Genomic DNA, 70241 nt, shown 5'->3' with positions numbered 1-70241 from the left:
TTGATTAACACATACAACTCTGATCTTGTAACATTTCCATATTCTCCATAGTCTGATGCTCTACTAAGTCATACCAAACTAAGAACAAAGATTTCAAAAATCTTAGGTTAAATTGCTGCTTAATACTGTTCTATCACAATTTACAATTTTTATTGAAATAATTAGCTCCACTAGATTAAAGTGAAAATCCAAACATTAGATAAAGGATTTTTTTTATATATAAAAGTAGTTCCCATCATTAATTGGCAGATTTACTAATGGATCTGAAAGAGGGTCAGGGACACCCATGTCCCATAGCATGTTAAAGGGGATTTGCGTAGACTTTTTATTTGAAAAGGCGGTTCACCCAATAACTGGGCTTCAATATGAGATTTAGCTTTAAAGCAGTTTTTTTAAAAAAATACAATCTTTGTGTGTACCAAGTTAGAATTGCTTTTGCTTACAAAATAACTTATGCACACTAGCGTTAACAGGTAAAGGTGTTCATTGATCTAAAAGGTGAATGAGAAGGTTTGTTTATCTTAATTTCACATACATTCCTTTCTCTTCATATAACAAGAAAATGGGAATTATTTTTAAAATGAAAAACATCAGTTTTAACTATAGCATAGAATGCAGTTCTTGCTTATATAACCCATCCAAGTTAACTGTTGCTATAGCAATATAATGGGTGGATGAATGTCAAGAGCCTTACAATATGATTATCTGAATGTTTTACTCTAAAATAAAGCTTCGGTGTTGTTAAAAATGGAACATTTCTTATAGATCTTAATGTATGTTCTACTCTGCAACTTGGCTACAAATCAAAGTAATTTTGCAATAATATTTAAGAGTAAATAAACAAAAGACAGCAGTGTCATTTATCCCAAAACTCTCTAGTATAAAAATGGTGTAACTGACATTTGAAAATTGAGTGCAAAAAAAGTCATCTTCATGAAGATTTTGATAAAAATATAAAATAGCAGAACATATTCTATTACACATCCACCATCAAATCACACAATCTCTGTTCACTGACAAGTTTTCCCTTTTGTATTTATGTATTTTTGTTTCCTTATATTTGTATAAAGGCATACAAATCATCCAGGATAATCAGCCTAATTTGCATCAAACTGGATGTTTTAGCAGTGATTAAACTATTTTATTAATTCACATCCTGGAAGCAACCACTGAGATGGCTTCTTATGGTAGCCTATACATAACAGACCCATCATCACTGATAGTCTGCTTATGCTCTTTCCATTCCAACCTGGCCTCACTTATCCAGCCTCCTATTTGCCAGGAATGAGAATACCCATAACTCAATTCCTTAACCAGAAAGATTTACAGTTTACACTCCAAAAGTCATCTGGATGCTGGAATGCAGATTTTGAAAAGTCTACTGTGAGACAGATTTTGCAAGACTGAGCTATCTACGTTGTATGACTAATATATTAAACAAATTGAGATTTTTTTTTTAAAAAAAGTGAAAATAATGGTGGATACACTACACTAGTATGCCTATAGGTGGTGCGCACTTAACAACAATTCGTTCAGTGGCTGTTCAAAGTTATGACAGCGCTGAACAAATGGTAAGAAATTGTAGCTATTTCGCAACTGTCACAGTTGGGTAGAGACTGGAATCTTAATTTCCCAAATTGAAATTTAGCATCCTTGCCTTTCCACTTGTTCAAAACAGGTAAAGGGATTTTGACCTAGGTTCATTTGCTGCCACATGGTTATGAGATTGTAAGAGATGCTAACGTCTGAAATATGGGCAAAGTTCCTTCAGGGTTCAAGATTCTTACTATTAACAAATTTATGCCCTGCTGAAATATATGGAAACTACCTGGCCTGCTTTTCCAAAGGAGCAATAAAGGTGTGGTTTATGAGCTCAATTTTCTTCTCCTTTTTTATTTTATTTCAAAAAAGAGTTTGAAAAGTGTACAGTTCTGAAGAAGACAAACTTGTTTTTGACAATGCACCATAAATAATATCTTCTTTAATTCAAGGGATAATGGAGCAAGAGCTATCGCAGTCAGAAAAATTGAGCTTTTTACCAAAGTTCATGTCAGCTACCACAAGAGATCAGGAGATGTAGAGTATTTACTGCAAGGTTCAACACCAGCCAAATTAACCATGTGGAAAAAGACAGAACACAATTCAGAATATAAAAATGTGAGCCCAATGCTTATGGCCTATGAAAGATGGTTGTCAGTGACAAGCCCTGTAAAACATGGTGGCAAATCCTTCAAATGTTCACTCCTTCCTTCTTGGACTTCTGGGTGCAAAACGTGCAAATACTTCATTTTGCAAATATATAAATATATATATATATAAAAAACTGCTTTTGCTAATGATGTGCATTTGGGTCTCTGGAGTTTGAATTTCTCTTTGTCTCCATGGAGACTGCTGTTAGCTAAGCAGAGTCACTAAGAGCTTCAAGAAGAAATTTCGTTCATTCTGGTATGTGCCCAGTTGAGAATGAACTGGAAGCAGAGCTTGAGCAATAGTGATTTTGTATTTGGGGCAGTGGTGGGTTTCAAAATTTTTTAGAACCTCTTCTGTAGGTGTGGCCTGCTTTGTGGGAGTGGCTTGCTGGCCATGTGACCGGGTGGGCATGGCCAATGTGTAAAATGTGGTGAAACTCACTTAATAACACTCTTACTTAGCAGCCAAAATGTTGGCTCAGAAACTCTGGCACTGAAGTGTGCAAGTCTTAAAGCTGTCAAGTTACAAGACCCATGCACCCCTAACCCTTTAGAAAAAAAAAACCCAGGGGTGTTCAAACTTGACAGCTTTAAGACTTGTGGACTTCAACTCCCAGAATTCCTCCTCTCGCTCTTCATCTTGATGATGTGCGGATGGGGTGGGGGAGCTGGAACCGGTTCTAAACGGCACTGTAGATTTGTGGAACCTCTCCTGTAGAAGAGGTTAGAACTGGCAGGAACCCACCCCTGATTTGGAGTGACATTTTGCAACTACTGCTGTCAGAGAAAACGGGTAGTCCTCGACTTACGACCATAATGCAGCCCAAAATTTCTATTGCTAAGCGAAACATTTATTAAGTGAATTCTGTCTCATTTTACAACCCAATTTGCCATGGTTTTTAAGTGAATCACTGCAGTTGCTTAGTTAGTAACATGGTTGTTAAGTGAATCTGACTTCCTCGAGTTTGCATGTTAGAGGAATCACATGACCCCGGGATACTGCAACTGTCATAAATAGGAATCAGTTGCCAATTGCCTGAATTTTCATCATGTGACCACAATGATCATATGAAAAATGGTCGTAAGTCACTTTTTACAGTGTGATTTTAGCTTTGAACGGTCACTAAACAGACTGTTGTAAGTGGAGGACTACCTGTAACTGACTGGAGCCAAAGGGCAGCGGTGGTGGTAGCAGCAACAGCCACATCACAGTAAGTAGATAGTGGGTGCCATTGCAAGCATTACTGGATTTACTCTTCAAAACAGAAGTATTTGAACCTATAGGTGAGCAATGCAGGCTTCTTGGCTTCTAAGAGTTTCCAGATTGGTATAAAAAATAAAAGGAATTATATATAATTGCTTAAACAGTAGGGCATTTACATAGACATGGATAAGAAGATGACATACTGTTGGCTGAATCCTATCAGGCTGAGCATCTGCCAATCCAGGGAGATGAGGCTAACAAAGTAAATACACAAGAGTAAAAAGAAACCTACAAAGAGGTTCTACAGCTAAATGTCTATTTCAGTCAAAATACAGCAGTTATAAAATATGTAAATCATAGATGGGTTAAAGAAAACCTTGAGGGAAAGCTCTGAAGTGAACTCAATAAAAAATGTGTATCTCTACAAATAAATGAAATTTTGCATGTTAAAAGAGTCTGAAACTATCTAAGGTTATACAGGCCACTTGACTTCAGACAAAAAAAAATTGCATCATTTAATAAATATTGAAATCCCATTCAAATCAAGAATTGTGTTTCGTTTCCCTATTTTTGGTTAAAATGAACTCTTCAGCTACGAATCCCCAGGAATCGCAAGTTTTTCTTTAATTTCAGATTTTATAACAGTAGAGAACATAAAAATGAGAAACTGTAACTTTTATTTCTATTAGCCTGCTCTTTGGTTATTTATAACATATTTAGCTTCAATTAATCATGGCCATAATTACAGGGTAGCTTCAATATTAATTTTTTTTTTTAAACACCCTCCTGCCTGGATTATATGGAATATTCTCTTTAGCCAAAAAAGACAACCTGTCTGAATTTATTCAATCTAACTGCAGGATTTTCCATATTGTAAAGCTCATGCCTTCATAAACAAATAATTTTAATGCAAGAATCCAGGATAATTACTTACCTAAGTTGTGTCGCTTTGCCTTTGCGTGCTCGTGAATATGTTTCTTTGTAAAACAGCCAAAGAAGACACAGTACAGGCAAGAATGAAGTCTGTTCAGATGGGCACCGCACATATGACAGATGCACGACTTTGCCTAAAATATAAACAAGATGTTTATTAAAAGCAGCAAACATTGCATCATTTTTCCAATCTACAACCAGGCTTTAATTTGAACTTTAAGGTTAGATATTATTTATATGTTTTAATAATAAAACAAAACCAGAAGGGATTGTGAATTCAATTCCGTTCCAAAAATGTTGGGTCAAGAACTTGGTATGTTTAGATAGGGAGAAAGGCTGTCCCTCGACTGCCACACAGCCTTTTGTACCACTCGTTCTTTTGATCCTGACTTTTTGCTGTGACATAGCTATTTTGTAGTCCTTCTGCTTCCATTGCCACTGTTCCATTGCCATTGGCGGGAGGGCAATGGCATCCTTCCTCTTAATGCTGGTTTGTGAGAAAGACAAGGCAACTCATATCCTGAGGATTTATTTACCAATAAAGTGGGGGTAATGATGATGACAAAGAAAAAAAATCTGCAGTATCACATCCTGGCTTTGACTTATGTGGCCCAAAGAACAATAATTCCCACTCCCTTTTTCAGCAGCTGCAAGCAAAAGTAAAAAGTACTGTACAAATATATTTTTATTAAAAATATAAGGAAAAGGAAAACTTCCTTTTAACTTTGTGCAGCCACAGGCATGCACAACCACACATATACAGTAGATGGAGGAAGTAGGGATAACAGCATAAAGATCATAAACAGTGTCTTAAACATCAATGTCCCCTAAAATTCCAGATGCAGAGATCTCCAGAAGGTGGGAACAAGGATCAGGGAGCATAACATGAAAGAAAAATTGGTACAACTATAATAAACTTGAGATATATTAGCTGCAACTCTTCTTCTGAGGAATAATTTACCTCCAAATCAGATTAGTTCTTACCCTATTGCTTTTTTTCCTTCTTTTTTTCAATTATGTCCAATTCTCAGAAAGCGTGGGAGAAAGTGACTGGCCCAAGCTGGATTTGCACCTAAAACAGGACTAGAATTCCCATCCTCCCAGTTCCCAAACTGATGCCTTAACCACTACACCAAACTAGGAAGCCGATAAAAACTTGGCCTTTAAAGAAAACCCTGAGAGAGGGATTTGGCATTTATTATTCATCAGCTGCCAGAGTTTTATTTGTAATTGTACTTGCTATTGTAAGTTGTGTTTCTTTTTTGTGATATTGTTTTGTTGTTTTAATCTTCTTACCGAAAGAAAGGAATGTAAGCCACTCGGAGTCCCTCTGGACTGGAGCAGCATATAAGCCACAGTAAATTAAAAGGCTTATTGAATATAACAGGACTTTACCATCCTAATATTGTTATTAAGTCACAATTTTATATAAAAAGATAAATAATTAGATAAATGTTTGCAATAAGCTCTTATAAAATGTTACCTAGGAGTTTTAAAATGTAGAAGTTTCCATTTCTGAAATTTAGCAGTGCTTCTTCTCACAAAACTATAGTTTTATAGGAAATGTTTCTAGCCTGCAGTGCAGCACTAAATTGAGAACATTCCTCTTAGTAAATACCAACACTATTTAGTGGTTTAACCCACTCAGATGAAGAAATATACTTATGAACACTGTTTTGGAGGCTTCTATGAACAGTGCCATCATTAGTTGCCTTACTATAATAAGAAATCAGTCCCTGTTTCAAATGTCACTACCACAACTTGATGTCCTCAAGGTAAGTTAGAACCACAAGTTTCATGGCTTAAACTATGACAACATAAATTAGGGGCAGGGAGTTGTGGATGCATATGAATTCAGCAGTACACTTAACAAGAAATTATATCAACATCTTTGTTCTGTTCAAGAGAAATGAGAAATAGATGAGCCTATGCACTTATCTGAAAATCTGCTTTATTTGCCAAGATTCAAGCTTATCTTAAAAGCGTTTTGAATTCATACTGAATTTCAGTTTTACTGCAGTAAACTATAGTAGCAATACAGCATCGTATATTATAAAACAACAATGATACCAAAAAAAAGGCAGAGTTCACAATTCCTAGCACTTATAAAATATTTATCAACTAAAATATGGATACAGAATACGGGGAGGAAAGTGAAGACAATTTTGCTTTATATACTCACTTCCATCATCAGATTTGCCCCAGAGAATCAAGCAATACAGGTAAAGCCTCGACTTACAACAGTTCATTTAGTGACCATTTGAAGTTACAACAGCACTGAAAAAAGTGACTTACAGTCATTGTTTACACTTACGACTGTTGCAGCATTCCCAAAATTCAGACATTTGGCAACTGACTCGCATTTATGACAGTTGCAGTGTCCCGGGGTCATGTGATCCTCTTTTGTGACCTTCTGACAAGCAAAGCCGATGGGGAAGCCAGATTCACTTAACAACTGTGTTACTAACTTAGCAACTGTGGTGATTCACTTAACAACTGTGGCACGGAAGGCCATAAAATGGGGAGGGGGGGAAATCACTTCACAACTGTCTTGCTTAGCAACAGAAATGTTGGGCTCAATTGTGGTCATAAATCGAGGACTACCTCTATCTATAATAGGAGGATACACTTCCCAATTTTTTTCTCAATGGTGGTGTGACCCATTAGCCACACCCAATTGTAGGAGGAGCCCCAGCTAAGACACACGTTAGGCTGTTGCGTGATGTACCAACATGGCTGCAGATTTAAATAAGGCTGAAAAGGCTGCCTGCCTGTGTCTTTGAAAGGATATGTTCTGCAAAATACGAGACAGAAAAATAGTTCGGGCTGCAGCTCCTGCTGCTTTCAGAACCATGTTTAATATACACATATTGTAGGCTGACTTTATCCTGCAATGCATCACTGCAGTAGCCAATTTTCATATGGGGCGGCGATGACTTGCAATAGCCGGTGGTATGTTCTAAAACAGATTATCAAAATTGATGACTTCATCATTTCTCTGTGTCAGCAAGTCATGACAGTGTTTTAAAATATTCTATTAACCCCAACCCTAACACTATTAAGGAGTGTACCAATGGAATCTTCAGATACACCTGACTTGAATAGTAACGCAGTAGACAAAGTAAGCAGCCTTACTTACCTAACCACTGAGTGGGATGTTCACTTAATGCTGCCCATACTGCTAAAATGTTATTTACAAGATAAGATCACACTGCAGGAAAATAGTACTTTTCCTAGGATTTGGGGAGGGCTGAAACAGAAAGCGATGCTTTTAGGAGCCTGCCTATTACTTCAAGTTGCAGCCTATCACTTAAATGAAATATAGATCAAACCTTTAGAAATTTACTGCATGTTTTTCAAGCAAGCAAGCAATCTCTTCAACTCTGATTTATTTAAGCACTGCAAACTCTCTGCAGGAAATGTAAATTTAATTAGCCCACATCAAAGTCAGTGCAGTGCTACTAGTGAAAATGATAACTGGAATGCAGATCTGATATGAAATGATTTGTTTGGGCAGTCCAAAAGAGCAAAGGAAAAAAAGAAAAGAGAAAAAAGGTTAATTGGAATTAGAAATTTCTTTTAAAAAGAAAGGGAATCAGGCATTTACATTGGATTAAGGTTTATTGAAGGCTTTCTACTGCATCATGCTGCCCTCAATTAGTTGAATTATCCCATTCTGACAACCTATAAAACTAGCTTTAAAAATACAAAAAGGAAACAGCAATAAATCCAAAATCTCAGTTCTTAAAACTCTATGAGGTAAGCTTCCACTTGTTGTTTTTATTATAGACTTGGGTAACATGTAACCCTACAAAGTATTAGGTTAGTGCAATAATAATATAATTTCAATATCGCAGCACAGTCATGATATATGGTATGGATGAGTAATGTTGATCTATCAGGTTGTTCTCTCTGGATAAGAGGTATATAATGATGTTATAGAAACATTGCAATTGACATAATGAAGATTAAATATGTTATACCGTACTTAGCATTGTAGTGGCATTAGTCCAAATTCCGTCTTCTTTTTAACATGACTAAATATTATAATTCGTGTGAAAGAAGGAATTAAAAACAGCCAGTCATTACCAGTTTCAACTTTTTCTTACAATGGGGACACACACACACACCCCTATCCCACCCACCCCACAAACACAACTGGACTTAGCTATACTACATAGAGCTTCTCTGTACATAGAGTAGAAACAATTGCTACAAGTCTGTCAACTCTGCAATATGTTGATGTAACTACAAATGATGTAACAAGCTGTAATGAAATATGAAGTAATAATTCTAAAGCTTATTCTTAAGGATTTATATTCAGCCTCCTCAAACTCTCTGGAGCTGTGACTTCAATAACTACGTCCTCTGTCAAAACTTTAATTTTTTTTTAATGTAAATGGCATTTAGGAAACCAGCTGCAATACTTTGAGTTCACTAGCAACACAAAGGGGGGACAATCTGAGGTAGTATTATTTTAGGCACATCCACTCAGACTGTCATGCATCTAAAGATGGACAATTTCTATATTTTCAGAATGAAGTCAGTAACATGTAACAGTAGTTCTGGAGCACATAAATTTCAGCCCTGCCAGATCCCAATGCATCAAGTCTACAGAAGAAAGATTAAAGTCTGAGAATAGGATACACAAGTAACTCTTTGAAAATTACTTCTTTCCTCTTAAGCTAACTACAGAAAAATGTTGTCATAGAAAGTAGAACAGGGAGGGGGGGGGGCATCAAATACGACCATTCTGCCAGAATTAACTAGCTCCCATATTTTGAATTTCTTGTTGAATATCTTGTTTGTGGTTTTGGGTTCCAAGTGGTTTGCTGGGTTCAGGAAAAGTTTTAAAGCAGGAATGGACCTCCTGTTGGGTGGCTAAGCATTATTTTTAATATTTTGGGGAGGTTGAGTACTGTCCCATGGGTTGAGCCGCATTATATTTATGAGCAGGGTTCAGTTTTGGGAAGTTTGAGATTAACCAGGGCAAGCTTATTCTAGAAGTTACAGAACAGTTAAAGGTGCATAAATTTCCCAATTCAAGATAACAACAAAGTCTATTGTCAGTTTTCAGGTAAGAATGAACTTTAACTACGCAGACAGAATAATTTTAAATGTTTACAGAGTTGGTAAATATATGTTTTAAATTAAGGAATATCCAGCTTTACTTCTTAGCTGCTGTTATGTGATATTGTATAATGCTTTCTCTGATTGGAAATAATGAAAATCAATTTAAGAGCTAACCAGGAAGTTCTTTAAGTAATTGTTTAGTCAACCAATGCTATAGGGCCATTCATTGGATGAAAAAGCAAAAAAGCAGAAAAGGACTGGTTTTTGCTCAATTATATTGTGTGGGAATAGTGACAACACACTTAAGTCTTTCATCTTGAATTTTGTATAGACCAGAAGCTTTTAAGGAATGATGAAAACCGGGGATTATGACATCTGGACTATAGCAACTTCCATAACATTACTACAACTAAACAATCAATTCCTTTTAACAGAAATAATGATGCAGGGGAAAAATATTAATAAACAAGATACAAAGATGTCAGTCTCCCTGGTATGTAAAAGTCCCACAAAGACGTACTCCTAATTGCAGAGTTGAACATGTAGGCCAGTGAAGAAAACCATCATTTATATATAGATATTTAAAAGCACATTACAAGTAAACAAAAAATGAAACAGATGATCAAGACTCAAATAGGAATCTTGTACAGTAAAACAATCTGCTCAACAAAATGCTTCAAATAAGTTAGATGCTCTCTCCTACTTTAAAAGAAGACACTGTGGAAGACATCAATACTCATGTCTTAGATCTCAAAAAACAACCAATTGAAATAATTATGGCATATGCTATGAGTGTTATGTCCTAAACAATGATAGTACACCATTTAATGCAGATCATATCCACATGCTAGGTGGGGATTTTTTTCCCTTCTCTCACAATGGTCAGATATCTCACCAAATAATAGTCTGTCAAATATCCTCACCCTACATCTACTATATCTGATAGACTATATCTATCAACTCTATCTAATAGAAACATTCAGAACCCAGTGAACATAAAGACACCCCAAAAAAGAACTACCTCACAGAAAAATAGTCACTGAAAGACCTTACTCTCAATTACAAAAAGAAAAAAGAAAGAAACACAAATTCTGAAAGCTATAGGTGAATAGGTTAATTTTTACTGTAGCTTCTAGTTACTAATTAATTCCATTTGTATTACTTTTCTGATCACACAAGTATTAATACTTACCAACTTCTTAGGCCACACTTGCGTTCCAGTAAATTCATAACCTAATGGCTGCTATCATTTTACTAAAGATACAACTTTCTCTTATTTACTTTCTCTTACAAGAGCAGAGTAACTCCCATCTTGCCTCCAGTTGTTAAAATGTTTTATAATTGAACAATGAGGGCAGATTCAGAGTTATGCCCCAAACCTTTTACCTACAATAAAGCACACAATTGAGTTACAAAAGGAATACATGCCTTTTTCTCAACTGCCACACAAAGAAAACCAAGACAAACTGGGCTCAGTCCTTTCATTTCAATGAGTAGGAATTAAAAATGGCAAGAATGAAATTGTTCCCTTATCTCCTTTAACCAAATTAATCTGATTATACATAACAGTGAAAATCGTTTATTAGCAAGTGAAAAGAAATAGCTGCACACTAAGCAGGGGGCTAGAAATTTATATGAGAAAAAAACAAATGTGCATATATAAAGAACAGAACTGCATTGATGCAAGAAAAAGGAATTATTTTGGGCAGGAACAGGTAAAAATAACAAAGTTAAAGATGAGCCATTGCTCTAATAGTTTCTGTAATGTAAAAAAACCACCTAATTCTAATGTCTAGAATACATATGAATGAAGCCACTCATTTGCCTGAACTATGGCTGCTACCTTCTTTAAACAATTCTGAGGCAAAATTATATAAATAAAAAAAATAAACATTGTCATTTAAAATCCTAAAGCTGTCAGTAATGAACAGACATAACACAATCCTCAGTTCCAATTCTGCTAAGGTTTAAAGTCTACTTAAACTTTAACTTTTAAGTATATGTTCATAATTCATCCAGTAATCCTATGGTATTTTCATACTTGATGATGAACAAACACTATGTTACTCAGGTTAACATTACCAGTTACTTCCAATTAATCAATAGAATTTAATAACAAAACCAGTTTTCTCATTTGCATGATGAAAACAGTAAATGTGAAGCAGCGGTTAACAAATTCACCATATGAGGAGCAACCAACCGCTGGTGAAGTACAGATATGATGTTAACTGAATTTTGGAATTATTATGTAAAAAAGAAAAGAACTATATAGCAGCACTTTGTTTTTTTTCTATCCCAAAAATTATGCCAAAAATTCAAATATATATATATATATATATATATATATATATTGTGGTAGTAGTAACCTATATGAATATACAACTATTCCCAATTCATGCTACAAACAAATCTATCAAAATAATTATTACCCTTAGATGTAATATTATTGTTAATATGCTAAAATGTTACACTAAGAATATGCAGTAAACTAGCTGTTCTAATTGAAACGTCTGAGAAAAAAAATCTTTTGAAAAACAGGCCAAGCGTTATTATCTTCTCCTTGGATCAAGCACTGATTTTCTGAAGTACCAATCAGAGGCCTTTTTAGAGACAAACCATAGAGATAACCATGCAATGCATTTGTTCCAGATGTCAACCCCTTACATTTCTTAAAATCTGTGAAATCATGAAATCTTTATCATAGTGCATCGGCTGCCAATTTAAATTTGTAAATGCTTACTAAATATTACCAAGACAGGTCAAAATAAGAAACAAATATTCTAAATGTTCTAGTCTAAGGTACTGTATATATGTAATCTCAAAATAGATTCTCTGACTCGTCAAAAAAAGATTGCTATTATCCATTCTGAGCACACTGCAGTTCTTGTCATGTAGTGACTTGCACTAACATTGGCGTGAACAAAAAAAAACTGAAGTGAAAGGCAACCTTCATTTTCCATAATATAAAGAAGCAATGGATTAACAACTAAGACAGGCATACTGCATGGGGAAGAAGGAAGAACAATAGAAATAAAAAAGCAACACAATACAGTTAGCAGCCTTTCAAAAAAGGTAAGGCAATAAGCAGTGTTGACAACCAAGTCAGAAATAAAAATTGACCCCTTCTGCCCCCTACAGTTTAGTTGGATGTTCAAGACACAAGACCCAGAAATAAAAATGGGAGGTTAATCCTGAACATCAAATGACACCATTTTTCATTTATTCATTAGATAAGCCATAGTAATTTGCTTTCCTTTGCCAGCACTGGTTTTAGAGTTTTCGCTACTGCATTTTACAAAAATCAATACTTCATACAACGGCTGTTCTATCGGATTTCTACATTATCTCCTCTCTCTGGAATTCTCAGTGCCTGAGTAGAGTGCTATCTTCAGCTTTTTTCTCTCTCTCTCTCTTTACATTTGTGTACCAATTCAGATAAAAGCCATGGAGATCTTTCTGACAAAGCATGGCTCAAAAATTCATATCAAGACATTCAACAACATCCTTCTTCAAGGCAATATTAGATAGCAAGCCATCACAGAAGAAAATGCTTGTACGTTTTACTTTTTCAACCCCAGTGCCAGAATTGCAAATGTCAAACTACCCAATTATTTAAAATGCTATAGGGGGGGAAACTAGCTGTTTTAACAGTTTACACATAAAGACACTTTACTGAAAGGCTTTGACACCTCAGATTGGAAGGAAGGATTTGCATGTACAGAAATCTCTAGTTAAAAAGAACTACCTAAAGAAAACTGGACAAAGGCTTTTCCCTTACCATATGCATTTGCTATCTGCAAGAAAAGATGGGTATTTTCTAAAGAGGAACAGAGGCCATTCGAAGTTTTTAAAAATGGAATCCTGCTCTGTGACCCTTCTCTCCTATTTTTCTGGATATGCAGAGTTATCTTCTAATTACTAATGGAAACTACTGTAACCTAAGCAGGGAGCAACTACCAAGGCCTCAATGTTATGATTTAGGCCACGTCTGGAGATATACCTGCCCCACAAATATTTGCCCCATGGGCAGCCACAACCGTCTACAAACCATTTTCCTGATGTTACCAATGACATCCATTTACAACCAACAATCCCCTCTAAAATTCTATCCTGCCCTACATTTCTTTAACTTGGCACATGGGAGTCTTTCATTGCTGCAGCCCTGCTACTTCAACTCTGACCTTGGCTTGGCTCCTTAAAAAAAAGGCCCACATGTCAAAAACCAGGACTATATATCATCATCATCCCCACCTCCCCCAGGAACTGGTTTTTTTTATCCTGGGTGTATGAAATGCTCCTTTTCCACATGGACACTTTTGTTGTATTCCCTGTGTTGTGTGTTATAGGGAAGGCCGACTCTGCAACCCACCCATTGAAGGAAAGGAGGGGAGGGGGAGGGAGGAATCCCTGCATAAGGAGACCCTGTGCTGTTACACGGTCCTTCCTTCCTGGTGCATCTTTTGAGGGCAATGTGTGCGCTGAAACAGATCTCCTTTCTGCATTTCCCTTCTGACTTCCTCCGCCACCCACGGATCATGTTTCCCATCACCCACCCACGCTGACCGTGGACGCCCGGCCCTTTCAGAAACATCCCTGCTCGCTCGCCTAACGGCAGGAGAGCCGTTTCCACCTATTGTGTGGTGGGCAACCCCGGCCGGCTTCCTCCGGCGGCCGGGAAACAGGCAGCTCCAGCCGCGGCCGCTCCCCATAGAATGGACCAAGGAGCGGCGAGACCCCCCCCCCACTCCGACCGCGCCCCTTCCTCCGCCCGCCCTCTCCTCACCCACCCATCCAGGGGACATTGGGAGGGAGGGAATTGCCGAAAGCCCCTTCCCCTTGTAAGGGGGGGGGAGAGGAAAGGCCGGCTCCCTTTGGCCGAGCAGACCCTCCCCCCCCGGGCAAAACTGGGCAGGCCGGGCGCGCTCTTTGGCCCCGGAGCTCCGGCTCTGCCCTCCCATTTTCCCTTCTCCTCCTCCTCCTCCTCCTCCTCCAGGCGGGCTCTGCAGCCGCCCGATTCCGGGAAAGTCCGCCCGCAGGAGGAGGAAGAGGAGGCTGCCCCGCTTTTCTCCTCCCTCCTTGTCCCAAACCATGAGGACTAGAAACACCTATGGGGTGCTGCTGCTGCTGCAGGGATGTGGGAGGAGGGGGCGCCCCGCCCCTCGGGAACCTGTCCATTTGGGGAGGGGGCGAAGAGGAGGAGGAAGAGGAGGCCGATCCCCTCTTCTTCCTCCTCCTCCCCTAAAACAGGAGGACTAGAACCGCGTCTGCGGATGCTGCGGGGAAGGGGGCATGATTCCCCCGGGACCGGTCCCTTTGGAGAGAGGGCAGAAGGATGGGCCCCCCAAAACCATGAGGACTAGAAACACGCCGCTGCTGCTGTGGAGGGGGAAAGGGGGGATCGCCTTTAGGAGAGGAAGATGCCCCATGAGGACTAGAAACACTCCTGGACTACGGGGGGGGGGAAGCCTCCCTTGAGGAGGAGGCGAGGAAGAAGAGGAGGCACTCCCCTCCTCCCTGCCCCAAAACCATGAGGACTAGAATCTTGGGTCGCTGTTCCTGCGAGGAAGAGGAGGGGGGCGGAGGAAGAAGATGCTCCTTGAGGACTAGCAACGCGCGGGGGGGGGGAAGAGGAGAGATCGCCGCGCGGGACCAGCCTCCCCCCCCTCCCTAAACCATGAGGACTAGAAACGCGCTTGGGTTGTTGTGGGGGGGTGGCAGGCCCTTTAGGGGAGGGGGCCAGGAGGAAGGCAAAGATGATGCCACCTTGAGGACTAGAAACGCGCGGCTGGGGGCGGAGAAGAGGCGAGATCTCCCCGCGGGACCTCCTCCTTTCCTCCCCGCCCCAAAACCATGAGGACTAGCAACGCGCTGCTCCCTTTCTGGGGAGGTCGGGGGGTGGGTGGGGGGTGTCCCCTCATGCAGGGCGGCGGGGCGGGGGTCTCTCTCTCTCACCTTGCGCTTCCTGCTCTCGGCCGAGCCGCTCCAGACGAAGCACTGGTAGATCACCCGCAGGTTCTGCTTCCAGTTCTCCACCTTGAAGCCGGTCACATGGCAGCACCCGGCGGCCGGCGGACTCATCTCCGAGGCCCCCACATCAATCCCCCGCCCGGCCCGCCGATGCGGCTACGGCTGAGGCTCCTGAGGCGGCGGGGATGGGTGAGAGGGGGGGGGAAGGCGGGCGAAGAAGGCGGCTGAGGAAGGGGCTGCTCTCCTAATCCTCCCCCGGGAGGGGGGCCACTGCGGGCCGATCCCCCCCCCCGCTTTTTCCCCCTTCCTCCTCCTCCTCTTCCTCCTCCTCCTCCCGGGCGCGCTCCCTCAGGGCGGCGCGGCCGACTGCAGTGCCGGGGAGCGGCCGCCCGCCCGCTCGCTTCCTCCCTCACCGCCGCCGATTCGCCTCAACCCCGCCCCCGGCTGCTGCTGCTGCTTCTGCTGCCGCTCCTCCTGCCGCTGCCGCCGCCGCCGCCGCTCCGAACAAAGCGCCGACGACGACGACAGCGGCGGCGGCAGTGGCGCCGCCTCACAAAGCTGAGGGGAGAAATCGGCGGGCGAAGATTCTCCTCAGAGGGGGAAGGAGAGGAGAGAATCTCCTGAGGAGAATCGCCGCCGGGTCGCGCGCTTGCTGCTACCTCATGGAGGCCTCGGGGGAAGCGGCGGCGGCGGCGGCGCTGAGGGAGAAGGGGGAAGAAGGAGCCCCGGCAGCCCCGCCGCCGGGCGAGGAGGGGTGTGTGCGCTCTTGCTGCCGCCGCCTCCTCTTCTTCTTCGCCGCCGCTTCCCTCCCTCCCTCCCCCACCCCGGCTCGCCTGTCTCTTTAAATCGCGCCTCTTCGCCGCCGCCGCGCGTGCTCTCCCCCCCCTCCTCCCGGCCACCCCCGCGGCGCCCTGAAATGAGCCCGTCCTCGGTATAGCGAGAGAGAGAGAGAGCGCGCGCGCGCGGGCAGGCTCCTCTCCAGCGCCGCTGCCGGGCCCGAGCGGGACAAACCAATTGGGAAAGAATCGGGGGGGGGAGGGAGGTTGGAAGAGAGAGAGAAGTAAGGTAAGGAGGAGGGTGGGAGGAAGGAGTGGAAAGAGGGGGGGGAAGCTAGAGAAGAGGAGGGGGGGAGGAAGGGAAGGAGGAAAAAAAAAGGGGGAGGCGGCTTTGCCTGACAAGCCCCAGGAGGGCCTCGGATTGGCGGCGCGAGGCGTACGTCCCGTCCCTCGGCCGCTTCTCATTGGCGGCCGCCGCCTTCCTTTAACAGCGGGATGGCGAGGAGAGGCCCTCCCCCTCCGCCTCCTTTGATTGACAAAGGAAGTGCTGGCGACGGGAGGGGGAAGAGAGAGAGAGAGAGGGCGGATGGCGCCGATTGGCGGGGTCACCCGCCGCTCTTGTGATCCGCGGCAGAGGATTGGCTGGGGGGGAGGGTCACGGGGGTTAAGCGCCGCCCCCTCGAGATGCCCAGACCAGACGGAAGGGGGCGAGCCAGCCAGTCAGCCGGCGGGCAGGGCTGCTGTCACATCCGCTGTTGGAGTTTCTGCAGCTTCTCCGTTTCTCCCCCAGTGATCGCCTGCAAAGGAGGGCGGAGCTGCCTGGATGCTGCTCCGTTGACTCGCCCCTTGCAAAGCCCATTCCCCTTGCAGCACCGTTGCACACGTGCAACTCCTGGGCTGCCTTCACACGACCCCCGGGTCAGGTCGAATAGGGCAGCCTGTTGCGCCCAGCCGGTCCTGAGAATGCAGCCAGGAAAAAAGAAAAAAAAAAGGATCCATGTCGGGCAAAGAGACTAAAACTAAAGTTCAACCGTGGCTCAATGTAATGTGAGAAAGCACTTTTCCTTGCTCCCCCCAAGGACAACGACATCCTTTCCCTGTCTTGGGGAATTCCTGGTCCATTTTCAGAGTTCGGAGAAGAGCAACTAAGGTGATTGAAGGCCTGGAGGCTAAAACGTATGAAGAACCGCTTTAGGATTTGGGTTTGGCTAGTCCAGGGGTCAGCAACCCAGTGGCTCTGGAGCCGCATGTGGCTCTTCCATCCCTCTGCTGCGGCTCCATGTCACTCAAAATATAAGTCTCAACAACCACCAATGTGCAACACTCGTGGGCATGCGATTTATTGAGCTTTTCGACACGCACACCCTGTACGCCAACCAAGAAAAGAAAAGTTTCAGAAGCAAACAGAACGTTTAATTCAACTACATATGCTAGTTTTGTAGCCGCTCAGGAAATACTCGGGAACCAGAAGGGTTTTGTGGCTCCTGGTGTTTTCTGTGAGAAACTGGTACAAACGGCTCTTTGAGTGTTTAAGGTTACCGACCCTTGGGCTAGTCTAAAAAGAAAAAAAGGGGTGACATGAGTGCTTTATTCCAGTATTTGAGGCGCTGCCACAAAGATCAGGGCATCAAATTATTCTCCAAAGCACCTGAAGGCAGGACAAGAAACGATGGCTTGAAATTAACCAGAGAGAAGCAACCCTGGAATGAAGGAGAAACTTCCTAACAGTGAGGACAATTAGCCAGTGGAACAGATTGCCACCAGGAGTTATGGGTGCTTCATCACAGAAGAGCCAAGGTGGCGCAGTGGTTAAAAGCAGCACTGCAGGCTACTGCTAGATCAGCAGGTCAGCGGTTCAAATCTCACCGGCTCAGGGTTGACTCAGCCTTCCATCCTTCCGAGGTAGGTAAAATGAGGACCCAGATTGTTGGGGGCAATATGCTGACTCTCTGTAAACCGCTTAGAGAGGCCTGAAAGGCCTATGAAGCGGTATATAAGTCTACTGCTATTGCTATATTGCTATCTAGATCAAAAATTGGCTGGAGGCAATAACGGGGGTTAAAATAGAATGGAAACCTGAAGTTTTTTTATTAGGAATTATGTCTGTGAAATACAAAAAAGAAATCCAGTATTTAATACTACATATAATTATGGCAGCAAGGATTGCCTTTGCCCAGAAATGGAAAAACAAATTAACCCCAAGCAAAGATGAAATAATAAGAAAGAGTATGGACTGTGCCGAAATGGATAAACTAACTAAAGAAATACAAGGAAAGGAAGAATCAGAATTCTACCAGATATGGGATGAATGGTATAGGTGGATGGAGGAAAGAAACAAAAATCAATGAAAGAATATAACAAAACTCAAAAATAATAGTTATGAGTAAAATAAGAGGGTTAAGAATGGTGAAATCCAAATGAAATACAATAGAAGGGGAAATAATATAAGGTGAGCAGTATCGACTGATGATTGCTATTATAAAAAACAGGAAATTCCTGTTCGTACTGTATTATATAAATGTGGTGTACGTCTTAACTTTTGTGTGTGTGTATTTTATATGTTTGTTAATAAAAATCTTTATTAAAAAAAAAGAAGAATCTAGATAGTCTGATCTGAAATGGTATACGTTCTCCTGCTTCAGCAGAGGGCTGGACTAGAAGACCTCCAAGGTCTCTTCCAGCTCGATTCTGTTCTTACGGGACTCCGGTAGATTAATGCAGGTTTTGCCCCCACCCCACCCAAATTGGGATTTCAAGATATCTTTGGCTTCAGCTCCCCTAGGCTTTGATTTCAAAGGCCAGAGATCAGAAGATCAAATATAGACTCACCAGGAATCCCTGACATCCTCATTTAGCAACCAGGCGGCGAGAAAAGTCGTACAAACGGGGCAAAAGTCACCGAACCAATATCTCGCTTAGCAAACATAAATTGTAGGCTCGGTTCAGAGGTGGGTTCCTACCAGTTCGGTAGAACCGGTTCGTCAAATCTACCGAACCAGTTAGAAGAGGTTCCACAAGTGGACCCAGAAAGCAGGACACACCTACAGAAGAGGTTCCAAAAATTTTTGAAACCCACCACTGACACACACACACACACACACAGACACGGAGAAAGAGAAAGAAAAAAGAAGAAAAAAAGAAAGAAAAGTGAGAGAGAGATGAAAGAAAAAAAGGAAAAAGGGACAGAGAGAGAGAGAGAGAGAGAAAACACATGGCCGGCAAGCCACTCCCACCAGGTCACATGGCTGGCAAGCCACTCCCACAAAGGAGGCCACACCCACAGAGTAGGTTCGAAAAGTTTTTGAAACCCACCACTGGCTTGGTTGTAGTCATAAGACGAGAACAAGTTGTAATGATCACCGGTGGGGCAAGCGGCTCTTAACGTTATTCAGGGGAAGAATGTGGTTAAACCAGCAGCTGAAAACCAAGCCCCCTCCCCCCACTCTTGTGCCCAGCTATCGTATTACACACCTGGGCAGAGTCTATTCCCCTCCCCACCTCCATGGGGAGGCTAACGCAACCCACCCCCCGGGTAATATGACAAGCCTTAATTCCCAGCATTTAAATCATTAGCTTCCTGGATTTTCTGGGTCTCCCCAAGCAAGGCCATTAAGGAGTCTGTAATGGGTATTTAGGTGCCAGCTGCCTGCGAATGAACATAGCCTTGTGTGGCCTTGGGGAAGTGCTGGGATTCACACGCTGTTGGGCTCCAGTCTCCATTGGATTACATTTCTGTAATGCACGTAATATCTGAAAACGATGGCTTGAAGCTCAACACCTCAAAAACCAACATCCTGGTCGCCAGCAAACAACGCATGAACTTACCACTGATAAATTCGGAAGGAAAAGTGGAAAGGATCACGTACCTCGGTGGTTGTTTTTTTTAATTTTTATTTTAAACACATAAGCACATCAACAAAAACAAACACGTGACTTAAAACAACATAGGAACAAGAAGTTCCATCATATATCCTACAGCAGTTCCGTATCGGTTTCTTTGCAGTTAGTGTTTTCCCTTCTATACATTTCTATCTTGCATTCATGGTCCCCTTATTCGTTATCCATTTTTATGTACTATTCTATAATTATTTATACTTAGCTATTTATAACAAAATAGTGTTTACCTATATTATGCTTTATATTCTTACTATCATTTATTCTCTTACATACAGTTATAGGTGTACATTCACAAAGTTATTCTTTTTCTTTGCCATTCTTATACTTTTGTTATTCCATTTAAAAGCTTATAATGTACAGTTTGGGTTGCTTTGTTTACCATCCCTCGTGCCTGTTATGACACCACCTTATTTCCCCTTTCTTTTCTCCCTCCCTTCCTTCTGTACTTCCTTCCTTCCTCCTCTCCTTCCCCTCCCTTCTTCCCTTACCTCTCCCCTACTCCTACCCTCTCTCTTTCCTTCCTGCCCTCTTTCCTTCTCTTTCTCTCCCTTCCACCCACCTCTCCTTCTCTTTCTCTTCCTTCCACCCACCTCTCCTTACCTCTTTCTTCTTCCCTTGCCTCTCCTCCACTCTTCCTCTTCCCTTCCTACTATCTCTCCTTCTCTTTCTCTCCCTTCCACCCTCCTCTCCTTTCCCTTCCTTCTTCCCTCCCTTCCCTACTTCCTTCCTCCTCTCCTTCTCCTTCCTTCTTCCCTTACCTCGGTTTTAATTGACATGAAAGCTGGGACATGATCAGTGAAGTCAAGACAAGGATAGAGAAAGCTCGAGCCGCGTTCTTCAAAATGGAAAAGATCTTCTGCAGGCACGACATAAGCCTAAGACCGAAAATCAGGATTGTCAGATGCTGCATCTTTTCCATTCCTGCTCTACGGAGTAGAGAGTTGATCTCGGACAGAAAACCACTTGAAGAAACTCGAAGCATTTAAAATATGGATTTGCAGGCGGCTGTTACGTATAAGCTGGGTTGACAAAACCACAAAGGAGGAGGTGACAAGGCGCCTGGGAAAGCAAAAGGAGATCTTTAAAGCCGTTAAAAAGCAAAAGTTAGAATATTTTGGACACGGGATGCAACACCCAGAAAAATACGGCCTCCTTCACTTAATCCTCCATGGAAAGATTGAAGGCCAAGGAGGTCCAGGCAGAAGAAGAACACGGTGGCTTCAAAATCTAAGGGACCGGTTTGGACAAAACTCAACAGGATTTTTTCGTGCTGCTGTTGATAAAAATAGGATTGCTAACATGATCGCCAACGTCCAATGATGGATATGGCAGAAGAAGAAGAAGAGGAGGGAGAGGAGGAGGAGGAAGAAGAGGAGGAAGAAGGAGAAGGAGAATCATCTCCGGGTTTACAACAGTTCATTTCGTGACTGTTCAAAGTTAAACGGCGCTGGAAAAAGTGGCGTATGACCATTTTTTCACAGTTACGACCTTTGCAGTATTCCCGTGGTCACGTGATCAAAATACAAATGCTTGGCAACTGGTTCATACTTGTGACCGTTGCTGTGTCCCCAGATCATCCAATCCGCTTTTGCGATCTTCCGACAAGCAAAGTCAATGGGGAAAGCAGATTCACTCCTTAACAGCCAGTTGACCAACCTATCTATCAACTGCAGGGATTCACTTAACAACTGCAGCAGGGAAGGTCGCCAAATGGGGCAAATCTCACTGAACGAATGTCTCGCCTAACAACAGATATTTTGAGCTGAATTGTGGCCGTGATTCGAGGACTACTTGTATCTAACACTCTGGCTTCCCAAGGACAGAATCTGGGGCCCATTTACTCCCCTGTTACGTACAGGAAGTACTGCCTGTTTAGTGATCATTCGAAGTTCCCACCTTAGTTAAGTGTCTTGGGACCGGTTTTCCCACTTAACAACCATGTACAACATTCTCCAGTCATGTGATCCAAATACAGATGCTTGGCAACTGGCATGTACTTTTGACAGTTGCACCGTCGACAAGCAAAGTCAGTGGGGAAATTTGCTTAACGACCGCATGATTCCCTCAACGACTGCAGTGATTCACTTAACAACTGTGGCAGTAAGTAAGTAAAATCTTTATTATGGTCAAAGACCAGCAATACACATTAGTTTTTACACTATATTAAAAAATACTAACATTAAGATATAATTAAAAAGTATTGACATTAAAAGTGGATAATAACATAATGGTCCAGAGATTGTTAGAGGTATGTCCAGATAATTGGTACAAGATGGTATTATACTTCTGTAGCCAATTTTTTTCTTATGGACATTGCAGCAGCACAGAAGTTTGCCACTGCATACGTGGTAACCGGGTTAGTGTCCTGGAGGAGGAAGCCTAGATAAAAATGGTCTGCCCTCCCTGGCAATCTCTCTAATAAGGGGAGAATATGTGCAGACCTACAAGCTCTGTATAGCTCGCAGTGTAATAGAACATGTGAATTATCTTCCACTTCTCCTTTACCACATATGCAAACCCGTTCTGCTATAGGTGTTCTCTTATACCTGCCCTGGAGGAGTGCTGAAGGAAGAATGTTAAATCTGGCTCTGAAGAAAGCTATTCTTTGTTTTGGGAAGATCAGGTCATTTAGATATCTTGCCGATTCCCACACACCCTGTTTGATTCTGTCCCTACTGTGGAGAGGCAACCTATTTAGTTCTTCTTGGAACTCCATGTCCCCCATTCTATTAATTACTACTTGCTTTGCTTGCTCAAATCCTAGGGACATTAAGAATAATGGTGAGAGCCCATAAGAGCCCAGCTTGTGATCAATTGCTTGTTTCCAGGGGGAAGGGAAATTGTCAGTCAACACTAATGGGGGCGACTGCAGTGATTCGCTTAACAACTGCGGCAAGAAAGGTCATGAAATGCAGCAAATCTCATTTAACAATCACCTCGCTTAGCAATGGAAATTCTGGGCTCAACTGTAGTCGTAAGTGGAGGACTAACTATATTTTGTTCAAAAGTGCCAACCTTCCTTTTTTAGCCATTTTCCTGTAATCGGTGAGATCAACAATTAATAAGTAAAAACATCTTTTTTTTGGGGGGGGGGGGGACTGTTTCTCACCAGAAGCATCAAGCCTTGTTTACAAATCTACAGTTCCCTGTTTATCTCCACTTGGCTTGGGACATTAAATTAAGCCGTTGCCTAATCCTGGTTTATTGAACAAGCCCCAAATGTCCAGAATTGTAACATATTACTAAACGGCAACTATAGTTTTTGAAAGCCACCCAGAATCCCGCCAACGGTGAGATTGGTGGTTGGGGAGATACAAATTTAATAAATAAAATAAACTATGTAGGGTTGAATTTGTACATCAGCAAAAGCAAGCCATTGTGCATTTTGACTTTATTACCAGTGGGTACATGGTGGCTCAGTGGCTAAGATGCTGACCTTGTCAATCAGAAAAGTCGGCCGTTCGGCGGTTCGAATCCCTAGCACCACGTAATGGAGTAAGCTCCCGTGACTTGTCCCAGCTTCTGCCAACCTAGCAGTTCGAAAGCATGTAAAAAATACAAGTAGAAAAATAGGGACCACCTTTGGTGGGAACAGCGTTCCGTGCACCTTCGGCATTGAGTGCACATGACGACGGAGACGTCTACGGACAGCGCTGGCTCTTCGGCTTTGAAACGGAGATGAGCAGCATCTTCTAGAACGACTAGCACCAATGTGCGAGGGGAACCTTTATCTTTACCTTTCGGCCCAAATATGCAGGTAATAACCTTGATGAGGTATTATCCTCAGTTTGGGAGGCTGAGGCTGTGTGATTTACTCCTTTCCTTCCTTTTGGACTGGAGAGAAAAAAAATATTCCTTTTGCCCGTCTCCAGATCGTGGAATAGCAGATGGCAGGAGTCTTTCAACACGGAGTGGGGAAAAAAAATCAATGTTGAGCAAAGAGGAAGATGGTTGCAAAGCAGGAAGACACCCTGACCTTGAGAAAGGGGTGGGTGGGTGGGCTTTGTGAATTTCCAAAACCTGACACCATCAATAGAAAGTATGGTGGTGGGTTCTTTTTTGTTTATTTTTAATCCTTGCAGGTTCTCCCCCCCCACTTTCTGTGTGTGTTTGTGTGTGTGTGTGTGTGTGTGTGTGTGTGTGTTTGCAGACATGGGAAACATGGAGAAAATTCAGTTCTTCTTCACTGCAGCAATCCAGCGAGCCCAGAGCCTTAAAAAGCAAGCAGATGATGGGTGTGAACAAATGTGGTTGAGCTACTAATTCAGCTGGGTAGCCAATGACGCCCCCTTTGTTTTCCTCTCCAGCATCAATAAGTATTTTTTCTTCCACCCCCCCACCCCGCCCTGCTTCCCAAACATAAAAAGATAAAGAGGGGGAGATAAGGAAAGGACACCTGAACAGCTACGTATGTTTCTCGCGGTGGTTCAATCTTATTTATTTTTAGGCGCATTGGGAGGGAAGAAACTGCTGCACCAACGCATGGATCAACAGAGACACCTACTGGCAAATGTAGGGACTGAGCCTTGGTTAATGTTAGTTGCAAAGTCATGTCCCACCCATCGCGACCCATGGACAATGCTCCTCCAGGTCTTCCTGTCCTCTACCATCCTCTGGAGTCCATTTAAGCTCATGCCGACTGCTTCAGTGACTCCGTCCAGCCACCTTCTCCTCTGCCATCCCCTTCTTCTTTTGTCCTCCATCGTTCCCAGCATGAAGCTCTTCTCCAGGGAGTCCTTCTTCCTTCTCATTAGGTGGCCAAAGTCTTTGAGTTTCCTCTTCAGGATCTGGCCTTCTAAAGAGCAGCCAGGGTGGATCTCCTCTAGGACTGACCGGTTGGATGGCCTTGCAGTCCTTCTTCTTTTGCCCTCCATCCTTCCCAGCATGAGGCTCTTCTCCAGGGAGTCCTTCTTCCTTCTCATTAGGTGGCCAAAGTCTTTGAGTTTCCTTTTCAGGATCTGGCCTTCTAAAGAGCAGCCAGGGTGGATCTCCTCTAGGACTGACCGATTGGATGGCCTTGCAGTCCAAGGGACTCAATGCAGGAGTCTTCTCCAGCACCAGAGTTCAAAGGTTAATAAGGCTCTGCAAAGAAGCCATTGCAATAAATACAAAATGAACACATGAAACAATGGGAAATGGATTTTTTCCCCTGGCCCTTGGTGGGGGGACACAAATGGGTTTGACAACATGAACCATTCTTAGGTTTGGTGGGCATTGCAAACCAGCCCTTGGGGGATCCGGGGATGTGTTTCATGGGAAAAGAAGAGAAACCTCTATCGATTTGATTAGAAACTTCTGTTCTTAGGAAGCTGTGCTGTCCAAGGTTCTGGACAAGAGATGGGATGGTTTTAGATCCAGATCCTAGTCCTTCCCTTGTCAATCAGATTTTTTTTGCCAGATTTTTCTCCCCTCTTTCTAATGTAAGCTTAATAATATGTTTGGTCAGAGAGACGTTGAGATTCCAACAAGCTTCAATATTGTTTTCACAAAAGGATTGTGGAGATAAATAAAACAAGGTGTAAATATTAAAAGTATCCTGCAAGTTGAGCTGGTTAATTTCATGATCTCTTCATTCGTTCATAATTTTTTAGCGTGGCTTTTATTTGTAAATAAATAAAAATGGTTTTGCCAATTATCTTAAGAATTTTATTTCAGCTTCGACCTCTCTTTTCTGAATTGGAAGGTAAACAGCTTTCCAAACTTTGAATTAAGTAACACATAACTTACTTTGCTGTCTGTTTTTTATCACAGTCCAAAGAAATCAGTGTGCCTTAATCGCATTTTGTACAATATAAATCCAACTATGGATAAGAGAGTACAGGATAAGTTTTAAAAGCTTATCACCTACAAATTTCTTCATGCATTTCTTTCCTTTCTAGTTTTGTAATGCTTCAAAACAGCCAACTTGTGCGAATGGTTTTAGATTTAACTCAAATATTAGACAATTAAGGCTGAACAGCTACCTATTCCTTGAAGTTGATTCTTAAAAAGAGGTGCAGAAGGGTTTGCCAGTATATTCTCAATTACTGTGTGTTGTCTAGCGGTGTTCTCATTTTAAATGGTGAACAACAGTGGAATTAATGCTTCCCTCCTGGGCTAGCGCTAAAAGAGCAATAAGGAGCATCCTGCTGGGGGAAAAACATCCCTTAGGGGGCATTGCGGATTTTTACTGACAGGCAGATGGCAATGGTGTGTAGGGACAGAAGCTTTTGTGAAGCAAAGCACCACAGCAGATGTTGGTAGGAAGGTGAGAATAGAAGAGAAAATAGTCCGGGATTTTTTCCCCCAAACTCGGCAATTTAAAGATGAATGGACTTCAATTCCTAGAATTCAACTCCTGGCTAGGTCTTTCGTAGTCAATTATACACAACCCAGTCTTTATTAAAGAACCCATTTTAATCACCATCACAATACATGCCTACTTTCAAAATACGATTTTAAAAAGGAAGATTGTTCATTTGCCTTTCTTTTACAAATACTATGTGAATTCTTAGTGGGATTTCTCTCAAGTTGAATAGATAAAATATATATTTGTTTCTTCCCCCTTTTTATTATGTTGTTATAAATCTTAGCAACTGTGTTCTTTTGTATGCTGATGTTTGCGTAACAAGTTTACACATTACTGCATTAACATTAAATAACTTAGAACATTGAGAATAGGGGGGGGAAATCAATCAATGTCACTATTTAGCATTGCCACACGCGCACGGAAAAAGTACACAAAGCAAATTTAACAAGAATTCATTATTGTACTTCGAAACTATATATATAAGATTTTTACAACCCCTGGTAAGCCCCAATTATGGGAGGAAGCTAACTGCTTCCATCATCTGTCATTCGGCTCGTCACAAGAGTCCATCACGACAGAAACCCAATATTTTTACTGTTGCCTTTGTTATATTTGTGTTTTTTTATTTGTGCTGATAAATAAATAAATGGAGACTAGTATAGATCTATTTCAAGCTATTTAGCTCTCATCAGCTAGCCATACCCTTACTGGGATTTGAACCTGGGCTGTATTACATACTAGGCAGCTGATGAGAGCTAAATAGCTTGAAATAGATCTATACTAGTCTCCCTTTATTTATTTATCAGCACAAATAAACACACACACACACACACACACACACACACACACACACACACACACACACACACACAAACTTTCCCTGAAAATCACAATGGAAAAACAAACCATTAATATTACCGACCTAAAGAATTGAGTCAATTCCTGGTACTATATATAGACAAATCCAGTTTTCCTGCGATACATAGAAACAGTTCCATTGTTTTCCTACAGAGCAATTTTCTGCTTACAAATACAGCCAGCTGATCTAGGGACTATGTTCAGGGCCGAAAATTCATTTTAAGAGACCCTCATCAACAAAATATTACGCAAGAAAATCCTTTTTTCTTGAAAAGAAGGACTAAAAGATTCAGGCGAAAACTCTGTAAGTATTATTATGGGTAATTGAGGGGGGGGAACCCTCTTAAACCCTCAACTGGCCCTTCCCTATTCAAGATTCATGAAATCTCCACTCCGGCTTTTTCACTGCCTATCTCCCTTGCTGACCTAAAAAAAAAATAATCGAATTTTATCTTATTTTTTCCCCTTTCCTTGGACTCTTAAGATTCCAAAAATAAGATAAAATACGATTTTTTCTCTAAGGCTTAGAGGGATTACTGGGTCGGAACTCTAAGCCCGACGGAACGCTATTCCTACGGTCAAGGTTTCCGGAGGGAACTTAAAGGCAACCGGATCACCTATCGCATCCATTGCTTCGGGGCGTCCGACCTCGCGCCGTCGCTGATTGGCTGTTAGCCCCATAGCTCCGCCCGGCCTCTGGTTTGAAACGGTGCGTCTTGATTGGACGCAGCGGAGAAAAGGGGCGGGGAGAAGGTGTCCTTCCCACTTCCGGGTATGTGATCACGGTGATGGGGGTTGCAAGGTAGTTGGTATGAAACCGGAAAGGAGGGGGTGAGTTGGTGGGGGAGGAATATATGGGGGGGGGGGGGTGTCACAATTTTATGAATATGGGGAGCTGGTTATTTAAATCCAGGAATATGGGAAGAGCTGGAGGTGCTTTCCCCACTCTTGCATGTTTGGACATGTTGGGCATTGGATTGCAGTGCCCATCATCCACAGCCAGTGTAATAGCTGGATGGGGGGGGTGGTTTTCTTTGGGGGGGGGTTGTTTCATATTTAGCAAGAAAAATAAATTCAGAAGAAGGGTTGATGGAAGAGGGGTAGAGTTGCTTTCTCCACTTTTGCGTGTTTGGACATTGGATTGCAGTGCCCATCATCCACAGCCAGTGTAATAGTTGGATAGGGGGTGTTTTTATTTGGGGGTGGGTGGGTGTTTCAGATTTAGCAAGAAAAATAAATCTAGAAAGAGGGTAGATGGAAGATGAGTAGAGTCACTTTCCTGACTCTTCCATGTTGGGCATTGGATTGCGGTCCTCATCATCCACAGCCAGTGTAATAGTTGGATAGAGGTTTTTTTTTCCTTTGGGGGGGGGGGTCTTTCATATTTAGCAAGAAAAATAAATCCAGAAGGAGGGTTGATGGAAGAGGGGTAGAGTTGCTTTCCCGACTCTTCCATGTTGGGCATTGGATTGCAGTGCCCATCATCCACAGCCAGTGTAATAGCTGGATAGAGAGTGTTTTTCTTTGGGAGTGGGTGGGTGTTTCATATTTAGCAAGAAAAATAAATCTAGAAAGTGGGTAGGTGGAAGAGAGGTAGAATCGTTTTCCCAGCTCTTCCATTTTGGGCATTGGATTGCAGTGCCCATCATCCACAGCAAATGTAATAGCTGGCCATGATAGACATTCTTGTCCAAAACAGGTAGAGGGTGCTGGTTGCAGAGGGTGGGGGATGGAAAGGATGGGGTGGAGAGTGACAGGTTGAGGCCATGGCTGGATCGGTGGGGATTGGAATTGTCGTCCAATGGTTATGGAAGGCAATGGATGGAAACCATGTTAGGGTGATGGGTAATGGAAATCCTCCATACAGGGATGGGGAGGGAGTTTAGAACAATGCTTCTCAATCTCAGTAACTTTTGGGGTTGCTGTTACTTGTGAAGTCATTTCTGACCCATCGTGACCCCATGGTCTTCTTGTCCTCTACCATCCTCTGGGGTCCATTCAAGCTCAGGCCGACTTCTTCGATGACTCCATCCAGCCACCTCCTTCTCTGCCATCCCCTTCTTCTTTTGTTCTCCATCGTTCCCAGCATGAGGCTCTTCTCCAGGGAGTCCTTCCTTCTCAGCAACTTTAATTCAGTTCATTTGTTTCAATTCCCAGAATTCCCCAGCCAACAACTGAAGTCCAGACTTCTTAAAGCTGCCTATGTTGAGAATCTCTGGGTTGGAAGGTGAGACTGGGAGTTGATCTTATGGCAGTTGACATCTGTCAGTCTAACTTACCTTGTAGGATCATGGTTGGGGTATTCATGTATCTAATTTGTTAATTAATAGTTACTAGTTGTTGTAAGTCTCTGACTGTCTTCACCATGGACGATGAAATAGCTGCATTTTAGCTTTGAGTGTTTGTCCACAAAGTTATTGGGATTAATTTGGGACAGTGTCTCTCAACCATGACAAGATGGGTGGACTTCAACTCCCAGAATTCCCATAGTGGTCTGGGGAATTCTGGGAGTTGAAGTCCACCCAATTGCGAGCTCTTACGGTGAGAAAAGATGGTTTGGGAAATCCAGAACATTTGCCATCTTGAGTCAGCTTTAATTATGTTTGCCTCAAAGCCAAACTGGAATCTCAGCATTTTTGTAATATTAACATAGCAGGCTTGCAGCTAGATTCAGTTTTTTTTCTCTTCTTTTTGGAATTAAGAGCCATACGATTAATTTTCTCAAGAGAATGTAATTGTGCTATTTTAATCCGAGACGATGTCGAAAAAAGATCGAGCTGGCTGAGAGATTCTCTCGTGTTCTAATTGCTGTTGGGTTGGGATCCTTAACAAGTCAACTCTTGTTGCCTCTTGATCTGAAACTCTTGAGCAATTTAATTTGGTTCCATCACTTCCAGCAAGTTCAAAAATATGTCCGTAATACCGGCAATTAAATGGGATGTATGGAAAATGGGCACCGGCAATTATGCATATGTGCCTTAAATGCAAAGTGAAAAAATGGAAGGTAGAATGATTTCTTCCCTGCTTGATTAACCATCCCTTGGGAAGTTTCCTTCATCCAACACAAGATGGAATAGATTGCTCCTAATTCAGAATTTACAACCTCCATTTGTGGTTTGTAAAAGCTCTTGGGCCTTATTGGCAAGGAACGGGAGGAAGGAAGTGTTTGTTGTGGCCCACGCCAGTGGCCAGCAGAGCTGGCAGCAGATTCGGACACTGAGGAGGTTGGGGAGGAAGATGGGCCAGTCCTGAAGTCTGGGGAAGGCTAGCAACAGCAATAGCAGTTAGACTTATATACCGCTTCATAGGGCTTTCAGCCCTCTCTAAGCGGTTTACAGAGTCAGCATATTGCCCCCAACAATCCGGGTCCTCATTTTACCCACCTCGGAAGGATGGAAGGCTGAGTCAACCTTGATCCGGTGAGATTTGAACAGCCGAACTGCAGAACTGCAGTCAGCTGAAGTAGCCTGCAGGGCTGCATTTAACCACTGCGCCACCTCGGCTCTAATGAGGGCTCTGTGTCGGAGGCAGAGAGGGGGCCAGGGCCGTCCGACAGTTATCAGCTACCTTCAGAGTCAGACATCAGTGAGGCAGAAGAACAGCTGGAGCCTGTTCCCAGTGTGCGCATATGCAGAGTTGCCAGACGAAGGGAACAGCTAAAGAACAGGGGTCAACAGGAGAAAGGCCACAGGTGGACAACGAATGGCCCCTCCCAGAGGAAATAAAAGAGGAGCAAAAGGGGAGTGGAAGCACTATAAAGCAGCATATAAGTCTAAGTGCTAAGAAGGAAGAAGGAAAGAAAGAGGGAAGGAAGGAAAGGGCCATAGTGGCACAATGGTTAGAATGCTGTATTGCAGAGGGACTCTGCCCATTGCCAGGAGTTCGATTCCAACTAGCTCAAGACTAACTCAGCCTTCCATCCTTCCGAGGTGGGTCAAATAAGGACCCAGATCGTTGGGGGCAAGAGGCTGACTCCCTCCACTGCCTAGAGAGAGCTGTAAAGCCCGATGAAGCGGTATATAAGTCTAACCGCTATTGCAGTCCATGGCAGTAATTAAGTTAGTAACAGCTGTAGCAACTGAGGCAAGAAAGGTCGTAAAATGGGGACAAAATGAACTGTCCGGCTCAGCAAAGAAATTTTGGGCCGCTCAACTGTGGTTGTAAGTTGAGGACTACCTATAGAGGATGTTTTTTTTTAAAAAGTCATTTCAAAGAGCTTTTTTGGATTTCTGCTGCAATTCTCGTGTCCCTGACGTTACCTGAACAATCTCCCTGTAAAGACTCACGGTTAGAACTTTGTCTCAGGTGAGAAGATCGGAAATGGTTTACTTGGCCCCAGATTTAGTTGGAGCAAACTACCTTCCAGATCTGGGCAGTCCCAACTACAGTAAGGTGTGTTCTCTGACTCTGGATCCAGTCTTTTGTCTCAGGTGGACGCAACAGAAGGCAAGGTGCTCTTGGCATGTGTGTCTGTGTGTGTGTGGTTTTCCCCTCCTGTTTGAACCGGAGCTTGCTTGATAACAACTTTGTTTAACAACCGGCATTCCACTTTGCTGAAGAAGCTAAGCGAGTTGTGCAAATGAAATAAAAGGAATGTGCGGGGCGTCACGAAGCTCACCCTGATGATGGTGCTCTGATCCGGGCTTCCTTAACAAGCATGAAGCAGAGTCTTAGCAGTTAGCAATAGCAGTTAGACTTATATACCGCTTCATAGGGCTTCCAGCCCTCTCTAAGCGGTTTACAGAGTCAGCATATCGCCCCCAACAATCCGGGTTCTCATTTCACCCACCTCGGAAGGATGGAAGGCTGAGTCAACCTTGAGCCGGTGAGATTAGAACCGCTGAACTGCAGATAACAGTCAGCTGAAGTGGCCTGCAGTACTGCACTCTAACCACTGCACCACCTTGGCTCTTGATCCCTGCAAAAAAACCTCTTCTATTGACACGACTGTGAATTCTGTGAGTCAGCAAGGCTTTCGGAGGAACGTTTATCCACACGAACCTTATCTCCTTTGGAGAGCTGCCACATAACTAGTTTCCAAATAGCAGGGCAAGGCAACACTTGGCCCAGAGTCTCTTATAGTCACAAACAGAACTCTCCACTCTTGAAACGACCGAAGGAATAAATTGTTTCCTGCAAAAGCCCCCTCCCCATTCGCTCCTCTTTTGTTCCCTATGGGAGGGGCCAATCTCCTCCAAGGTGGGGCTTTACTCCCAAGTCGACCCCGCTTCCTTAGTTGTTCTTGTTTTCTGGCAGCTCTGCGCATGCACACACTGGGAACAGGCTCCAGCTGTTCCTCTGCCTCACTGCTGTCTAGCTCCCTCTCTGCCTCCGAAGCAGAGCCCTTGTCTGAGATTTCCTCGGCCCCCAGGACTGGCCCATGTTCCTCCCCAACCTCCTCACTGTCCGACTCCGCTGCCAGCTCTGCTGGCCACCCATGGGCCACAACAGACATCTAGGTTTGAAATCTTAAATTTTACACTAATCATCACTTTAACATGCTGACTGGGGGATTCTGGGAATTGAAGTCCACCTGTCTTGAAGTTGAACACGGTTGGGAAATCTCTTGACTCAAAACGACTTAGCGATCAATCTATTTCACGTGCCTTTTGTTTTTCTTCTTCTTCTTCCCCTCATTCCTTTCTGCCCCTCCAGGAGAAATCAAAAGCTCATGGATTTCACCATGGGGATCCTTCTTCCGCTGCTTTTCGGTGGCGCAGGGATCTTCGCTATCTTACAATTGGTCAGAAGATTCCAGGCAAGGGCCTATCTGAAAGATGCAATAGTGGTGATCACCGGGGCCACTTCGGGATTGGGGAAAGGTAAGGGTTTTCGCCTGAAATTCAATCTGGCGAAGAAGAAGGACGTATCTCCTGCCTTCCCCATAGTTAGATCTGCACTGCAGACTAAACCAGGAGGCGCTTGGCTCGTTTCTAGTTTAGCAAGTCGAGTCAACCCAGGCATTGTTGGCTTAACTAACAAACCACGAGAGAGCAAACTATGGCTTAGCACAGGATGGGAACCTAGTGTCCACTCCTAAAGCATTTGCATGTCTGTTATCGAGTTGCCATGGTGAGGAAAGGGGGGGGAGAGCGCATTCCACGTGTACCTTCGGCCTAGAGCCGGATCTCGGATTACTACAGCGGGATTGTGAGGGGCGCACTTCGTTGGAGAATGTGATTTATGACACAGACTGAGGGGAGGGGAAGAACAGGGGCAACGTTCAGCCATAACTTAAGTGAGGTCACTGTCTCTGTCTCTCTCTCCCTTTGTCTCTCTGTTTCTCTCTCTGTCTGTTTCTCTGTTTCTCTCTCTTTCTCTGTCTGTTTCTCTGTCTCTGTTTCTCTCTCTGTCTCTCTCTCTCTCTTTGTCTGTCTCTGTTTCTCTCTCTCTCTCTTTCCTCTCTCTCTCTCCCACACACACACTTTCTCTTCTTGCTTTCTTCCTGGCCAGAATGCGCCAAAGCTTTCCACGCGGCGGGATCCCAATTGGTGCTGTGTGGCCGAAGTCGAGAGCGGCTTCAGGATGTTCTCCAGGAGTTATCTGCTGCCGCTGATGCCCCCAAAAACGTGAGTAGTTATTTATCCTCTCAATTGAGACATTGATGTTACAAATTAGGCAAAACGAGGACATAAAAGGATTGAAGGAATACAAAGTGCAGGCCTTTGCAGACGATCTAGCATTTATCATAGAGGAACCCCTAGAAACTCGACTAAAACTATTACAAGACTCAGTAAAGTGGCAGGGCTTAAAATAAATAAAGAGAAAACTAAAATATTAACTAAGAATTTAACCAAAAGAGCGGCAGTGAGTCACTTAACAACCGTGGCAAGACAGGCTGTAAAATGGGGCAAAACTCACTTCACAAATGAGTTTAGCATTTAGCAACGGAGTTTGGCATTTGCTAAACTCATTTAGCAACGGAAATTTTGGTGCTCGTTGTAGTCATAAGCCGAGGAGTACCTAAACCCTATCAGGCGAGGCTGCAAATGCTGCAGCTGAAAAGATTTGGGTGCAAAATGTTGTGAGTTTTTAATTCCCTTCCCACCCCCAATTTTCACAGGACCACAAACATCACATTGTGGTTTTTGATCTCTCGGATATCAAAACGGTCGTGAATGCCGCGAAGGAGATTTTGAGCTGCGTGGATCATGTGGATATTTTAATTAACAACGCCGGGATCAGCTACCGGGGCACCATAGCAGAGACCGTGATAGAGGTGGACCGGAAAGTGATGGAAACCAATTATTTTGGTCCTGTCGCTTTGACAAAAGGTGAGACTCCACTTCCAGGTGAGAAAAGACCAAAAGGAAAATATTAAAAAAAAAAAACAGATCCGAGCAATGTAGCAAAATCATGAATTAAATAAATAACGGGAAGAATAGAATAGGGACAAAGTGCAGTTTAGCCCTGGATTAACAACCATTGTTTCGGGACACTTGGCAACGGGAATGCACTTGTGATGGATGCAACCGTCATTTTTGTCTTTATAGCAACAGCACTTAGATTTATATACCGCTTTACGGTGCTTTACAGTCCTCTCTAAGCAGTTTATAGATTCAGCATATCTCCCCCAGTAATTTGGGTCCTCGTTTTACTGATCTTGGAGGGGTGGAAGACTGAGTCAAATTTGAGCCAGTCGGAATCAAACTACCGGTAGCCAGCAGTCAGCAGAAATATCCTCCAATACTGCATTGTAAGGAAGGGAGGGAGAGGAGGGAGGGAGGGAGGAAGGAAGGAAGGAAGGAAGGAAAGGAGGAAGGAAGGAAGGAGAAAAGGGAGGGAAAAAGGGAAAAAAAGGAAAGTAACAAGCAATAGCAATAGCCCTTAGACTTATATACTGCTTTACAGTGCTTTACGGTCCTCTCTAAGCAGTTTATAGATTCAGCATATCGCCCCCAGTAATTTGGGTCCTCATTTACTGATCTTGGAGGGGTGGAAGACTGAGTCAATTTTGAGCCAGTCGGAATCAAACTACCGGGAGCCGGCAGTCGGCAGAAATAGCCTGCAGTACTGCATTCTAAGGGAGGGGAGGGGAGAGGAGGGAGGGAGGAAGGAAGGAAGGAAGAAGAAAAGGGAGAGAGAAGGGGAAAAAAGGAAAGGAAGGTTAAGACGCAATAGCCCTTAGACTTATAGACCGCTTCACAGTGCTCCTAGCGGTTGTTGCCTCCAACAATCTGAGTCCTCATTTTACCAACCTCAGGACGGAAGGCTGAGTCAGCCTTGAGCGGGGTCAGGATCGAACCTCTGGCGCTGTGGGAATGCAGAGTCACCGCACTTCCAACCACTGCGCCACCGTGGCTCATATTTATATTTGCATTCATGGATTTGTGACGGTTTATCACAGCCTGCTTCCAACCAACGAAGTCGGTGAGGGGAAGCTGGCTTCCCTTACCGACCGTGGGATTCACTCCAACCTCCGTGCGCAAAAGTGGGTAGAATCGGGAGACTCAAGGTCTGCAAATTCGCAATTTAATGAGTTTATATGCCGCCCAATCCCGGAGGACTCCGGGCGGCTTACAAATACGAAATGAAATAAAATAACACATAGGGGAAAGAATACAGTTTAAAAAACACAACATACATTTGGTCTAACTGGGGGTTGGACCTGATTTAAAAATCAGCAACCCCAGGCCTGTCGGAACAGCCAGGTTTTGGTGGCTTTTGGGAAGGCCACGAGGGTGGGGAGGGTCCGGATCTCTGCTGGTAGCTCGTTCTACAGAGCCGGAGCAGCTACAGAAAAGGCTCTCCCCTGAGTGGTCGCCAGCCAGCATTGTCCGGTCGGTTCCACCACAAAATCGCGGAGGACAAAATCGCGCTCAATGAAAGCGCGCATTTGACGTCATCACAGCGCGACGAAAACATCGCGCTGTGATCGAAAAATGTAAAAATAAAGCGAAAACCTTACCCTAACCCCCCCAAACCTAACCCTAAACCTAACCCTTAACCTAACCCTAAATCTAACCCCTAAACCTAGAAGGGGGAAGGGGGGCACCCCCCCCTTCCCCCTTCTAACTGGTCCCAGTCACTTGTGAACTTTGGACATTTAGACTCTGGCCGTTCCAGGACTTCAGGAGAGGGGGAAGAGAAGATACCCCCCTGCATACTACCGTTTTATCTCCTATGGACCGTTATTGTTTACTATTCCGCGTTTTATCTGGATTTGGAGGGTGCGAGATTGCAAAGCTGGTGCTGGCTGATACCTGGGGCCTGTGCTTTGCCCCCCCTCCATCTACAACTATTTATAGAATACGGATCTTGGACTTTGGCCTTGGATTTCTCTGGAACTGGAGGAAGGGAGGCTGGCTCTTCTGGAACTCATAATTTTAAATTCTGTGTTGCGCAATTTTAAATGGGTATGTTGAGTGCGTGGGACTGAATGAGTTAGTATGAAAGACCCACTTTTAGTATTATTATTGCTGTATTCTTTTTGTGTTTTAATTACATTGTGGGAACTGCCTGTGTGAGTGTCTGAGTATGCCTGATTCGGAGGACCTGGCGGGGCAAGCGGGGGCCATTGGGGTGGTTGGGGGAATTATGCCCACGGGAGAGAGTCGGAGCATTGCGGTCATAACAGGGAGAGGCAGATATGGCGGGGACTTTAGGGCTGGCCATTATAGGGGAAGGAGGGTTCGCTATATTGCAGAGATCCCTCCTTCCGGCCCTATGAGTCCCACTCCAAGGTCAGATGGCGTGAGCGATCAGGACCCTGGTCTCAGGCTGCTGTCGCTAAATGCCAGGTCTGTTATCCATAAGGCTCCCCTCGTCCGGGACTTGATTGTAGACGAGGGGGCAGACCTGGCATGTATTACTGAAACATGGCTGGGCACGGAGGGAGGAGTCCCCCTCGTAGAGCTGTGCCCAGACGGGTTTCAGGTGCTTCATCAGCCGAGAGCCCAGGGAAGGGGTGGCGGTGTGGCTATTGTAGTCCGGGAGTCTTTAGCTCCTCGTAGGATCCCTGCTCCGGAGCTTGTCGGGTGTGAGTCCCTGCTAGTGAAGTTGGACCTCAAGGGTCAAGCGGGTTTGCTGCTAACGTACCTGCCTCCCAACTGCGTTGCAGCGGCCCTCCCTGCGCTCCTCGAGTCAATAGCCGAGCTAGCAATTGAGTTCCCTAGACTAATGGTTCTGGGGGACTTCAATTTGCCTTCGCTCGGTGAACACTCTGATGGAGCGCAGGAGTTCATGGCCTCCATGACAGCCATGGGCCTGACCCAGGTAATTCGAGGCCCTACCCACTTGGCAGGACATACACTCGACCTCGTATTCCTCTCGGAGCAGTGGAGTTATGATCTTGGTCTGAGGGGAAATGAGATCATTCCCCTGTCGTGGTCAGACCACTACCTACTGAGGCTAGACTTCCGGAGGCCAAACCCCCACCGTAGGGAGGAGGAACCGACCAGGTGGTTCCGCCCCAGGCGACTGATGGACCCTGTTAGGTTCCAGACGGAGCTTGGGGTCATTCCAGATGCTCTCGCCCACAGTTCGGCGGAGACTATTGCTGCGGCCTGGCACTCGGCGGCATCAGAGTCTCTAGACCGAATTGCGCCACTACGGCCCCTCCGGGTCAGCGGCTCGCGGAGACCCCCTTGGTTCACCGAGGAGCTCCACGAGATAAAGCGCCGGAGGAGACGCCTAGAGCACCGGTGGAGATCCGACAGGTCCGTATCGAACCGAGCACTGTTGACAGCTTGCACCAAGGAGTATATTTGGGCATTGAGAACCGCCAAAAGATCACACATTGCCTCCTTGGTAGCGTCCGCCGAGTCTCGCCCAGCCGCCCTGTTCAGGATAACCCGCTCCCTCCTAAATAGGAGGGAGACGGGGAACCCCCTGCAGGGTAAGGCTGAGGAATATAGTCAGTTCTTGGCGGACAAAATTGCTCGGTTTCGATCGGAACTGGACTCCACCCCTGCAGATCCAGCCGGGACACAGGGGAATAACTTGGTAGACCATCTCTGGGTTGAGTTTCAGGATGTTGCCTCCGGGGATGTGGACAAGGCTATGCGAGCTGTGAGTTCCTCCACCTGCATACTGGACCCGTGTCCCTCCTGGCTGACTGCCAACAGCAGAGAGGTGACACGAGGCTGGATCCAGGCGGTTGTTACCGCCTCTCTTCGGGAGGGACACCTCCCCACCGCGCTTAAGGCGGCGGTGGTGAGGCCCCTCCTGAAGAAACCGTCCTTGGATCCAGCAGTTCTTAACAACTATCGTCCAGTCTCCAACCTCCCCTTTCTGGGGAAGGTTGTTGAGAAGGTGGTGGCCTTACAGCTTCAGCGTACCTTGGAGGAAGCTAACTACCTTGACCCCTTCCAGTCTGGCTTCAGGCCCGGTTACAGCACTGAAACCGCTTTGGTCGCATTGACCGATGATCTCTGGAGAGCCAGAGATGGAGGCTATGCGTCCATCCTGGTTCTCCTCGACCTCTCAGCGGCTTTCGATACCATCGACCATGGTATCCTTCTGCGACGACTGCGGGAGGTGGGGGTGGGCGGCACTGTTTTACAGTGGTTCTCCTCCTACCTCTCGGACAGGTCGCAGTCGGTGTTGGTGGGGAGGGAGAGATCGTCCCCGAGGCCCCTAACCTATGGGGTGCCGCAGGGTTCGGTTCTGTCCCCCCTGCTATTTAACATATACATGAAACCGCTGGGCGAGATCATTCGAAGGCACGGGATAAAATACCACCAGTATGCGGACGATACTCAGTTGTATCTGTCCGCCCCGTGCCAACTCAATGAAGCGGTGGACGTGATGAACCGGGGCCTTGAGGCTGTTAAAGACTGGATGAGAGCTAACAAACTGGTACTCAACCCGGAAAAGACCGAGTGGCTGTTGTGTTTTCCTCCCAAAAATTTGGCTAACATTCCACCAATCAGGCTGGGGGGGCAAAATTTATTCCCCTCGGACAGGGTCCGCAACTTGGGAGTCCTCCTGGATCCACAGCTGAGTTTTGACCACCACTTGTCGGCTGTGACCAGGGGGGCATTTGCCCAGGTTCGCCTGGTGCGCCAGTTGCGGCCCTACCTGAACCGGGAGGCTCTCACAACAGTCACTCGAGCCCTTGTGATCTCTAGGCTGGAATACTGCAATGTGCTCTACATGGGGCTGCCCTTGAAGAGCATCCGGCGACTTCAGCTAGTCCAGAACGCGGCCGCGCGAGTGATTATGGGCGCACCACGGTTCGCCCATATAACACCAATCCTCCGTGAGCTGCGCTGGCTACCTGTTGATCGTCAGGTGCACTTCAAGGTCTTACTTACCACCTATAAAGCGCTCCATGGTAGTGGATCTGACTATTTGAGAGACCGCCTCCTGCCAATTACCTCCCTGCGTCCCATCAGATCGCACAGAGTAGGCCTCCTCCGAATTCCATCCGCCAGTCAGTGCCGACTGGCGACTACGCGGAGGAGAGCCTTCTCAGTTGCTGCTCCGACATTATGGAACAACCTCCCCGTGGAGATCCGTACCCTCACCACAGTCCAGGCCTTCCGCACAGCCCTTAAGAACTGGCTATCCCGTCAGGCCTGGGGATAGGATTACTCTCACCCCGCCCGAATGTTGAGTGAATGTTGTGTTTTTATGATCAATTTTCTTTTAATCACGATTTTTCTTTTTTTTCTTTTAAGTCCTGTCTTGCACTCCCTTCCCTTCACTGTTGTAAGCCGCCCTGAGTCCCCTCAGGGAAAAGGGCGGCATATAAATTTTCAATAAAATCCTAAAAATCCTAAATCCTAACTGTTAACGTAACGCTAAACCTAACGCTAACCCTTAACCTAACGCTAAACCTAACGCTAACGCTCTAAACCTAACCCTTAACCTAACCCTAATCCTAACCCTAACCCTAACCCTTACCTTTATGTGAATCGGCTTGCTTTAATTTTATTTCAATTTTTAATTTTTTTCATCGCGCTGTGATGACGTCACATGCGCACTTTCGTCGAGCGCGATTTTGTCCTCTGCGCTTTTGACGGGTCACGGTCCGGTCGACGGCACCCGGAGGAGGCCTAGCCTGTGGGTTCTTAGCGGACGTTGGGAGGTGTGTAGCAGGAGACGGTCTCTCAGATATCCAGGTCCAATGCCAAGTAGGGTTTTAAAGGTAATCACCAGCACTTTGTAGCGCGTCCGGAGACCAATAGGGAGCCAATGCAGCTCGCGGAGGATAGGTGTAACATGGGTGTACCGAGGTCCAGCCATGGAAACGCCGCTCCCGACGGTGGCTATAACTCGAGGACTACCTGCAGTTATTATGGTCGTGTTGGAAGGTTTTAATCTCACCCCCTCCCCTCCCTCTTCCCTCCCAGCCCTCCTGCCCGCCATGATGAAGAGGAGGAAAGGCCACATCGTAACCATCAGCAGCGTCCAGGGCAAAATCAGCATTCCTTTCCGCTCGGCGTGTAAGTCCCGCTTTCCTTTGTGGCACCTGGTTGTGGTTTTGTGTCGCTTTTCAGCTGCGTTTTTAAACCTGTGACAGGGACGTGGTGGCTTAGCGGCTAAGACGCCGAGCTTGTCAATCAGAAAAGGTCGACAGTTCAGGGGGTTCGAACTGATTGACCACATGTTGGCTTGTCCGGCCCACAGGTGGTCAGTCAGAAATTATGAATCAAATGTAAATGCTGTGTTTTCCCCAAAATAAGACCAACCTGGAATATAAGCCCTAGCATGATTTTTTTCCAGGATGCTCGTAATATAAATCCTACCCCAAAAATAAACCCCAGTTAATATTGTCGGCCAGATGGACACATTTAGTACCGTATTTTCCCCAAAATAAGACCTAACTGAAAAATAAGACCTACCTATTAATTTTTGGAGCAAAAATTAATATAAGACCTGGTCTTATTTTCGGGGATACACGGGTAAGTGTACACCATGCACAGCATGGATCAGAATTCAGCCTATTGGTTTGGTGATACGGTGACTAAGACACTTAGCTTGTCGATCCGAAAGGTTGGCAGTTCAGCGGTTCGAATCCCCAATGCTGCGTAATGGAGGGAGCTCCCATGACTTGTCCCAGCTTCTGCCAACCTAGCAGTTCGAAAGCAGGTAAAAAAAACGCAAGTAGAAAAACAGGGACCACCTTTGGTGGGAAGGGAACAGCGTTCCGTGCGCCTTCGGGAGTTGAGTCATGCCGGTCACATGACCACGGAGACGTCTTCGGACAGCGCTGGCTCTTCGGCTTTGAAACGGAGATGAGCACCGTCCCCTAGAGTCGGGAACGACTAGCACATATGTGCGAGGGGAACCTTTACCTTATCGGTTTGGTCCTTCACAACAGTCCCAGTTTGTCATGTAGCCCCCTTTGGGAAAATGAATTGCCCACTCGTAGGTTGGTGATCTTCCTATCTCCTTCACCCTCTTCAGATGCGGCCTCCAAGCACGCAACTCAAGCCTTTTTTGACTGTTTGCGAGCCGAAGTGGCGCGATTCAACATCGAAGTGACGGTTGTGTGTCCCGGGTACATCCAGACCAATCTTTCGCTCAACGCCGTCACATCAGACGGATCCCAGTATGGAGGTGAGGACCGGTTCTCTTTTCTGTCAACTGTCAATCAAGGAGGCTGTTTGTGTAGTCATATATCCAGACCTCTCAAGATCAGCAATTACCGTATTTTTCTGAGTATAAGACGCACTCCCCCACCCCCTGAGAGCATGGAAATATTGGTGTCTTATACACCGATTACAGCCATTTTTGGCCTCCTGAAGCCCCACCCCTGCATCCCATTTTTGTGAAAAACGGGGGCATTTTTGCCTCCCCCCACCTCCCAGAAGCACTCTGCAGGCTTCATCAGGGCCGGGGGGTGGGAGGAGGGAAAAATGCCCCCATTTCAGTGAAAAATGGGGGCGTTTTTGTCTTCCCCCACCTCCCAGAAGCACTCTGCAGGCTTCATCAGGGCTGTTGGGGGGGGAGGGAAAAATGCCCCCATTTCGGTGAAAAATGGGGGCGTTTTTGCCTTCCTCCAGCGCTGATGAAGCCTGCAAAGTTTCTCCTGGGGGGGGGCAGGGAGGACAAAAACTTTTGTTTCTTACTTACCCCTTCGAAATCTTGGTGCGTCTTATACACCGGTGCGTCTTATAGTCCGAAAAATACGGTAGGCTGTAAAAAAAAAATCCACCGAACCGTAGAGACATACGGTGTTGAGATGCTGTGAAGGGCTTACGGTAGGGGAGTTTGTCCCCTCAGCTGTTAGGGGCGAGCTGGTCGGCCCATCTGGAATTCGGCAGAGATGTTAACGGCTGCTCCTCAGAATGGCAGCACGAAAAGGGCATTTAACAGCCCCCCACTGAAAAGAGGCCGTTGAGCTACCCAAGACTAATTGTACAGAATGCACCTGAGGTCTCCCTGAGCCTTGGGCATTGCTGGCGAAGCAGATGAGGTTGGAGGCTGCTGTCTTGCTTTGCAGAACAGCTGCTGCCTTTATAACGAAAGCAATAAAAATTACAATGAGCAGGGAATTTGGAGGGCTGAAGACTTATTCATGAGCCCTAGCCTTCCAGCAGGTTGGGGGTTGTTATGTTGAGGATTAGCTAGAAGTCTGCAGAGATTCTCAGTCCTCCAGGTCATGGTTGTCCCAAAGGTGCTTTTTCAGGAGGCAACTGGACTGTTTTTTTCCCCGAAGACATCTCGCTTCTCATCCAAGAAGCTTCTTCAGCTCTGACTTGGATGGTGAGGAATGGAAGGATTTATATTCCTTGCAGACAAGCTGGTCATTTGCATCCTTTTAGAGGGTCGTTGAAGCCCTTGGAGGTTTATCTGCATCTTCAGGGTCACATGAGTGGTGCAAATGGTTCCTGTAGTCTGCAATTTTTCCCCCTCTGGAAATCCATTCCTCCTCCCGCACCGTTCCAAGGATGTTCATCCCAAATTGTATAGCTAAGACTGTAGAGATTCTCCGTCCTCCAGGAAAAACAATGAGAATCTCTATAGACTTTTAGCTACACCTCCAAGTGGCCTGAAGGACCCTCTAAAAGGATGCAATAGCAATAGCAATAGCAGTTAGACTTATATACCGCTTCATAGGGCTTTCAGCCCTCTCTAAGCGGTTTACAGAGTCAGCATATCGCCCCCAACAACAATCCGGGTCCTCATTTTACCCACCTCGGAAGGATGGAAGGCTGAGTCAACCCTGAGCCGGTGAGATTAGAACCGCCGAACTGCAGTCAGCTGAAGTAGCCTGCAGTGCTGCATTTAACCACTGCGCCACCTCGGCTCGCTCACAAATGCAAATGACCAGCTCTGCCTGCAAGGAATATAAACCCTTCCATTCCCCACCATCCCAAGTCAGAACTGAAGAAGTTTCTCGGATGAGAAGCGAAACGTTCTCAAAGGGGGGAAAAAATTGAAATTTGAAATTGAAATTTAATAAATTTGTATGCCGCCCAATCCCGTAGGACTCTGGGTGGCTTACAGAGACAAGATAAAAAAGTTAAAAATCAGGAATAAAAAGATACAGTTATTAAAAATAACACACCCATCTATTCTGTCTAGATGGGGCTGGATATTGTTCAAGGTTCAAGGTTCATTTTATTTATATGCCGCCCTATTCCCAGAGGGACTCAGGGCGGCGCACAAACCCAAGGAGGGGAAGGGAAACACACGAACTACAACAAAAAGTACAGGGAATTTAAAACAACCAACAGCCACACGATTCGAGAGGGGAAGGGAACTCATCGACCCCAGGCCTGCCGGAACAGCCAGGTTTTAGTGGCTTTTCGGAAGGCCGAGAGAGTGGGAAGGCTCCAGATCTCTACGGGTAGATCGTTCCACAGGGCCGGTGCAGCTACAGAGAAGGCCCTCCCCCGAGGGGCCGCCAGCCGGCATTGTCCGGTCGACGGCACCCGGAGGAGGCCCAACCTGTGAGATCTTATTGGTCGTTGGGAGTTATGTGGCAGGAGGCGGTCTCTCAGATAGCCATGTCCTAAGTCATGTAGGGCTTTAAAAGTAATGACTAGCATCTTGAAGCGCGATCGGAGACCAATAGGGAGCCAGTGCAGCTCGCAGATGATGGGTGTATCTAGGTACACCCGATATCGCTCGCGCGGCTGCATTCTGGACCAACTGTAGTCTCCGAACACTCTTCAGGGGCAGCCCCATGTAGAGCGCATTACAGTAATCAAGCCTTGAGGTGACGAGGGCATGAGTGACCAAGTTTTTTTTTTGAGTGACCAAAAAAAACAAGGAAGTCCACTTCCCTCCTGAAAAAAAGCACCTTTGGGTCGAGAACTCGCCGTCTTGGCGATTGCTCATCGGTGGTAGTGAGGAAGCTTCTCTCCGCTCCTTAAAAAAACGCTCTCTCGCTTTCAATTCGATGCAGTGATGGACAAGACCATCAGTGAAGGCAAGGCAGCCGCGGATGTGGCTCGGGTGGTCCTCAACGCCGTGGGGGAGAAGCGAAAGGAAGTCTTGGTGACCGGTGTCCTGCCCGCGCTGGCGCTCTACCTCCGACCGCTCTGCCCCTCCCTCTTCTTCATCCTCATGGCCAGGAGAGCCGGCAAGGAGAAGAAAGAGAAGGACTCCTAGCCCGCCCCCCCACCCCCCCAAAGACTTCGCCACGTCAAAAGTGTGGACCGAAGCTGCTAGGCCTTGTATCTTACACCGGTGGAGAACAGCAGGAGCTCAACGTTTCGTCCTTTGCTGCATTAAGAGGCGGGTTTTTGTCTGGGGAAAGGAAGCATTCGCCCACGGAAAGCTTTCAGAGTCCTGCGAAGCATTTTCTGTATATACTGTATTTTGCGGACTGTAAGACGCACTGGAGTATAAGATGCACCGGAGTATAAGACGCACCATGATTTTGAAGAGGTAAATTAAAAAAAAAGTTTTTGCACTCTGCAGGCCTCCCAAACCTTCTGCACGCCTCATTTTTTTTTGCACAAAAAAGGGCATGCAGAGATTTGGGAGGCTCGTAGAGTACTCCTGGGGGCTGCGGGGGTAAAAAACTGCCCGTTTTGTGCCTTCCCCAGCCTCCAGGAACATTTTGCAAGCCTCCCAAACGCTCTGCACATCCATTTTTGCAAAGGGGAAGGGGTTTCGGGAGGCCAAAAATGCTGTATTCAGTGTATAAGATGCACTCAGATTTTCACCCTTTTTTTTTTTAAGGAAAAAGGTGCGTCTTATACTCTGAAAAATACGGTAATGCAAAAGGTTAACGCTTAGCCCAAGTCACGTTGGATTTAGGGAACGGAAGGTGCCTGGCCGATGTGCTGCTGCTGGTTCCACCACAAAACCGCGAAGCCCTTATCCGCGCCGACATAAGTGCGGAGGCAAATCCGCGCCGTCTGAAGCGCTAAGGAAAACGCAACCCTACCGTGATGTCATAACTGCAGAGGGCAAATCCGCGCCTCCCAAAGCACTCAGCACCCTAACCCTAACCTTAATTTAAATCGGCTTTCTGCCGCCGCGCTGTTTTAAAGCGCCCTTCTGTCGCCGCGCTGTTGTCGCGGCGGTGATGACGCACGGTGATGACGTCACGGCTTTAGCGATGCGGTTTTCTCACCGCTATTTTGACGAGCGCGGTTTTGTCGGGCCACGCTGCTGCTTCCCACTCGGTGGATCTTCAGAAGACAACATGCCATCAATAGCTGGATATTTTGAGATCTTTTTCTCACTTGTCTTTCGAACTTAACTTTTACGCTTGGTTTTGTAAACGGGAGAGGGAAAAAAATATGAGTCACTCCCCCCCCCCCCCAAATAAGAGCCAACTGGAAAAGCAGCCCCTGGCATGATTTTTCAGGATGCTCTTAATATAAGCCCTACCCCATAAATAAGCCCCAGGTAAGATAGTCAGCCAGATGGCTGCATTTAAGTACCTTGTTTCTCAAAAAATAAGACCTACTGTATTTTTTGGACTATAAGACGTAGCGGAGTATAAGACGCACCAAGATTTTGAAGAGGTAATTTTTTCAAAAAAGTTTTTGCCCTCCCCAGCTCCCACTCTGCAGGCCTCCCAAACCTTCTACACGCCCCTTTTTTTGTGAAAAGCTGGATGTGCTGGGCAGGGTTTGGGGAGGCTAAAAATGCGGTATTCAGAGTATAAGAAGCACCCAGATTTTCACTCTCTTTTTTGGGGGGGGGGAGGTGCATCTTATACTCCGAAAAATACAGTAACTGGAAAATAACCCCTAATAATGCATCTTTTGGAGCAAAAATTAATATATGACCCGGTCTTATTTTCAGGGAAACACAGTATTAAAATATTCCAGGTTAAAAGAAAATGGCAGGGGTGCCATTTATGGGACACTTACAGGTCTTGTAAGATAGAGGAACTACATATATCTGGTTAAACTACAATGGTTTTTTTCCCCTCTTTTGACTGGTATGGGGTGCCAGCGTGGGCCTGGGTTCAATAAACTGTGTGGCTTAGCATGACATGCAAAAACTAAGGTTTATGTGTTTGTCTTTCTCAAAAAAAAATCTCAAAAACTTTGGACAGTGGCAAAATCTGCATTATTCGACCAATGATTTAATTAATGGCTTCGTTGCGTCTGATTTTGGCCAGCATAGCAACTAGGAGCGTAGTACAGATAGCCCTCAACATTCATTTAGTGATGGTTCAAAGTTACAACAGCACTGGAAAGTCACGACCATTCTTTGCACTTATGACCGTCACAGCATCTCCATAGTCCTGCAATTTACATCCTGATGCTTGGCAACCGTCTCACATTTACGACAGTTGCAGGATCTCGGGGCGGAGGATCCCCTTTTGTGACCTTCCGACAATCAAACCCAGTGGAGAAATCCAGAGTCACTTAACAACCCTGTGACTAACTTAACGATGGCTGTGATTCACACAGCTGTGGCAAGGAAGGTCGTTAAGATGGGGCAAAACTCACTTAAGTCGTTAAGTGAGGTCGTTAAGACGAGGAATACCTATACATGCTGGTTGCCAAGCGCCCCAATTCTGATCATGTGACCATGGAGAAGCGATGATGGTTATTACATTATTAAGTCCCTTTTTTTTCAGTAGCCGTCATAACTTCTCACTTGCTAAACAAACGGTTGTAAGTCGAGGACGATCGGTTCTTTGCCTTTTTCTACTCCAACCTTAGCACTTTTCAAACAGCTGAAAACCGCAAACCGAGCTCGCCATTCCGAAATGCAAATTATTTGAGTGTTAAACCCATTCATGGCCCATCGGCTGCTTCCCTGCTCCTCAAAATCCAGAGAGCCTTTGTAACATCTGTGCATTCTGCGAAAAATAAGTTTATGGCTACAAACAGCAGAATCGCTCCATGCGTTTCAGGCCAAACAGAAGCTAGAATGATTTAATCACTCTCTCCTCCTTTTCATTTTAAAGAAAATTGCTGCACTAAAAGCTTGCAGAAAACGTACCATATTTTTCAGAGTATAAGACGCACCATTTCCCCTCAAAAAAAGAGGTTGAAAATCTGGGTGCGTCTTATATACACTGAATACAGCATTTTTGGCAGCCTGAAACCTTGCTCCCTTTGCAAAAATGGCCGTGCAGAGCCTTTAGGAGGCTTCCAGGGTGCTCCTGGGGGCTGGGAGGGGCAAAAGTGAATGGAAAAACAGGCCGTTTTTTGCTCGTTTTTGCCCCCCCCAGCCCCCAGGAACACTATAAGCCTCTTAAAGGCTATGTGTGCCCCCCCTTTCACAAAAAAATGGGCCGTTTTTGGGAGGTCTGCAGAGTACAAAAACTTTTTTATTATTTCTCTCTTCAAAATCTTGGTGTATCTTATAGCACGAAAAATACGGTATTCTGTTACCTAACTGTTATTGCATGGGGGGGGGGGGGGAATCCACTGGGCTTCCTTGTGTTTTGACACCCTTGCTGTAAAGTCTCTCTGTCTACTGACGAGCTCTTTCGCCCAATCTATCCTTTAAAATTGGGCTTCACCCCCGCTGAAGAGTTTCCTCCCAGATGTTTTTTTCGTCCCAATAGAAAAAAAGGACCTCTGGAAATTCTCATCCTTTAATGAATGGTCAGTGATATCGTTGAGCTGGTTTCTGTAGAATACAATTAAACAAGAGACTTAAGGGTGGTTGTTTCCCCCCACACACCTCCAAGGGTGGGTGGGGTGGTGGAGGATGGGTGGAGGAACCAACATCGACCCACCAACCCCGTGTATTGTTTTCCTTGCCCCGAGATCCCACGACTGTTGTCTTCATTGCTCGTCCGTCGCAGGTCTGGGGCATTAAAAAAAAAAAACATAACAGGAATCCCTTGATGTGTGACGGGTGATTGTTTGTTTCCCCCCCCCAAAAAAAATAATAATAACCAAAGCAACAATAATAATAATAATAATAATCGGGTAAACCGAAAGAAAACGGATTTCCAGGCACCACTTCAAGAGGAAAAAAATAAGAGTCGAATTGTTCCTGTAGGAGAGTCCTTAATACACCTTTAGCGCTGGGTTTCTCTCCCCTCCACCCCGCCCCTTCCCGCCGTCCTCGGCCGCAATCATACGGCGTAGAGTTCGTACACCTTCTTTACACAGTACGCCAGGGCCGCCAAGGCTATCGTGTTGTGGAGTCTCTTCCTGTGGAGATCGTCCTTCCTCACTAGCACCACTGGGGTGGAGGTGGTCAGCGTGTGTAAGGGCAGGCGAGAGAGTTTGTAGGCGTTGTACTCCACCTGGTACTTGCAGCAGGGGTCGAACTGCCAGGAGATGCCGTAGAGGGTGCAGCAGGCCACGCTGAGCACGCCGGCCGGCAGAGAGATGTAGTGGGAATAATCCAGGGGGAGAGCCAGAGGGGTGAAGAGGCAGGCCGTGCCCGCCAGCACCGCCGTCTTGTGCAGGCAGTTCCCCACCGTGATCCAACGGGCCGTCTCGTCCCCGATGCGGGTGGGCTCGATCACGATGTACTTGTACTGCGCCTCCAGGGCTTGCTCCAGCTCGTATTCGAACTGGTCCTGCGCGTTCTCCCCGTTGTAGATTTCGTGGACAATGTAACAGTCCGTGGCGGATAAGGAGACCCTGTGGGAAGGGAGAGGAGAGGGTTACTCAGAGGGGGTTGGAGGGAGAGGCCTCCCGCCTGTCCCTGTGCCCTCCCGATCGAGGGCCCTCTGGGAGCCCATCTCTGGCACCCTAACAGTAGCCGTTTTTTTGCCATCTCTGCCCACTCCGTCATCTTCATCATGCGCTCTTCTGTTGTGGGAAACATACAGAAGAACACAGACAGAGGTGGGTTCCTACCAGTTCCTACCAGTAGAACTGGTTCGTCAAATCTACTGAACCAGTTAGAAGAGGTTCCACCAGTGGACCCGGAAAGCAGGCCACACCTACAGAGGAGGTTCCAAAATTTTTTGAAACCCACCACTGGTGGGTGTGTAATGTCCCACAGTTATCTACGCATTAATAATGATCTAGTAATATTTCCTTATACATTTTAGGGACCTTTCCTTACAGAATTGGTGTTTTCTTTCATACTTTTGGATTTCTAATTTCTGTTTCCGTTAGTTGGCAATTGCTAAAAACCAATCCCACGTGAAAAAGTATTCAAAGCCTTCTTGATTTTAATTGTCAATTTATTTATTCCGGCACATTGTAATATTTATTCATTTACATATCTCTGTTTTTCCACTGTTGTGCAAACACAATTCCAGCAGCTGCCAACGTGTGTAAAATTAAATATATATTATACTCCCTTTCAAATAGCCAACAAAATATTTCTGGTTTTAATTCCATATCTTGCTTTACGATTGCTTCTAACCACTAACTTCTGAATAGCTACTTGGACCGACCTAAGTACTAATTCATAATTTCATATCCGGTCACATGGGCGGCAAGCCACTCCCATCCGGTCACATGGGTGGCAAGCCACTCCCATCCAGTCACATGGGTGGCAAGCCACCCCCACAAAGGAGGCCACACCCACAGAGTAGGTTCCAACAATTTTTGAAACCCACCACTGAACACGGACCTCAGTGGTCTTAACCTTAAACACTCAAAGAGCCACTTGGACCCGTTTCCCACGGAAAGGAAAACACCGGGAGCCACGAAATCTTTCCCGTGCCTGACCATTTCCTGAAAAACTAGCATATGTAGTTGGATTAAATGTTCCATTTTCTTCTGGATTTTTTTTTTCTTGGATTTAACCATGGTTGGCCTACCAGGGTTTGAAAAGCTCAATAAATCGCATGCCAGTAGTGGGTGTGATGCATATTTTGAGCAACGGAGCCGCAGCAGCAGGATGAAAGAGCCACATGCGGCTCCAGAGCCTGACCCCTCTTCTAGCCCAACCCCCTGCTCAAGTCAGAGACCCTATACCCTTTTCTCTTCGCGAAAACGGGCCCGGTTTTTTTGCCAAAACAAAGGGCATGCATAGCCTTTAGGAGGCTTGCAGAGTGCTCTCCGGGGGCTGGGAGGCGGGGCAAAAGCGAGCAAAAAAACCCAGCCCATTTTTCACTCGTTTCTGCCCTCCCGTCCCCAAGGAGCACTTTGCAGGCCTCCCAAACCCCCTGCACATCCATTTTTTGCGAAGGGAGCTGGGTTTCAGGTGGCCAAAAATGCAGTATTCGGCGTATAAGACGCACCCAGATTTCCGTCCTCTCTTTTGCTGGGGGAAAGGTGCGTCTTATACTCTGAAAAATATGTTAATTGGAAAAACTAGCAGATTGAACGATTGCCTGCTTTGTCTGGCTGGGAAGCCCCCCCCCTCTCTCCATTGACTATTGGGCCCCTAGGAAAGTCACTTCAAAACCTTGAGGTCTTCTTGAACGGGTGAAGTGGTGGACTTTATAGGTCTCCGGAGTTATTTTCAAGAGGCCTCGGGAAGGGTGTGTGTGTGTGTGTGTGATAAAGCCAGACTGGCTCCCAGCACCTTTGTCGAACATGTCAGCAAAAAGGCAAACGGCTTCAAATCAGATTCTGCTCCCGGAGAACCAAGCGGCTGAGTTAATTTGCCAGCACTGGGCTGGGTCTATACAAAACGGGCTTATCAACTTAGCACATTTCGAAGCCACTGCGTCAGGGGGAGAAAAAAAAAGAGCTATTGACAAAATCTAAAGCTAAATCATACGGACCGAGAAGGGTCTATTGTCCAGGCCAGGATGTGAGCGAGCTTCAGAACTCCTCTATTCAACGCATTCATTCACTGGGGCTTCGGGCCCCTCACAAAAGCAGGATTTGGGGTTTCACGGGATTTGTTTAGCGTCTGTTCTCGCATGCTGGGGTCGGTAAGGCAGGGACGAAGAGGGTGGATTTTTAGTGCTTTGGCCAAATCTCTTCCCTATCACAATCTTAAGCCTGGGAGAGAGAGAACAACCTTATTTTAGAGTTGTGTTTCTTCTTAATGTGAAGATGGGTGGACTTCAACTCCCAGAATTCCCCAGCCAGCCATGAACGATAAGAGTTGGGAGAGACCAAGAGGATCACTTAGTTTATTGTTTCTCAGCCTTGGCAACTTAAAGATGATGGGTGGACTTCAACTCCCAGAATTCCCCAGCCAGCCATGAATGATAGAGTTGGAAGGGACCAGAAAGGCCATCCAGCCCAGTGATTCTCGGCCTTGGTAACTTTTAAGATGGGTGGACTTCAATTCCCAGAATTCCCCAACCAGCCATGAACGATAGAGTTGGAAGAGACCAAGAGGATCACTTAGTTTATTGTTTCTCAGCCTTGGCAACTTAAAGATGATGGGTGGACTTCAACTCCCAGAATTCCCCAGCCAGCCATGAACAATAGAGTTGGAAGGGACCAGAAAGACCATCCAGCCCAGTGATTCTCGGCCTTGGTAACTTTTAAGATGGGTGGACTTCAATTCCCAGAATTCCCCAGCCAGCCATGAATGATAGAGTTGGAAGTGACCAAGAGGATCACTTAGTTTATTGTTTCTCAGCCTTGGCAACTTAAAGATGATGGGTGGACTTCAACTCCCAGAATTCCCCAGCCAGCCATGAACAATAGAGTTGGAAGGGACCAGAAAGACCATCCAGCCCAGTGATTCTCGGCCTTGGTAACTTTTAAGATGGGTGGACTTCAATTCCCAGAATTCCCCAGCCAGCCATGAATGATAGAGTTGGAAGTGACCAAGAGGATCACTTAGATTATTGTTTCTCAGCCTTGGCAACTTGAAGATGATGGGTGGACTTCAACTCCCAGAATTCCCCAGCCAGCCATGAACGATAGAGTTGGAAGGGACCAGAAAGGCCATCCAGCGCAGTGATTTTTGGCCTTGGTAACTTTTAAGATGGGTGGACTTCAATTTCCAGAATTCCCCAGCCAGCCATGAATGATAGAGTTGGAAGTGACCATGAAGATCACTTAGATCAGTGTTTCCCAAACTTGGCAATTTTAAGACTTGTGGACTTCAACTCCCAGAGTTCTCCAACCAGAAGAGCTAGCTGGAGAATTCTGGGAGTTGAAGTCCACAAGTCTTAAAGTTGCCAAGTTTGGGAAACACTGACTTAGATTATTGTTTCTCAGCCTTGGCAATTTGAAGATGATGGGTGGACTTCAACTCCCAGAATTCCCCAGCCAGCCATGAATGATAGAGTTGGAAGGGACCAGAAAGGCCATCCAGCGCAGTGATTCTTGGCCTTGGTAACTTTTAAGATGGGTGGACTTCAATTCCCAGAATTCCCCAGCCAGCCATACTAGGTGGGGAATTCTGGGAGTTGAAGTCCACTGTATAGATGTTATAGAAGCTATTTATACCTACGGGAAGAGAAACATGAGCGGGGGGGGGGGGGAAACTAATGCAGGTACATTATGGGTTTCCGATGACATCTGATGGGGAAGAGTAATGCTGCCCTATTTGAATTTTGATCCCACCCAGCTGTTCCCATGGCTTTAGGAACAACTGCAAGAATATTATATTTGAGAATGTAAGAATATTATAAAATCAGATGTCACTTAATTTAAGGACAAACATTTACTTTTACCCCCTTTTTCAGAGAGACCTTTAAAAAGCTGGTCCCGAGATTAAGTGGGCTTTAAAAACAGTACAGAAACTGGGAAATCACACTTATGAATTATGCATGCCGCCTTAACAGACGGCCAGCATCGCACTGGCCGTTTCCTGGATCAATCTTAAATATGCTTGTAAAGTTTGTTCGCTGTTTATAAAAAGAAATGGTCTGTTTGAACAGCAAACCGAGATCGAAATTTCCAGTCATCGCTCCTGGAAAGGGATGAATTCTTTCTTTGTGGACAGTTGTGATGTCTCACAAGATTCAACTCACGCAGTTGTGATGTCTCACAAGATTCAACTCACGCAGTGCAAGGTCTACCAGAGAGGGTACCTGCCACTTCACAGTGTCCCTCCAGTCCCACCCCATTGGGGGCTGAGAGTTTCTGCACACCTTCAAAGGAAGTGGCCATCCCACCTAGGAATACAGGTAGCCCTAGACCGGGTGTGGGCAACCTGCGGCTCCGGAGCCACATATGTGGCTCTTTGGTCCCCCTGCTGCGACTCCCTGTCGGCTGAACTGCCTGGCCCCGCACCTTGTCCTCCCCTTCCAATCACTCCTCGCCTGGCCTGAGATGACAGGGAGGGAGAGAGGGGGGGGAGAGACAGACATTTCCCACAGAAAACACCGGGAGCCTCAAAACCTGGGTAGGCGTGGCAGTGTGGGGGGGGTGTCATCATGTCACTGGGAGTGAGTGATGTCAAGCTGGCCACACCCACCCAGTTTTTCTGGCTCCAGGTGTTTTCTTTACTGTGGGAAATGGGTCCAATTGGCTCTTTGAGTGTTTAAGGTTTCAGACCTCCCCACTCTAGACATTCGCTTAACGACCGAAGTTACAATGGCACTTGAAGGAAGCGACTTATGACCATTTTTCACACAATTGTTGCGGCATCCCCACGATCAGCATTCAGACACTTGGCAACTGGCATGTACCTATGACGGCTGCAGGGTCCTGGGGAGGGGTGGTGGTGGTCACATGATCCTTCTTTTCGACCTTCTGACAAGCAAAGTCAATGGGGGAAGGTGGATTTACTTTACAACCGTATTACTAATTTAGTAACATCAGCGATTCACTTAACGAATGCAGCGAGAAAGTTTGCCAAACTCGTCAAAATTCACTGAAGTACTGTCTCGCTTACTTGCAGAAATTCTGGGCTCCCTTGTGGTCATAAGTCAAGGACTTACCACCAGTATTTCCCAGGTCAGCTAGAACGTGCTTCCCGTCCAAGGAACAATCTGTTCTTTAAGTGGAGGATCGCTATGCAGAAATGCAGCAAGGAGTTTGCACGAAAGAAGGGGAAATACTTTGCATTTTCTTCGCTAAGGACAAAATTATATTCCTATTCAGTCCTGTCTCATTAGACGAAGTAAAGTTTGGAAAATATAAGCGACCGAATTTCTCTTTTAAGTCACGCTTTAAAGCGAAAACACCAGCCTGCCACAAATGTGCCCCAAGGTTTATGCATATTGGAACAAAAACTACCCCAGAAACAAATTTATCTATGTAGTGATCCAACCAGTCGGGTAAGAATCAATTAATAATATTTATTGCTTTCTTGGCACTTTCTGAACATTCAGAAAGTACTTATTAAAACAGGCCAGAGATGGTTAATTGTGTTAATTACTGGCACCCTGGTTCACAAGAGAGAGAAAAAATTAAGCCAATGATTTATGGCAGAAACATAAAATTGCAAACTTGAAACAGCCGCTCATGTTTAAACTGGGGACTTAAGAGATTCCAGTTTTACACAAAACAGGAGCGCAGGAGGATAATGTAACATGCGGAGTGGAAAACCAGTTTGGTGGTTGGTTAACAGTTAATGTTAAGCCTACAAACCAGGAGGTGGTGAGTTCCACAATCTGCCTTAGGCACAAAAGCTAGCTAGGGCACCTTGGGCCAGCCACTTTCCCTCCACCCTAGGAAGGAGGCAATGGCAAATTACCTCGGAAGAACCTTGCCAAGGAAACCGCAGGCAATCTTTTGAGATTCACACAACACTGAATGGATCAATTATGCATCTTTAGATACAACGATCTAAAGAGCCGAGGTGGCAGAGTGGTTAGGGTGCAGTACTGCAGGCCACTTCAGCTGACTGTTATCTGCAGTTCAGCGGTTCTAATCTCACCGGCTCAAGGTTGACTCAGCCTTCCATCCTTCTGAGATGGGTGAAATGAGGACCCAGACTGTGGGGGCGATATGCTGACTCTGTAAACCGCTTAGAGAGGGCTGAAAGCCCTATAAAGCGGTATATAAGTCTAACTGCTATTGCTATTGCTAACAATCGACCAAGCCCTACACAGATTCTGGAAGATTACTTGCATTGATCCAAGCCAAACATCAAGACACTAAACCAAATGTCCCTAAAAAATTAAAATCAATACTCTGCTTACAGCTTTGGAAAGTACACATATCAAGCTAACCTACAGCCTAGACACAATTTCCCAAATAAACCACAATCAGAAAGGTCGGCAGTTCGACGGTTCGAATCCCTAGCGCCGCGTAATGGAGTGAGCTCCCGTGACTTGTCCCAGCTTCTGCCAACCGAGCAGTTCGAAAGCACGTAAAAAATGCAAGTAGAAAAATAGGTACCACCTTTGGTGGGAAGGGAACAGCGTTCCGTGCACCTTCGGCCTTGAATCATGCCAGCCACATGACCACGGAGATGTCTTCGGACAGCGCTGGCTCTTCGGCATTGAAACGGAGATGAGCACCGCCCCCTAGAGTCGGGAACGACTAGCACATACGTGCGAGGGGAACCTTTACCTTACCCATAGCCTTGCCTTCAAAGCTACAACACAACTTCAGGGAAAAGGGTCAGGGAAAACCGCTCTGAAGGACTGGGACCATTGGGGAAATAGGCAGATAACGGGCGAACATAATTCATTGTATCTAAACTGCATTCCTAGCTGCAGTTCTTGGAGATGTTTCCGGAAAAAGCAAGGGAAGAAAAGAAAAAAACGATTGTGGGAGAACTCTTAAAAGGAAAGAATCCACTGTGATGATGTTATCGCTTGCCCAGAAACATGAGATCTCCATTCAACACACGGTTCAAAGAAGAATTCTTCTGGGACAGCTGCTTGGAAGCCTTCAGGACAAGAATGCCTATCAACCCTCCCACATTTTCAGAAATATGGATCATAAATATATATATATATATATCAGCCAGCGGAATATGTTTCCCAGGGTGAAGGTAAAAAAAACACCACAGCTAATTCTACTTTTAAGGTGAGGGAGGAAGGGGAATATTTCCAACAATTTGGGGGAGGGAGGGGGGGAGAAACTTTATTATCGAGCAAATAAATATTAATAAATGCAAGCCAGGGTGTGCCCTTGTAATTCTGGATAGGATCCCAGAATACAATGGAAACATACTTTAGAGCTGGGACTCGGCTCTGGAGAGCATGTGGAAGACTAATTTTAAAATGTAGCCTTTGCCTTCTGTTAGAGCAGTTTTTGTGTCGTGGTTAAGGCACCAGGCTGGAAACTAGGTAGCTGTGAGTTCTAGTTCCTCCCCAGGCATGGAAGCCAGCTGGGCGACTCTGGGCCAATCACCAGGAGACTGGGAGTTCTAGTCTCACTTCAGGCGTGAAAACTAGCTGGGTGATTTTTGCGCCAGTCACCAGGAGACTGGGAGTTGTAGTCCTGCATTAGGCATGGAAGCCAGCTGGGTGACTTTGGGCCAATCACCAGGAGATTGTGAGTTCTAGTCCTGCGTTGAACATGGAACCCAGTTGGGTGATTTGGGGGCCAATAACCAAGAGACTGAGTTATAGTCTCACTTCAGGCATGAAAACTAGCTGGGTGACTTTGGGCCAATCACCAGGAGACTGGGATTTCTAGTCCTGCATTAGGTATGAAAGACGGTTTGGGCGACTTTGGGCCAGTCCCTCCCATCTCTCTCAGCCCAATCTACCTCACAGGAAGTGCTATGGTGGCACAATGGTTAGAGTGCAGTACTGCAGGCTCCTTCGGTTGCCTGCTGGCTGCCTGCAATTTGGCAGTTCAAATCCCACCAGGCTCAAGGTCGACTCAGCCTTCCGTCCTTCCGAGGTGGGTAAAATGAGGATCCAGATTGTGGGGGGAAAGAGGCTGACTCTGTCAACCGCTTAGAGAGGGTTGTAAAAGCACCCTGAAGCAGTATCTACGTCTATGTGCTAACACTATTGTTGTCATGGGAGGTGGAAAGAGTATTAGGTATGTTTGCCTCCGTGAGTTAGTTATAAAGAGATTTTAAAAACCTAGTAAATCAATAAAAATAAATCAACTAGAGAGACTGGAGCAATAAAGCATCTGCTTCAACCACCGTTTCCTCACTGTGGTTTAATGTTAACCCTGTGAATGAGCAACCCAAGAAATGCAAACTAGATTAACAATGTCATCTTTTGATTGGGAACCCCTTGATAACAAAATTCTCATGTGGCTGAGCCAATCTTTTGCCGGACAATGGATAGCATGCAAGTATTTGTAGCCAAGTTCTCTAGAGCAGGCGTCTTTAAGACTTGTGGACTTCAGCTCCCAGAATTCCTCAGCCAGCAAAGCTGTGTCACCTAGAACAGGGGTCTCCAACCTTGGCTCCTTTAAGACTTGGACTTCAACTCCCAGAATTCCTCAGCCAGCAAAGCTGTGTCACCTAGAACAGGGGTCTCCAACCTTGGCTCCTTTAAGACTTGGACTTCAACTCCCAGAATTCCTCAGCCAGCAAAGCTGTGTCACCTAGAACAGGGGTCTCCAACCTTTGCTTCTTTAAGACTTGGACTTCAACTCCCAGAATTCCCCAGCCAGCTGGCTGAGGAATTCTGGGAGTTGAAGTTCACAAGTCTCAAAGTGCCCTAGGTTAGAGACCCCCCTGATCTAGAGGAGGTCCTGGTTTTAGTATCTTTTGGCATCCTTGCCTATATGACATACATCCTGAAAAAAAAATTAAGCTCTTTTTCTTTCATTCCTTTGCAGATCCAACTATTTTAATAATAATAAACCCTCGCAGCCCACCATGCATCAAGCTGCACCATGAAGTTAGAAAAGTTTGTTGCAAAGTTTGAAATTGGCCAGTAGAATAAAAATTAAGTTGCAGTTTTCAGACTTGGTTACATGAGAGTTGGGTTGTAACTATTTTCTTCTTTCACAAACTAACCCGAGGAAGAAAGTAAAAATATTTATTTCCCACGTTTCATTCAAGAGTTCAAGTCCTCCCTCTTATCTTCCTCCCAACAATATTTAGGCCCTTTACTTTCCACGCCAACAAAATATCCTTTTTTTCTATCTTGCCAAGGGTGAAATATTTAAACATTGACAAGCTGAGAGCCCACCCACAACTCAATTAATTCCACGCCAGCCCCCAACTTAATTTTCCAAATGCAAGACAAATACATTACCCATATAAAAAAAAATACAAATCAACCAGCACCAACAATTGTACACCCAGAAGTCACTTTTGGAAGACTCGGGAATGTTCAGAAAACGACAATCTAAAATTTATTAAGACTTGGGAAGGGAATAAATAGTGAATTGAAGACCGAATGGATCTTTTGTCATTCCTATCCAAACTGATCTGAAAGTGAATTTCAAAAATGACCAGCTACAAGAGTGATATGGAAAAAGATGCTGGCTAGATAATACGAAATGAAAAATTGCTGATGCCTTCATAATTAAAAGCAACGTACAAATCACAAATCAAAGGAGTCCCTTGGATAACTGGACTGACAAAAAGAAAAAAAGACTCATTAAAGCTCGGAAGGACTTTTGTGAGAAGGGACTTAAAAAAGATGGAATCAAATCCTAGAACATTGTTTGAGGCGATTAAAGAGCAAGATTGTTAAACGGAAGAATGTAAAGTTGGTTTATTTGACCAAGCTTAAAATAGATCTGGCGCTTATGACTGATCGTTCTTAATGGCCTTTTGCTGATATCAAGACTGAAGACAGAGGCTTTTAAGGAAAGTAAGTAATAGGGAAGAAGAGACCATTTGTTATCTTTTAAAAGAAGGTGATAAGTTACTAAAATAGTTTGCACTTGTGATGGAGAGAGGTTATTTGTGTGTGTGTGTGTGTGTGTGTGTGTGTGTGTGTGTGTCTTCCTGTACTATATTATATCTTTCTTGCAATTTTTTTCTTTTGTTCTTTATCTTTCTAAATGTAATGTTTTAAATAAAATGTCTATATTTTTTTTTAAAATCAGGAGCACTGAGGAACCACCTGCAGAAGCAAACTAGGATGCTTGAATCTCCCTGATTCCAACATGTAGGAAAGAAAGGCGAAAAGTTCCTGAGCCGAGGATGGATCTTGACTTCTCCCTTCCCACGTTCTCCCCCAGATGTCCACCCCAACCCACAATGAGGTGAACTCACTGCTTTGATATATAAGCAAAGAGAGATAAAAAAATCTAATCATCACCATCATCCTTCCCCCTTCTAAGCCACGCCCACCGTTTTTCACAAAATCTGGGTCTTTCCAAAACAGCCGGACTCTTTCCTCCCCAACCCAGGACTTCTGATCTGACCGAGGCTTCCCAAGAGCCTGAAGCAAAACCCCTTTTATTCATTTGCTATGAATTCTGCTCATTCACCTCCAGCAAAGTCTTTCAAGGGAGGATTTACAGTCACAGACCTTCTCTGGCTTGGAGAGCTGCCAGGTTGATATCTGCAAAACATGGCAAGGAGTCTCGGAGAATCACGAACCAATTAAGCAAACTAATTTGTCTCCTGCAAACTCCACTCCCCTGTCACTCCTCTTTTATCTCCTCTGGGAGGGACCATTCATCATCCACCTCTGGCCTTACTCCCAAATCAACCCGTTCTTTAGCTGTTGTAAATTATAAATTTAATGAATTTATATGCCACCCAATCCCGAAGGACTCCGGGCGGAGCTGTGCCCTTCGTCTGGCAGCTCTGCGCATGCGTACACTGGGAACAGGCTCCAGCTGTTCTTCTGCCCCACTGATGTCTGACTCTGAAAGCAGCTGATAACTGTCAGAGGGCCCTGGCCCCCTCTCTGCCTCCGACACAGAGCCCTCCTCAGAGCCTTCCCCAGACTCCAGGACTGGCTCATGTTCCTCCCCAACCTCCTCACTATCTGAATCTGCTGCCAGCTCTGCATATCCAGGAGAACTCAATTTATATCTATTCTAAGGTTACCCCAACACTATCTATGGAGATTCCTAGTCCTCCAGGTCATGGTTGTCCCAAAGGTGCTTTTTTTCAAGAGGCAACTGGACTTTCTGGAAGTTTGTTTTTTTCTTTGAAGATATTTTGCTTCTCATCCAAGAAGCTTCTCTAAGCTGGATGGTGGGAAATGGAAGGATTTATATTCCTTGCAGACAGCTGGTCATTTGCATCCTTTTAGAGAGTCCTTGTGTCCTCAGAGTCTCCTGAGTGGTGCAAATGGATGTGGAGCCTTCTGGGAACCCCTGAATGGACTGTGTTGTAGACCGGAGATAGATGACGTCATATCCATCCCACTCTGTTGAGGGCTGTTCAATTGGGACATACATGGCCTCGTTGACCCCTCTTCTTTCAAACCAGTGGTCCTCTCTGTCCAAACTGGACTTTGCTGTCTTCAAAAGAGTGGCCTGGGTCTTTGAAATGCAGATGGACTTCTGAATCTAATCGCGAGGGGTTTGTTCTCCTATGTTGAGCCATGCGTTTAGGAAGTGGTTGAAGGTTCCACGCCCATTTTTACTACTCTGATGACCCTGAGCACACAGGTAAACCTCTAAGTGGACTCAAGGACTCTTTAAAAGGATGCAAATGACCAGCTCTGTCTGCAAGGAATATAAATCCTTCCATTCCCCACCATCCAGTCAGAGCTGAAGAAGCCTCTTGGATGACAGACAGCTGGTCATTTGCATTCTTTTAGAGAGTCTTTGAGCCCACTTGGAGGTTAGTTTGAAAGAAGAGGGGTCGAAGAGGCCGTCTGTGTCAAAGTTGGACAGCCCTTTCTCAACAGAGGAGGAGGGATGTGACACCGTCTATCTCCAGTCTACAACAGGGTCCTTTCAACAGTTCCAAGGATGCTCCACACCAATTTGCACCACTCAGGTGATCCTGAGGACACAGATAAACCTCCAAGCGGCCTCAACGACTCTCTAGAAAGAATGCAAATGACCAGCTCTGTCTGCAAGGAGGATAAATCCTTCCATTCCCCACCACCATCCAGCCAAAGCTGAAGAAGCTTCCTGGATGAGAAGTGAAAGGGGAAAAAAAGCAACTTTGGGTTACCCCAATAGAATTATGCAGGGCTGGAAATCCTTCCCCCTTCCCCCACATTACATTGTCTCTCTCCAAAACTAGGAGGGTCCCTTCTGGAGATGCTACCTTCCTACAGACACACACACCACTCCCCAATTCCTGTTTTGAACCCTCTTTGACCCTTGTCCACCCAAGGTCATTCTCACAACCTTTGACTGGTTCACATGACCAGCCCCAACCTTACCCACCCATCCCTTCCTCCCTCTCCCCGCAGGCTGGTTTAAACCCCCCTCCATCCCTTCCTCTCTCCCTCCCTGACTGGTTTAACCCCACCCATCCCTCCCTCTGGTCGTCCCCCCCCCCAAAAAGCTAGTTTAACACCGCATCCCTTCTCCCCCCCCCAAGGCTGGTTTAAGCCCCCAATCTCTTCCTCTCTCCCTCCCTGACTGGTTTAACCCCCCACATCCCTCCCTCCTGTCGCCCCCTCCCCCAAGGCTAGTTTAACACCACATCCCTTCTCCCCCCAAGGCTGGTTTAAGCCCCCAATCTCTTCTTCTCCCCCTCCCTGATTGGTTTTAACCCCAATCCCTCCATCCTGTCCCCCCCAAGCTGGTTTAAACCCCCTCCCCATTCCTTCTTTCCTCCCCCCCCCCCATAAGGCTGGTTTAACCCCCACATCCCTTCCTCTCTCCCTCCTGGCCCCCCACAGGTCTGGTTTAACCGCCCACCCTAAACACTTCCAGCTTCAAAAGCCCTGGCAGCTCACCAGGGGGTGGGGGGGCTCAACAGGGGGTGGGGGGGACACTCCTGGACCTTCCCCCCCATTTAATCAGGACGTGCAATCCAATGGAAGGCTTTTTTGGGGTGGGGTAGGTCTCAAAGGCCTGGAGAGGGACGGGGGAGAATCGGCGTGGGCGTTCCGGCCGCGCTGGGGACGATGGGGGTTGTAGTCCTTGCTCCCCTCTTTAACACCCCCCCACACTAGCCCTCAGCCTTTGGCCTCCCAAGCGGGGAGGGGGCTCGCAGGCCCCCCCGGAGCCGCCTCCTCTGCCCCACCAGGCCCTGCTCCATGGACCGAGGAGGCCCGTCTTGCCCGGCGGGACTCACCTCTCCCTGGCGGCGCCTCCGCCGCCGCTGGAGCTGCCGGGCCCCGCGCGCCTCCTTCCCCAGGCCGCCATCTTGGAAAAAGGCTTCGCAAATGTCTCCGCCGAAAGGGGCAGCGGAGGGCGGGGCTCGGCGGGGGGCTCGGAGGCAGGTTTTGGGAGCCGCCTCCCGAGGGCTGACGGGAAACGGAGTCCGGCGAGAGGGAGCCGAGGCACGCCGGGCAACGGGCGCCTCCTCTCGCACAAACTACAAACTCCAGCCATCTCGGCGGGAGGCGGGGAAAAAAAAAGGGATACCTGGGGGCGGGGCGGGGAACAAAAAGAAAAAGAGGAGCTGGAGCTTTGCCTCTTGGGAAATGCAGTCCCCCGGCAAGGGAAGGCGGAGGGAGGAGCCGGAGGGGGAAACTACTTTTCCCAGGGAAGAGCGGGGGGAGAGGTGCGGATCACGTGGGAGGCTCAACGAGGAGCGGGGAGAAAAATATTTTAGCCACACGGACGGAGTTCTGGCCCGCCCACTCTGCGCGGCTCAGCCAATGGGAGCCCGGCACCTCGTTTCTCGAGCTTCGGAGTCCGGACGCACGTTGGCAATGGAAAATAAATAATGAAATTAAATGAAAGGCGGGGGGGGGGGGATTTGAAACCACGTGCTTTCCGCTCTGTAGCAAGCAGCGCCCGCCATTGCAAAGGGGGTTGGGCTAGATGACCTCTAAGGTCCCTTCCAACCGCGTGCCTACCGTCCCTGCCCTAATGTTTTATTTGTATTCGTATCCATTTACATGTATTCATAATCATGTCCATACTTATATCTGCTATCTAATTCATGCTTGATGAAATAAATAAAATAATAAATAACTGTTATTGTGAAGGTATTAAGGTTATGGGATTTTTCAGGAGGGATAGTTGGTGGGAAAGTCCTACGGGGCAATCCTCAAACTTGAGGATCCTCAATCTTGATAAGCCATGGTTTGTTGAAAAACGACCCAAAGGTCACACTAAGCCAGAAAAGAACTGGGAAAACACCAAGTGAGCCCTTTAAATCTGGTCACTTTAAGAAGGGTGGACTTCAACTCCCAGGATTCTCCTGCCAGCATTAGCTGACCAAGTTTGAATACCCTGCTAACTTGATTTAACATATGATGGCTTAGCACTGGCCTATGAATCTGTCCAAACAACAGCCTTTTTGGCTGCCTCTGGACCTCACCTTGAAAAGTTCCTCTGTCTAGAATAGATAATGATTGATAGTTGATATTGATTGATAGATGATGAGAGAGAGAAGGGGGGAAAGAGGAGAGAAAGGAATGAGAGGGGGAGAAAGGAGAGGAGGGGGGAGAAAGAGAGCAAGAAAGAAGGCGAAAGAGAGGAAGAGGAGAGGGGGAGGAAGAAGAGAGGGGAGGAAGAGAGGGGAGGAAGAAGAGAGGGGAGAAAGAAGAGAGGGAGGAAAGACGGGGAGAGAGAGAAGAGGGGGAGAAAGGAAGGAGGGAGGAGAGAGCAGGAGAAAGAGGGAGAGTGGGAGAGGGAGAGGGAGAGAAAGAGGAGAGAAGGAAGAGAGGGGGAGGAAGAGGAGAGGGAAGAAAGAAGAGAGGGAGGAAAAACAGGGGGAGAAAGGAAAGAGAGGAGAGGGGGGGAAAGAGGAAGGATTGGATTGGATTGGATTGATTCGATTTGTATGCCGCCCTATTCCCAGAGGGACTCAGGGCGGCTGAACAAAAGCCAAGGGGAGGGGAACAAATACAAAAAGTAAGACAAAAACAAGACAACAATACAAAACAATTTAAAAACACAACAAGCACAACCAAATTCGAGAAGGGGTGGAACTCAAGACCCCCCAGGCCTGCTGGGACAGCCAGGACTTAACAGCTATACGGAAGGAGAGAGGAGAGAGCAGGAGAAAGAGAAGAGGAGAAAGAGGGGGAGAGGGAAAGGAGAGAGAGAGGAGGGAGTGAGAGAGAGGAGAGGAGGGAAGGAAGAGAGGGGGAGGAAGAGGAGAGGGGAGAAAGAAGAGAGGGAGGAAAAACAGGGGGAGAAAGGAAAGAGAGGAGAGGTGGAGAAAGAGGAAGGAGAGAGAAGAGAGCAGGAGAAAGAGAAGAGGAGAAAGAGGGAGAGGAGGGGGGAGAGGGAGAGGAGAGAGAGAGAGGAGGGAGTGAGAGAGAGGAGAGGAGAGAAGGAAGAGAGGGGGAGGAAGAGGAGAGGGGAGAAAGAAGAGAAGGAGGAAAAACAGGGGGAGAAAGGAAAGAGAGGAGGGGGGGAGAAAGAGGAAGGAGAGAAGAGAGCAGGAGAAAGAGAAGAGGAGAAAGAGGGAGAGGAGAGGGAGAGAGAGAGAGAGAGGAGGGAGTGAGAGAGAGGAGAGAAGGAAGAGAGGGGGAGGAAGAGGAGAGGGGAGAAAGAAGAGAAGGAGGAAAAACGGGGAGAAAGGAAAGAGAGGAGAGGGGGAGAAAGAGGAAGGAGAAGAGAGCAGGAGAAAGAGAAGAGGAGAAAGAGGGAGAGGAGGGGGGAGAGGGAGAGGAGAGAGAGAGAGGAGTGAGAGGAGAGAGGAGAGAAGGAGAAAAAAGAGAGGGAGAAGAAAGAGAGAGGAGAGGGGGAGAAAGAGAGAGGAGAAAGGGGAGGGGAGAGGGAGGGAGGGAGACCGAACCCTTCAGTCTTTGGCATAAGTGAATCTGTGCCCTTTTCCATTGTCTTTCCAAGTCCCAATCCCACCGAAAGCAAGGGATAACTTTAGCAACCAAACACCTTAGCCACACTTTTTTACGAAATAACATTTCATGCAACAGGCCCAGACTTTTATTAATAACACAACCCGAGGAGGAGGAGGAAAATATTAAAAGCACACGTGTACACACCAACCGGAAAGGTCACAGTTTTAAGAAATCCTGAGTCAGAAAGGCACATAGAATAAGGATGAAATCAACCCCACGGAGCCAGCCCCCCCCTTCCCCTCCTCTTCCTCCGAATCTTCTAAGCTGATGCCTCTTGAAAGTGGCAGCTGGTCCTTGAGGCTGGGGGCCCTGGGATGCTTGAAGCTCCGTGTCCTCCTGGTGGACTCCCCCACCCCTCAATCTAACCATAAGGAGGTGCTTCATCCGTGCCCCGTTATTCCTCCAACAGATCCCAGAAGTATTTTTTTTTCCCTTCTGAAAGATCTGCTAAAGTTTCATTCCCCCCGCCCCGCCCCAATTTGGCCTCTTGCAGAGAAGTTGGCACTTCTGAGAATCTCTAGCCAGTTTCGACCACAGCTGGAATTCCACCACCTCTGGGACAGACCAAAGCTGCGCCGAAAACACTTAACAACTGAGATACTCCCATAGAGGGGAAAAATGGGGGGAGCCCTCCATTCCATCACCTTGGACTTTGTGAGTCCTTCAAGGATAAGGATTTGATCGCTATCCCCCCCCCACCTGCCTTCCCCCTGTCCCTCTGCAATGCAAAAATTTAAAACTGCAGAAAAGTGAAGGGTTTCCCCTGTCCCGCCCAAAATCAAAGCATCGGTGTTAATAAACAAAACAAAAAAATATCTCAGTAAGTTCCACAAACTTTTGCAGAACTTTTTTTGCCCCACGGAAGAAAACTGGAGCCTTTCTGAAATAATTGCATTTCAGACTGACTTTTGCAAGCTCCCCTCTTCAGCCCAGGAAAATATTGCCATCCTATTTAGGATAATTCATCTTTCCTCCTCCTCCTCCTCCTCCTCAGCACCCAATAGTATTTTCATAGATAAGGAGGGCGTAGAGACAACTGAAGACAACGGAGGGGCCATGACAGTTATCGAACGGTAAGGCGGAGAAGTGTTCAAGTGTTCGAATTGTACGACAAGCAGTCTTAAACATTGTCGCTTGCTGGGTGGGTGGGTGGGGTGCAGATACAGGGGTGGGATTGAAAAATGTCAGCAACCGGTTCTCTGCCAGGTTGCTGGGTGGGCGTGGCTGTGGTGGGCGTGGCCTACTCAGCCTCCTGCACCATGGGGGGGGGGGGGGAGAGTTTCGCCCTCCCCAGGCTCCAGAAGCTTGTCTTGAGCCTTCGGGAGGGCGAAAACGGACTTCCCCGGGCTCTGAAGGCTGGAAAGGCGCCCATTTCTGGACTTCCAGAGCCCCGTTTTTCACACACACACACACACACACACACACACACACACACCAGAACCTCTGCGCGGGTCCTGCATTTACCTGGCATGATGAATGGGCCGCGTGGACACGGGGAGGGGCGGGCCAGCCAGTCCTTCCAAATACTGATTTGGCAAACCATATGCAAAATTAGCATCCGATTTGCCTGAACCGGTGCGAACTGGCTGAATCCCACCCCTGGGTGGATGCCCATCAGATAAGGGGTGTGTGTGTGTGTGTGGTGTGTGTGTGTGTGTGGTGTGTGTGTGTGCATAAGAGTACCAGTCCTCCCAACAAAACTCCAGCTGGATTCCCCCTGGTATGTTTTCAGAACGGTGTTTCTCAAAACGTAGCCCTTTTAAAACGGGTGGACTTCAACTCCCAGAAATCCCCAGCCAGGAATTCTGGGAGTTGAAGCCTCCACCCCACCCCGGCCATCTTAAAGCTGCCACGTTTGAGAAATGTTTGCTTTTAGAGCCATCCACAAATCAAAACCACAAACCATTTGCTGCTCCAAATATGACCCTTTTAGGTAACTGCCTTATCTCATTTTCTCGTTTATTTCTGCTGAAATTCCCAAAGACACGCGTAAGGAGCTGAAATGGGCAGGGTGGGGGAAAAAAGGAGGATAGGGACACTTCAATCCCCAAAGGAATTGGAATTCCATGGCAAAATTCACCCAAGCAAATCCTTCCAGGTGCCACCGTCCTATTAAACCCCGTTTCCCCAGTGTGGGCACCCTTCTGAACTGGCCCAGGGTGATGGAAACTGTATTCCTAGACCTTTTGAAGGCTGCTTGGCTAGGGACAATAGGACTAAATAAACACCACCACTCCAATTCAGGATTGGGGGTGGGGGGGTGGGGGGAAGAGAGCAGGAAACAGAAGGCCATTACAGCTTCCTTGCAAAATCTTACTGTATTATCTTGCAAGCCATTGCAATCTAAAGAGGTAACTTTGACAGTCCTCTTGGATAGGCAATGTTTCCACAGGAGGATCCAACCTTGGCAACTTTTAAGACTTGTGGGGATTCTGGGAGTGGAAGTCCACCAGTCTTTAAAAAGTTGCTGAAGCTGGGGCAACCGGAAGACTGGTGGACTTCCAACTCCCGGAATCCCCACAGATCTTAAAACTTGGCAAGCTTCGACCTTCCTAGTTTAATCACAATCCTTATCAGGGCCCCTCTTCTATCCCACTATTCTGAGCCACTCTTCCCAGGACCCCCGGCTGCCTCCGCCAGAAGCGAAGGGTTGAAGAAATGAAGACGTTCGATCCAAGAGAAGAAAACTTCTCCCCCTACCCCCCATGGAATAGACTTCTTTAGTTTCACTCCCTCTTTCCCTTGAGCCAAGTTGGAGCCAATTCGTCTCAAAGAAGATCTCCTAACGGCATCTCCCATTTCAGCCCCCCCTTGTAGGATTCCACCTCACTTACTCTATCTGCATTATGGATCCATTTCACCCCCCCCCCCAAAAAAAAATGGCTCGAGTAGAAAACGTCTCTCTTCTGGTTGGAGGTGTCCATCATTTTTCAACACTCTTCCCTTCCTTTTCCTGGTGTCCATCCTTCTTAGCCCCTCGCTCTTCATCTTCCTCTTCTTCCTCCGTGCAACGGGAATCCTTCCCCACCAGGGGAGATTGAGAAGGGAAGGGAGGGCCCACCAAAACGAGATAAATAGCAGCGCCAGCCCATTCCTCAAAATGTCCGTAGAATCCACCTAAGCTTCTTCTTCACACACCATCACCTCAAAACACCCAACGCGTTGCCCTGTTTGCGAGCTCAGTTGAGCCAGCGTCCCCGTGGAAAGTCATTTCTCCATGTCCGTCCATGCTTCGGCAGGGTGGTGAGATCGCATGGCAGGAGCTCAACGTTGATTGGACCGCTTGTATCCGGCTCCATGTTTATCCACTGTGTGGCCGCACGATCAACCTAGCCAAGAGTTCGAAGACACCCCGATAGCTCGGCTTCTGTCTTCTCCATGCTGGAGAAGACTGGCCGAGTGGACTTGCTTTAGCTCAACCCTCGTTGGAAACCAGACCCACCCCATGCCTTCTACACCACCACAAGTTCACCCCACTGGCAGGAGGTTGGATTTTGCCCGAGGGTTTCCCTGCCAAAGATTAAAAAAGGCAAATGCAGACTGTAAAATTCTTGGTCAGCCGGACGACTTGGAAGCATGGTTGAGAAATCATGGCATCTGGCTTGTTTTTTTTCCCCTCCAAAAGCAGGGCCTCTGAGCATGTGCAGAGGCAGGCGAGGGCGTCCCCGTGAGAGCTTTTGAGGCCAGGGCCAGTCACTAAAAGAAGGGCCTGGCGGACATCTCCAAGCAAGGTTCTGTGTTAAGACTGTAAACGTTCCATGTATTGTGGCAGTGGGTTCTCCTTGACGTATTTCTGGATATACCAACAAGTGAGGTGGGCTTTCAGATCTTCCTCCACCACGAAGTCCAATGCGGCCTGACAACAAAGAGGAGGAAGTCAGTTAAAAGTCAGTTCAGTAAGAAGAAGCTAAGGTCAACCTAGAATGTCATTAATTTCTTTATTTCTTTTTTCTCAATAGATTTTAGACTGTGTTAGTTAAAAATCCATACCGGGTACGGGTTCTGGGAAGTCGGGGGGGGGGGGGGAAGGAGGAAGGGGGGTGGGGGGGGTGGAGGGAGGGAGGGGTACACACAACAACAAAAAAATTGTACTTCAATGTCTTAATGATTGACAAATGATGACATATTTGTGTTTTTTTTAAAGAAAAAATAAAAATAAAAAAGTTCTAAAAAAAAAAAAAAAAAACAAAGAGGAGGAAGAAACAGAGTTAGCGTCTGAAATAGAGGTAGTTCACAAATGACAACCACGGTCGGCATTAGAAGTTCTGTTGCAAGGAGTGCATTTATGTGAAAATAATACAAGCGAAATGCCACTCACGTGACATCATGAAATTTCCAGAACCGTAAAGTCTACAAACTTGAAATATGGCACGTACAGTATGTTCCTCTTGGCTTCTAAGAAGGGATTTTTCAAAACGACCTTCAGATCATTAGTATTATTAACACGCTCTAATGCTCTAAGGAGTTAGACGTTCTACTCCCCCTCCCCACCCGAAAATAACTCTATTCCAACTGCCACTTGGGTGTGGCCAGCGCATGACTCATCCGGCCTATGGGCTGGGAGTTTGGAGGGGAACCTGAGGGAGACAAGGGGATAAGATAGGAGAGGCCTCTGTGGGGCAAGCCTGAGGGAGAGAAGGGGAGAGTGAATTTTGCTCATTCACATCCAGCAAAGTCTTTCAAGGGAGGACCTTCTCTGGCTTGGAGAGCTGCCAGGCCAATATCTGCAAAACCTGGCAAGGAGTCTCAGAGAGTCATGAACCAATTAACCGAACTAATTGTCTCCTGCAAACTCCACTCCCCTTTCGCTCCTCTTTTATTTCCTCTGGGAGGGGCCATTCATCGTCCACCTGTGGCCTTACTCCCAAGTCGACCCCTCTTCTTTAGCTCTTCCCTTCATCCGGCAGCTCTGCACATGCACACACTGGGAACAGGCTCCAGCTGTTCTTCTGCCCCACTAATGTCTGATTCTGAAAGCAGCTGATAACTGGCATACGGCCCTGGCCCCCTCTCTGCCTCCGACGCAGAGTCCTCCTCAGAGCCTTCCCCAGACTCCAGGACTGGCCCAGGTTCCTCCCCAACCTCCTCACTGTCCGACTCTGCTACCAGCTCTGCCGGCGGGCCGCAACAGGCTTAGACCCAATATTATCTAGCAATTTTGGCTTCTGCTAGCCAAAAAGTGTAGGTGTGGACTCCTTCTGCCCTAACTCCAGCT

General features: G+C 46.2%; 4 protein-coding genes across 13 annotated transcripts in view; 1 reads left to right on the top strand and 3 right to left on the bottom strand.

Moving 5' to 3' along the window:
• USP22 (ubiquitin specific peptidase 22) overlaps window positions 1-15682 on the bottom strand; it is a 55064-nt gene extending 39382 nt beyond the window's left edge. Inside the window, exons 1-2 of one of the 6 annotated variants that reach the window (XM_087729185.1) lie at window positions 15352-15682; window positions 4328-4460 (exon numbers count right to left, since the gene is read on the bottom strand). In XM_087729185.1, coding sequence (XP_087585311.1) covers window positions 4328-4460; window positions 15352-15477 — 259 coding nt within the window. In that variant the 5' untranslated portion in view covers window positions 15478-15682. Of the gene's footprint in view, window positions 1-3596; window positions 3648-4327; window positions 4463-15351 lie in introns of those variants that run through there. The other 5 variants (XM_087729184.1, XM_087729189.1, XM_087729187.1 and 2 more) reach the window with 5 other exon arrangements.
• Window positions 15683-27981: 12299 nt separating this feature from the next.
• On the top strand, window positions 27982-47004 carry DHRS7B (dehydrogenase/reductase 7B). Of its 5 annotated transcripts, XM_087728526.1 has the most exons (8): window positions 29337-29413; window positions 31492-31637; window positions 32842-33008; window positions 33640-33755; window positions 34250-34460; window positions 40485-40577; window positions 41542-41694; window positions 44492-47004. In XM_087728526.1, the coding sequence occupies exons 2-8, from the start codon at window positions 31507-31509 to the stop codon at window positions 44695-44697; spliced, it is 1077 nt and encodes a 358-aa protein (XP_087584652.1). In that variant the 5' UTR covers window positions 29337-29413; window positions 31492-31506; the 3' UTR covers window positions 44698-47004. The 5 variants fall into 5 exon arrangements, with proteins under 5 accessions (XP_087584653.1, XP_087584651.1, XP_087584652.1 ...); XM_087728527.1 differs by lacking the exons at window positions 29337-29413; window positions 31492-31637 and adding an exon at window positions 27982-28017; XM_087728525.1 differs by lacking the exon at window positions 31492-31637 and having other exon boundaries at window positions 29278-29413.
• Window positions 47005-48092: 1088 nt separating this feature from the next.
• TMEM11 (transmembrane protein 11) lies at window positions 48093-62452 on the bottom strand. Its single transcript, XM_014075371.2, has 2 exons — window positions 62338-62452; window positions 48093-49112 (listed from the first exon to the last, which is right to left on the bottom strand). Exons 1-2 carry the CDS (start codon window positions 62406-62408, stop codon window positions 48596-48598), a joined length of 588 nt encoding a protein of 195 aa, XP_013930846.2. The 5' UTR covers window positions 62409-62452; the 3' UTR covers window positions 48093-48595.
• A 4516-nt stretch (window positions 62453-66968) lies between these two features.
• The window catches only part of NATD1 (N-acetyltransferase domain containing 1), an 11331-nt gene continuing 8058 nt past the window's right edge, over window positions 66969-70241 (bottom strand). Inside the window, exon 3 of the mRNA XM_087728692.1 lies at window positions 66969-68882. Within this exon, the coding sequence (XP_087584818.1) occupies window positions 68766-68882 (117 nt within the window). The 3' untranslated portion in view covers window positions 66969-68765. The remainder of the gene's footprint in view (window positions 68883-70241) is intronic.

Source organism: Thamnophis sirtalis, unplaced genomic scaffold, assembly GCF_051295495.1.
Source record: "Thamnophis sirtalis isolate CommonGarterSnake01/CBP01778 unplaced genomic scaffold, rThaSir2_p1.2 scaffold_14, whole genome shotgun sequence".
Taxonomy (NCBI): domain Eukaryota; kingdom Metazoa; phylum Chordata; class Lepidosauria; order Squamata; family Natricidae; genus Thamnophis; species Thamnophis sirtalis.
This window is presented reverse-complemented; position numbering and strand designations above follow the sequence as displayed.

Bases quoted from the DNA above. Each gene is read 5' to 3' on its own strand.
- DHRS7B (XM_087728526.1), top strand. From the start codon at position 31,507: ATGGTTTACTTGGCCCCAGATTTAGTTGGAGCAAACTACCTTCCAGAT. The intron at 31,638-32,841 runs GTGCTCTTGGCA...CTGCCCCTCCAG, and splicing joins TGGACGCAACAGAAGGCAAG to GAGAAATCAAAAGCTCATGG. The intron at 40,578-41,541 runs GTAAGTCCCGCT...CACCCTCTTCAG, and splicing joins CATTCCTTTCCGCTCGGCGT to ATGCGGCCTCCAAGCACGCA.
- TMEM11 (XM_014075371.2), bottom strand. From the start codon at position 62,408: ATGGCGGCCTGGGGAAGGAGGCGCGCGGGGCCCGGCAGCTCCAGCGGC. The intron at 49,113-62,337 runs GTGAGTCCCGCC...CCCTTCCCACAG, and splicing joins GGAGGCGCCGCCAGGGAGAG to GGTCTCCTTATCCGCCACGG.